The sequence below is a fragment of the Macaca mulatta genome, chromosome 12, assembly GCF_049350105.2.
Source record: "Macaca mulatta isolate MMU2019108-1 chromosome 12, T2T-MMU8v2.0, whole genome shotgun sequence".
Lineage (NCBI taxonomy): Eukaryota > Metazoa > Chordata > Mammalia > Primates > Cercopithecidae > Macaca > Macaca mulatta.
The window spans coordinates 122,394,451-122,466,539 of NC_133417.1; the positions used below are offsets into that span (position 1 = coordinate 122,394,451).

A 72,089-nucleotide genomic window follows, 5' to 3' on the forward strand; every position below is an offset into this window, starting at 1 on the left:
TGTGCAAAGGCAGGGGGTGTGTGTGTGTGTGTGTGTGTGTGTGTGTGTGTGTGTGTGTGTGTTTTAAAAAGCAGCAAACATCTGCATTAGTTTGAATACAGTCTTCTCTGGGTCCAAGAGGAGAAACCAGAGTGCCTGAAATGTCTCATTTAAGTCCTAAACTTAAATCCACGGTAAATAGCCTATTGTCAGAAAATTTAGGGATAGTCCCTAAGCAAAGTTTGTTTTACTTTTTACTCTCAGACTTGTTCCAAAAGCTCAGTTAAAATTTCACAAGCAATCTCCTCTCAGTAGACACGAGTTTGGGCCTGTCCACTCTCCTCAAATAGGCCATCCATCTGAATTGTTTGCAAGGCCCCAGGCTACAGGTAGTTTAAAGCGCCACTATCAGATTGCTTCTCAATCTTCTCCAGACTAAATAGTCCTGATTTTTGTCAGCAGCTTTTCATACTCTAGGCTCTTTTATTAACTATTTTTGCGCTAAGGTGAATTGTCAACCTATTCCATAGCGTGGTTTTGTTCCTTCTAAGAGCTTAGAGGCCAAACCTGGGACTTGCTGGCTCCAGGCCCTCTTTAAAAACATTTTGATCATCATGTGTTAAGAACTAATGACAATTGTCTGCCCAGAATGCTCAAGCACCAACTTGTATGAGTCAGGGGGACTGGTGAAATAAACCTCAAAATTCAGTCTATCCATCCTATAATTAAGCCTCTCTAATGTATGGATGAAACAGATTGGTGAGGACTACTTCTGGTCTCCACAAATTAAAAGCCTCCAAAGGAAAAATTCCTTTCCTTTAGAGGGTCATTTTTCATGTAGTACATTAAATATTTATTGACCATCTGTGCTATGTCAGGCATTGTGCTAGCTAGTAGGATATAGAAATGAGCATGAGAGATCGGGTCCCTGCCCTCCTAGTGCTTACGGGCTGGTAAGGGGGCATTGAAAAGGGAGCACGCTGCCCAAAAATAAGCAGGTAATTATAGTAAGGTAAGTGTGTGCTACAGCAGGAAGAATATGGAAGCCCTAACTCAGAATTGAGGAGGAGGCTAAGAGGACAGCAGTGTTGGAAGAAGGGATATGATACTCCAGCTGGACAGAACAGAGAGTAAAAGAACCATGTGTAGCAACCTGAAATAATTTTTACTTGCCTGCCTCACAGAGCAGAGGGGTGGTGTTAAGAGAGAAATCCGTGAGTGTGGATTGAAGCAGGTGGAGCCCTTTAAACCAGTTAAGAAGATGAAAGCTTAACCAGGGGCGATTTTGCCCTCCAGGGGACATTTAGCAGTGTCTAGGGACATTTTTAGTTGTCATAAATTAGAGTTGCTACAGGCATCAAATGGGTGGAGGCCAGGGACCCTCCTTAACATCCTGCAATGCACGAGACAGCATCCCCAAAACACAGACTCCTTTGGCCCAGAATGCAAATAATTCCGAGGTGGAGAAACCCTGCTCTAGCACAGTGGGAATTACTAAAGGAGGAGAGCTGGCAAGATCAGATTTATTTATAACTCTCCCTCTGCACACAAAGAGGTGGGGCCGAGTGAATTAGAAGGAGCCCAAGCTAGGGGAAATAATTGATGGCAGCCATACAGGTAAGAGACGAGATACAAACCTCAAAAACCTCCTCAGCCAGTGGCCCCGCCACAGAAACACATCCTGGTTTAGGAAGTCAGAATAAAAAGGCCACCACCAGGGTGAGCGATGGAAAGCTGAAAAGAAAATGAAATACAATCACTGTTTTCATCTGCACCTTGTGTCTGGCTCACCGTTCTGTTACACTCAAGCTGAAGGCATATCAAGTAAAAGATTCAAGATTAAAGTGTTACTTAACTTTATCATAAGATGGTAGGGCCCAGATATTTTAAACACATACCCCCCCCCCCCAACCCCCTACACACACACAGAGGACATGATCCCATGTATTTGTGGAGCATGTTTTGCATTCTTTGTGACAGGTGGGGCCCTATAAATGAAGCAAGGGACAGCTGCTTAGCATGATAATGTGTTCCATATTGTCAGACCAATTTGGAAAAACTAGTAGTATCTATTATTAAGAATAGTAATATATATTTGGAAAGTCTCTTTATATCGGACTTTAGTGCACAGGAAAACATAGTGATCCCCACCCACCTCCTCCATGATCACTTCCCAGTGCCCTGAATGAAGCATCCAACAATAGCTACTATTTCTTGAGCAGTCGCCATACACCAGGCCCTGTGCTAAGCACGTTAAATATGTTTTTCTCACACAATCTTCACAATGCTGTAAAGTATTTTTCTTCCAATTTTACATTTAAGAAAACTGAAATTTAGGGAGTTAGTGAGAGAGTCCCAACATTGCAAAGCTTGTAGAAGGCAGAGTCTAGATTTCAACCTAGGAATGAAAGCCTCTCCCGAGACTCTTGAACTTGACCCCAAGAGCCTGGCTTTTCTGGTCAACAGCAATGAGTGATTTCAAGAGGCCACCTGGAGCACGCCTTCTCTCTGAGCATCCTGCCCCTTGGAGGTAAGGCTAAGCACCCACTGAACTCTGGCTGTTCTCATGTTGTTCGAGGAATATTCCGGCCCAGCAGGGTCCAGCTGTCTGAGCCTTGGCCACCTCACATCTGCACACACTACCGCCTCATAGCACCACAACCACTGTCCTCTCTATGGCATTCTAGCAAAGTGAGCAGCTTGGCATCTCTCTCTGGAAATTACTGTAACAGAGATGACTGCAGATCTCCCAGTACCAAGTTGGTAGTGCCCATCAATCACATTTCCATGGTTTGTTTTGTAAAACATCCAAGTCTCAGATTTGACTGAGACAGTCTAGAGAAGAGTTGGGATGATGTCCAGAGGTGCAGACCCAGAACAAATCATGAAGTCTCTGTTTGTTCCCCTGTAATAATCACGGGATGTTTTCTAGTTACTCAACAGATAAGAACTCCTTATCACTCTTGGCATTTTCACATGCTTTCCTCTTTTTTATTTGGAAGTTTGTACTTTTCCTGCTGTTGGCCACCCGTCCTGAGAGCACAGCCAGATGTCCAGGGGCTTTCAAAGAAACGTGCAACAATCCCCTGGGACTCAGTATCTTCACAAGATATTTTCAAAGGACTCAAAATGACTGGCCTTCCAGAAAACACAAACACCACATGAAATAAGATATTTTCCACTCTGAACCCAAAATTCATTTTTCACAATCCCATGGCCTAAGCCCTAATGGGACCACATGGTACTCTTCTGTCCCCCAAGAACCAGCTGTAGCTGAGTTGACTCTCAGCTACTGAGAGGCAGGCAAACCTAACCCTCCATTTAGGCAACTTTCTTCCAAAGTTCTAGATGTGGGCTTCACTGTGTTGGACACACATATGTGTTTCCTATTACAATCATAGATCAAAGATGTTGCTTATTTTTCAACTACAGACCATGAGCAAGCTCAAACCCATCACTAGAAATATCCCAGCATCAAGACATGAAAGTGAATGGCCAAAAAATCCATGCTGCCTCTGAGATTGCCACTCTTGGAGCCTCAGGAGGCTGCGTTTGTTCCATCTCTGGTACACACTCTCCTGAAAAGTCTGTTGCCTGAATTTGCTTCTCTGAAGAACACTGCATTGGTTTCCCGTGGGCGCTGTAATAAATTACCATGAACTTGGTGGCTTAAAACAACAGAAATTAATTATCTCACAATTCTGGAAGCCAGGAGTCCACAGTCAGCTTCACTGAGCTAAAATCAAGGTGTCATCAGGGTGGCACTCCCTGCAGGGGCTCTATGGGAGGCTCCATTCCTTGCCAATTGCAGTGTTTGGTGGCTGCTGGCATTCCTTGGCTTGTGGCTGCATCACTCCAACACTAACGCCAGCATCCCTATATCTCTTTCTGCTACCATCACATCTTCTTCTCCTCTGTGTGTGTCAAATCTCTCTGCCTCATCTTATAAGGACACTAGTGATAGCATTTAGGACACACCGGACAATCCAAACTAATCTCTCCAGTTCAAGGTCCTTAATCACATTGGCAAAAGCTTCTTCTCCAAATAAGATGACATTTACAGGTTCCAGGAATAAGGATGTAATATTTCTGAGAACCATTTTTCAGCCTACTACAAAAGCCTCCCAGCTCATTCTATAGAGAGATGAGTGTGAATAGGCTCACCACACTCCTCCTGAAAGATCTCAAGTTAGGGTTGAAAACATTTATACACACAAATATATATTAATGACTCTATGTATTAATAAGAGATGTATATTCATTTGGCACGTGTCATACATATTCAGTACATATGTGCAGAATTTAAAATCATCTACTCTCTAGCATCTGAACTGTGCTATTACTATCATCTGCTGAAGTAGATCATCAGCCTCTGTATTCTTGATATTTTTGGCTGAATAATTCTTTGTTGGGGTTGAGTGAGGAGCTATTCTGTGCATTGTAGGATGTTTAGCATCATCCAGCAAGTAGAAACATAGGAAGCCCAGGCCAGGTGCAGTGGCTCACACCTGTAATCCCAGCACTTTGGGAGGCCGAGGTGGGTGAATCATTTGAAGTCAGGAGTTCAAGATCAGCCTGGCCAACATGGTGAAACCCCATCTCTACTAAAAATACAAAAATTAGCCAGGTATGGTGGCACACATCTGTAGTCTGAGCTACTCGAGGGGCTGAGGCAGGAGAATCGCTTGAACCCAGGAGGTGGAGGTTGCAGTGAGCCAAGATTGCATTACTGCACTCCAGCCTGGGCAACAGAGTGAGACTCTGTCTCAAAAAGAAAAAAAAATACATAGGAAACCCAGTTGTAATTGAATTTCGGTAAAACAATGAATACTTTTTTAGCATAAGTATGATCTCTATAATATTTGGTACCTTCTAATACTAAAAAAAGTATTATTTGTTTACCTAAATTTAAATAAAACTGAGTGTCCTGTATTTTGTGTGTCAATTTTATACCAGATACCAATATGCCAGTAGCACACACCTACCCTCACCGCTGATTGCAACAAACAAAAATGTCTTCAGACTTTGCCAAATGCTCCATGGGAGGCAAATTACCCCCAGATGAGAACCATGTATCTACCTGAAAAAATACATAGAAACCCGTGGAAAATAGAAAAGATTGAGAAAAATATGTAGAATTGTTTAAAATATGTGCACGTTGGCAGTTGTTGCTACTAACCCACTAAGCTATCAGGTCCAAGGGCCACAGGCCACATGGACACTAGTGTGGCTCCGGGGGAGTGTGACAGCATCACTGTTGGTGGGGGACATGGTTTGGGGAAGGCAGCCTGCTTGGAATAATTCTGCCTATCCTTTTTCTTTCAAGCCTCGGAGCCTCAGGCTGAGCAGCAGGACCAGACATGATCTCCCACCCCCCACATTCACCTTCTAATTTATTTTAATTATTCTCTTTTTCCCCCCTTAGTCCTCAGGCTTCGTTTAGGTGCAAGTGGCTCACTCAGGCAGCTAAGTTTGAAGGCGCCAGCAGACAACTGTCTGGCAGAGCTATGCTGTGAGGTCCCTCCACTGAGACTTCTGATTTTGAACATGTCCCTACTGGTAGCAAAAGCTAAACAAAAGAGGGACTGAATGGGTGTGTGCCCCCTGCCTCTCTCTCCACCCCCAGGCCCCCATGTCTCTCCTCTCTCTTTCTCTCTCTCTCTCTCTCTCTCTCTCTCTCTCTCTCACACACACACACACACACACACACACACACACACACACACCCCTCCCCGTTTTCTTTCCTGCATCTTCAGTTTTTTGCCCAGAGGCAACGCTTGCCATTCAAAGTATCCATGGCTCACCCAGCCTTTGGTATAATGGTAACTCATTACTCTTTCTCCCCACCACCAGCTGCCTCTGCACTGTAGCAAATATAAACTTGATGTTCACACACACAGATAGCAATCGGGTGCACATATTGTATGTCTATGTAAACAAAGCCATGTATATTTATAGACCCATATCAATGACAGATATGGGTTTTACGGACCAAAAAAAAAAAAGATGCAAGGCTTTGAAGCCTCTGACCCAAAATAAAATAAAATACCAAATAATGCTCAGCAACAAATCCCTTAATAAGGAGGGGGAGGCTGATCTCTGTCCCACAGCTGGTGGAGTCTACAGGGGAGAATTGTTTAGGAGGAGTCAGACTCTCACAATATGGAAGCAGGATTTAGGTTCTGTTCCTGAATCATCTGGTGAAGGATGAGCATTTCATTGTTTGCTGTAAGCTCTTAGTTTCTTGGAGTCACTAACACCATCTTCAAAGGGTTTGCATTAACTAACCGCACATGGCCTCATACAGCAGTTCAAAAACAAAGTTGACATTTAGCAAAAGTTTTAAGAATGAATAAATTAATTTGGCTAAACATAACTTGATGCTCCTGAAAGTCAGAGACTAAGACAAAAATGCCTAGATAGAAAAAGTAATTTAAAAACCCCAGAGAACAGAAAGAAGGTGTAATAATACCAGAAGGAGGAATTGGAGGAATTGGTCCCGGATAACGGCCCCCAATTATGGACCTGCCTGGAAAAGCTCAGGCTTCAACTCAAACTCTTTATCCAGCAGGGAGATGGGGCAGACTTCATTTTTAGGATGGGTTGTTTTATGTACATAATCAGGCCAACTGCAGGGACAGCAGCAGGGAGTTATAAACAGGACAGCCACCAAGTGGAAGCTGCCACCTTTGATGCCAACCCAACTCATACATTCTAATTTCATCACCTCCCTCTGTCACCACTCTGATGCATGTCATTTTACAGAGAGGGCTATTTCATTGGTTTGAGGATATTTTACTATCTTAAATACCCATATTCTGGGGATAGCACCTTAAGTGTTTTCTTTCTTACTGAGACAAAATTTATATACAGTGAAATATGTAACCCATAATTATTCAATGCAATGAGTTTTGACAAATACGTATACCAATGAGACTACCACCCCAGCCAAGGTACAGAATATTCCCATCACCCCAGAAAAGTCCCTTGGGGCCAATGATGTGCTAGAACCAATTTCTACCAAGGCAATTCTGCTCATCTCTTCCCAAATTTGAATTCATTGATGTCATATTGGTGCTTAAAAACTGTCATGCTAGGAAATCAGCAAACACTACAATAAATCAAGGACATTTTTTTTTCCCCAGCAAGCCAGTTGACCAGCACACACCTGCTTATACCTCTTTTTAGCCAGTCCCCCACCCCTACAGAGGGAAATCAGCATAGATTTAGTTTTACCTGTCCTTTAACTTCATAAAAATGGAATAGCATATTGCATTTTGCTTCTTTTCATCAACATGATGTCTGTGAGATCAATTCATTTATCAGTAGTTTGTTCCTTTTTTGTTGCTGAATAGTATTTCATTGTATTAATATACAGTACCATATTTTATCTAATTTCCTACTAAGAGATATTTGTACTTTTCCCCAGTTTGGGCCTATTAATATTTTTTAAAACTTCTACATACCTTTTTGTACTAATATTTTTATGATCATATGTTTTCTTTTCACTTGGATAAATACTTAAGAGTGATATTGATGGGTCATAGAATAAGTTTATGTTTAACTTTATAAGAAAGCACCAGAAAATTTTCCAAAAAGGTAGGACACAAGCAACATATGAACATTCCACTCTTTACAACATTTGGTGTTGTCACTGGGTCTTTTGAATTTTAACCTTGCAAATATTGATGATGTAGTACACATTGTAGGATTTTGATTTGCATTTCCCTGAAGACTACTTATATTGACCATCTTTTCAAGAGCTTTTTAGTTATTCCTATATCTTCTTTCCAGTTGTGTCATAGAATTTTGTGTGGAGCATTTGATAGAATTCACCAGCACAATAATCCAGCTCTTAGTTGCCTTTTTTGGAAAGGATTTTGATAATGAATTAAATTTTTGTATAGACCTGGGGCATTCAGATTTTTCTAATTCATTTTTTGTTTTGGTAAATTGTATTTTTCAGTGAATTCATTCATTTTTTTCTAGATTTTTTAATATATTGGCCTAATATTTTTCATAATATTCCCTTATTATCCTTTTAATGTCTATAGGATTTTTAGCGATCTCTTTTCTTGCATTCCTGATATTAGTAACTTGTTATTTCTCTCTCGATCAGTTTTGCTAAAGATAAATCAGTTTAATTGATCTTTTTAAAGAAATTTCATTTCCTCTATTTAACCGAGGTTGACTTTTTCCAGCTTCTTAAAGATACAAAGTTAAATCATTGATTTTAAACCTCTCTTCTTTTCTAATGTAGGCATTTAATGTTAAAAACTTTCTGCTAAGCATTGCATTAGCATTTAATAAATTTTTGTATATTATATTTTCAATATTGAGCAACTCAAAGTATTTTAATTATCCTGATTTTATTTCTCTTTTATTCCTGGATTATTCAGAAATATGTTGCTTAATTTCCATGATACTTGGGAATTTGTAGATGTAATATGATTTCTAATTTAATTATACTGCACCCAGGGAATATATACTATAAAATTTAAATCCTTTAAAATTAATTGATACTTACTGTCCAGTATTTGGTCTACCTTGGTTAATGTTTCATTTGCACCAGAAAATTGTTCTTTGGTGGCATGCTTATATGTTTCAATTAAGGTCATGTTGGTTGACAGTATGGTTTATATCTCCTATATCCATGCTGATTTTATACACCGATCAATCAATTAATGAGAGCGAACTGTTAAAAATCTTGAATTTGAATAATGAATTTCTCTGTTTCTCCCTTTAATTCTGTCACTTTTGATTCTTGTATTTTAAAGCTCCGTTATTGGGTGCACATACATTTAGGATTGTTTTACCTTTCTGGAGAACTGACTCTTTTATCATTTTTAAATTGATAAATTGCCTCTTTATCTTTGGCAACTCTCCCATGTTAAAGTGTATGTTCTCTCATATTAATATAGCCATACTATTGCTATGTGTTTATTCTTTGCATGATAAATATTTCCTCTATCATTTTACTTTCAACCTATCTTTGTCTTTATATTTAAAGTGTATCTCTTTAGAGAATAGAGGGATGGTTACCAGAGCCTGGGAAGGGTAGTGAGTAGGGAGGGGAGAGTAGGGGCATGGTTAGGATACAAGAAAAAATACTTGGAAAGAATGAATAAGACCTAGTATTTGATAGTGCAACAGGTAGACTATAGTCAATAATAATTTAATTGTACAATTAAAAATAACTGAAAGACTCTAACTGGATTTTGTAAAGCAAAGGAAAAATGCTTGAGGGGATGGACCCCCAATTTTCCATACCGTGATCATTACATATTACACGCCTATACCAAAATATCTCATGTAGCCCGTAAATATATATGCCTACTACATACACACAAAAATTAAAACTTAAAATTAAAAATTAAAAAAGTAATAAAGTGTATCTTTTGCTTTTCTAACCAGTCTGGCAAGCTTTCCTTTTAATTGAAGTAAATTATAATCTAATTAAACATTTTTCAATTATTTATCCTTATAAATTTAATTTAACATTTAATATAATTATTGATATACTGGGATTTAATGTTACCATCCTGGTATTTATTTACTATTTCTCCTGTCATCTTTTTGTTCCTCCATTCTTCCTTTCATTCCTTCCTTTGAGTTCATTAAATAATTTTTAATATTCCTTTTCTGTCCTCTGTTGGCTTTTTAGCTATCCTTCTTTGTATTTTTTAAATGGTTCCCATAAAGATTAAAATATGGCACTTTAACTTATCACAGAGTGACAGAGTTGACATTGTACCACCACCCATAATATATTAAAGTCTTACAATTGCAAAATTACATGTATTTTGTTCCTATTATTTTTACCACCTTTGACATATATTTCACAAGAAAAACTTCTTTTCATATTTCTTGTATTGCTGATGAATTCTTTTAACTTTCATTTAGCTCATATGTGTCCTTTCCTCTCAAGAATCACAGCCCCGTACCACATGTTGTCCAAATACGTAAAGACAGTTTCCTCATATATTTTGGCCACTGTTATGGTTGTTTTCAGTAGGAAGGTGTATTAATTTGCTAGGCCTGCCATAACAAGGTACCACAAACTGAGTTGCTTAAACAACAGAAGTTTCTTGTTTCACAATTCTGGAGGCTGAAAGTCCAAACTGAAGGTGTCAGCAGGGTTGTTTTTAAGGGCTGTGAGGTAGACTCTGTTCCTTGCCTCTTTCTTGCCTTCCAGTAGCTCAGGCACTCCTTGGCTTGTAGATGAAAATCTCTCCATGCCTTCACATTGTCTCCTCTCTTTGCATGTCTCTACGTACACATTTCCCCTTTTTGTAAGAAAACAAAACCACATTAGATTAGGACCTGCCCTAATCACCTTATCTTAACTTGATCATCTGTAAAGACTCCATTTCCAATAAGGTCACAGTCACAGGGCCTGGGGGTGAGGACTTCAGTGTCTTTTTAAGGCACACAATTCAACCCATAACAGAGGGTAGTTCTAGTGGAATTTACTCCATTATAGCTAGAAGCAGATGACATTCGGGTTTGTTTCATCAGTGTCACTTTTTTGTAAATCTGCTCATCACATTCATTGGGGGAGTTGGGTGGACCGAGGAAACACGGAGGATGGAGAGGGGTGCTAGAAATGTTAGGACTAATGAAAGCACTTTTTAGTGAAGAAAATTGAGATTCTCCAGAATAAAATGTTTCCACTCTCCTAATTTTCTCTTTGGCCTGTGCTATGGTTCATACCTATTGCAGTTGTCTTAAGAGGGAAATAGGAGCTTTTATGTTCACTCATTCATTAAAAAACAAAACAAAACAAAACATATATTGAGCACTTGCCTGTGCCAGATGTGTGCCTAGTAGCTAAAGATACATCAGTGCAGGAGATGAATATGGTCCCTACCTACATGGAGTCTTCCTTCTATTGGAAACTTGGAGTCCATCCAGTTGCTTAATTTTTCTTTGAATTGTGGCTTTAAAAAACTAATCAGTATAGAGATTTTAATCCATCTTTGGCAAAAAAAAATACAGTGCAGGAAAAAATTGAAAAGGAGTAATTTTTTGATTCCTTCTTTTGTTTAGCACATATTCATGAACACACACTGCATCTAGAGATTAAACTTTCCCCCTGTAGCTCTCTGAATGTGTGGAATAATGTAAAGGAAAGTCTTCCATTACGGAGTATGGCAGACTCTATTGTTTATCTTGATAATATGCATTATTTCCTTTCTAACCCCCAAATGCCTAGATAAGTGAGTGATTTTTGGTATCCAGCTCCACTGCAAGGTCATGCGCTTTAAGAGGAGCCTCTTGATTGGTCTAAGTTGGTCTTCATGGTTTCATGTAATAGAAATGTGATCAAACTCTGGCCTATAAGTCAGGAAGGAAGAATGTTAGAGACTGCTGGAAAACAAGGTTTTCTTGCTTCTTTTTTGTTTGTTTGTTTGTTTTATTTTGTTTTGTTTTTTTGAGATGAAGTCTCACTCTGTAGCCCAGGCTAGAGTGCAATGGCATGATCTCGGCTCATGGCAACCTCTGCCTCCTGGGTTCAAGTGATTCTCCTGCCTCAGCCTCCCGAGTAGCTGGGATTACAGGCTCCCACCATGTTGTCCAGCTAATTTTTGTATTTTTAATAGAGACAGGGTTTCGCCATGTTGGCCAGGCTGGTCTTGAACTCCTGACCTCAGGTGATCCGCTCACCTTGGCCTCCCAAAGTGCTAGGATGGCAGGCGTGAGCCACTGTGCCTGGCAAGTTTTCTTGCTTTTGAAAAAGATATGTAGAAAGAGAAAGCCTTTTCTTTTTCTGGAACTTGTGACATCTGCATGTGATGTCTGGAACTTCAGCAACCATCTTGTGACCGTGAGAGGGATGAGCCTAAGGATAATGCTGATAGATTGAGAATAGTAAAGCAGAAAGAGGGAAAAAAAAAAACTTGGATCCTTGATGATATCTCTGAGTCACTGAAGGAACCCATTTTGAAACCATGTTAACTTTGAGCTTCCTGTTCAATAAGAAGGGAACTTGATAAATTGTTCTTCTTATTTAAACAATTTAGAAGTAGGGTTATACTTTATATATAATTGTGCCAAAGAACAAAAAAACAAGAAGCCCTAAGAACATTATTTTTTGACTCATTTCCCTCCCTCCCAATAGAGGAGGAACTTTCTGCTATCAGAATATCTTCATCCTCTGCTTGTTAAATCCTGTGCTATATATTTTGGGAGGGGAAAACCAGACACGCACATCTTTAAAAGATCTAAGGCCTGTAATAAATGTCTAAATTTCTCTTCAGCATATTTTTGTGTTTGCAGATTCAGAGACAAAAGACTTTAATCACGGCTGCTAAATCCCCCTTTTAAAATTAAATTTAAAGTAACATTTGAGGCTGTGTATATTGGCTGCAGATTCCTCCCCATATTCTTCCTGGGAGTTACCCACCAATGACATGAGAGTCCCTCCCTATAATAAAGTAGCTTTAAAAAAAATAGCTGCTTATTAAGGCAGAGATTCTAATATTAGCCTACTATTTCACTGAATAAAGGAATTGGGTGTCTTTTGTACAAACTTGAGGGTCTGGATGTATTTCTGAACTTTTCTTCAATGCTTTACAGAATCTTAAAATAGCATTCCCCCTCCTTTCCCTCCAACTCCATGCAACCACAACAGAATGTGAGGTACTGGTTTGGGGCTTTGGAACCGGTATATGTTATGTTCAGTTTTATTTTCCATGCTTAAATGAAGCTAGTTCCTTCCTCTTTCATTTGGGATGTAAGAGGGGAAATGAATATTATTTTTAAATGTGACTCGGTGTTCTGCCCGTCTGTCTGTGGCCATCGGGAAAGTGGGATGTTGGGGGTAAAAAAATATGGAAAAGGAGTGTCCAGGGAAAGTATTTCAGAGATCATGGATTTGTCTATTTTGTCTATAGCCTTCTGGGAGTTACAAAAGAAAGGAAGAGGCTTTTTCTGTCTGTAACATTATACAGCCTTGGTCTACACCAAACACCAGGGGCAGGGGGAAATGGATGGGTGGAGTGGGTTGACAACTTGTAGGAAAAGTTCTGATTTTGTGGTAGTCTGAGAATGCCACTGACTGTTTATATATTTAATTTTGAGAGTGGAATTTCACTAACTCTCCTGGGAATTGAAAATAGGGCTTTATTTAATCTTCTCCCTTTGCAGTGGAAAAGAAAAGAAAAGGAAAGAGCTGAAGGAACTATAAAGAAGCGAAGGAAGAAGGAAATGTAGAGAATATTTCATTCACCCTTTCATGCTGTGGAGAAGGAAATTGAGACCCAGAGCCAGGAAGTGAGTCCTCCAGGGTCACACAGTGGCTGACAGCAGAAAAAGGCATTGTGGTGAGTGGTGAGAGCAGGAGCCTGACTCCGGGTTCCAGCCTGTCACTGCCTGGCTGTGTGACTGTGGGTTAGTCTCATAACCTTGCCGAGTCCTACATTCCTCAGCTCTACAATGGAGATAGCCACAGTCCCTTTTTCATGGGCTTGCTATGAAGATTAGATGGGTTAATACCTTTAATGAGCTGAGCACCTGGAAAATAATACATGCTCAATAGATTCAGCTTGAAGGAAGCCTCAACTCAGAAGGAAGCCGTGGAAAGCATGATACCGACCCTGCCCTACTCTTCCTCCCCTCTCTTCTCATCCTTCCACGTGCCCCATTCATAGGTGGCTGAGACAGCAGAGACTCCTCTAAGGAGGAAGAATGAACTTGAGCTTTCAGCCTGGGAACCTCAGACACGACAGAAATAGTAACGAATCACTTTGTCTATTAAGCACCTGGGGAGCACCCTGACATATTCCCCATCTTGTATTTTGCTAGATTTGAGTTTCCCCGGGGGAAATTCTGTTCTCCGTTTCTTTTTCTCTCATCTTAGTTCCTTTCTTTACAAGAAGAATCTAACTTGCCAGACACGGCTTAAGTGACATGTGACTGGAGAAGGCCCATGCTCAGGGGGATAGATTTTAAGATGCAGCTGCCTGTTAATGGACTTGATGAAAAGACTGGGTACGATATCATTCATTTTTTGTAGAGGAGACAAAGATCAGATTGTGGGGAGGTGATGAGAGATTCCTCCACAAGCAGAGCTGGAGACTCCTGTGTATCAGGTATCTTGTGCCTGGCAGTCTCCACAAATCCACCAGTATTTGCTTCTCTCTCTCCATCGCAGCCTCTAAAAGGTTAGATAATAACAAAGGCAAGAGTCTTGTCGCAGAAGGGGATCAAGGCAAGAAAGCACAGCTGTTACCTGACTCTCCTATTAAGCCAGACCTCAAGTTTAGCTTGAGGCAAAAGCAAAGGGAGGTGGAGGAATTATCAGGGAGCAAGGCCTGGTGGAAATGAAATACTGTGAAGAGCTGATGTTGGGCAGCCACTGCGCCACACGCCAATTCATTGGCTCTCCACGCTTCCCTGTGAGCCATCATCCTCTCGTTCATTTTGCAGATGGGCAAGAGGCCATGGTGTGTCCAGCATGCTCTGGCAGCTTACCCTGTTGGTCTCTGAAGCTCCCCACCCTCTCTGCCTTCGGAGGAAATCCAGACATTATGCACAAATTTGCACGGCTCAGGGGTCTGCCTGCCTCCGGGGCCTTGCCTCTCACAGCCCACTTTTCTCTGCAAGCTTCAATGGAATGGAAGAGGAGCTATCCTTGGGTTGCTGGGCAGAGAAGAAGAAACAGGCTTAGGCAGATGAAGCGCTCAAGATAGTCCAGGAAGGGCCACAGGGCTTGAGAGGGAGACAGGCCTGGAACCAAAGACAAACAACCCCTTCATCATTGTGCTGGGCTAGTACTGACTCAGCTGCTTCTGTGTGCGATGGAGGAAATTGCGGCTTTGGGTAGCTGGGAAGTTCTTCCAGATCCCATGTTGAAGGAAAAGCTCAGTCCCCAGCCTCAAGCCACCAGGGAAGTCTGTGCTGCAGCAGTCCAGGAGCTGGTGTGAAGGGGTTGAGGCCCTGCTATGCCTTGCATTCGGGGATTCTCAGCCGGAAAGAAACATTTCCTGTTATCTGTTGGTTTTAGTTCTTCCCACTTTGGAAGTAAAGGAGAAAAAAAATATTACCAATGATCTGTGGGTTTGGAAGTATACATGATCTTGTGGGGCCAGAGTAAGTGGAATAAAATTAAGTTGTAGTGATGCTAATGGTTCCACCTTGTTTGAGCAAAATCACCAGAAAGGAGAGGAGAGATCAGGTGAGCCCAGAGGATGGAAGCCAAGATGGGTGATTAGAGAACTAATTTGTTTAACAAATAGTTATGGTGTCTCTCTGGGCAGGTTACTATGGCAAGACACATAGAACTTTCTTTTCCTTTGTATTCTTTTCTTCTCCTTATTTTTCTTGTCCTTTCTTTTCCTTTACTGATTTTCCTACTAATAAAAGTAGAACATTATATAACTGATGTCAGGCCTCTGAGCCCAAGCAAAGCCATCATATCCCCCGTGAGCTGCATGTACACATCCAGATGGCCTGAAGTAACTGAAGAGTCACAAAAGAAGTGAAAATGGCCTGTTCCTGCCTTAACTGATGACATTCCACCACAAAAGAAGTGCAAATGGCCGGTCCTTGCCTTCACTGATGACGTTACCTTGTGAAATTCCTTCTCCTGGCTCATCCTGGCTCAAAAGCTCCCCCACTGAGCACCTTGTGACCCCCGCCCCTGCCCGCCAGAGAGCAACCCCCTTTGACTGTAATTTTCCACTACCCACCCAAATCTTATCAAACAGCCCCACCCCTATCTCCTATCGCTGACTCTCTTTTCGGACTCAGCCCGCCTGCACTCAGGTGATTAAAAAGCTTTATTGCTCACACAATAAAGTGGTCCCTTCACCTGGATGCACATGAAACCTGAGACAAGAAGTCAAATTATATGCAGGTATATAAAGAAAAAATGATACCCCCACCCCCACCATTCTATCCTTCTGAGGAAACTGAAGTTAACAGAAGGACAGGTACCTTTCAATATCTTTCTGTTATCTAAAATGTTAAGACTAATCCCTATTTTTTTAGGAGTCGACTCATCTTAGAGGCAAGAACATGCATGTAAAGAAATAATTACAGCATAAAGGCTTTATACTTATAAGGGTTCTATAAGTGACTGAGATGGTAGGGCCTCTGTGGAGTGAGGCTGTGAAAATGCTGGAGATCTGGGGAGAACTGAGAAAGACTGAATAAGATATAAAAGTTTTGAGAAGAGGTGCAAGTCAGGTTACCGAGATGCTGTTATTTAAATTCCTTCTTTCTCACAGAAGCTCGGAACAGAAAGGTCCTTAGAGACCAGTGGTCCAGACCTTCAGAGATGCGTTCACCCTAATGGCTCTCCAGCCTCCCTGGGGTTGCCTCCAGGGCCAGAGACTTTGCTCAGAACTCGCTCCTGACCAGCCACTGCTCCCCCTGCTCCTTATCAACAGGCACACCGGACTCTTTCAAATACTCTTTATATTTTATGCTTATATGTTATAAAATTTTTATGCATTTGTTCTCTTCCTCTTCTGTATAGTTTAAGCAACCTGAGGGCAGGGGGTGTGTTTTGCTTATTTTTGCTGACTGAGTGATGGAATGAATTACTTAATTATTCAAGAAAAGAAAAACCAACATATCCTAGGCCCTCTTTTTTGAATACATGGAGTCGGCCATGGGAAAGGATTAAAACCTGAACTTCTTCCTGGACTTCACAGTTTCCTCTGGATATGCTGATTCCTACATTTTTCCTGAGATCCTTCCAGTTGAGGAAGAGATTCTCCATGCTCCCCTTTGGTTATATCTAAGGATCTATGCAGTGTAAGCCAAAAATAAAATTCTAAGCACTGCAACTGACTGAATGGACCCCCTGTTGGCTCAGGGGATAGGAAACAAACCTGAAAAACTAGTTCAGGCCATGATAGGAAGAGGGGCTTGGACGTGCCTAGTTATACTCTTCTCCCTCAGGCACAACTAACCAGCGTTAACATTAAAATAGAACTCATAAGACTGACAAAACAGACTCTGTTACAATAACATGCCAAATTCCAACCTAACTGTGGTATAGCATCACGTGACAGATAGCAGAACATGAAGTATGTATATTACCCCAAAATATATTTATTTGGCATATTTTGAAGAGGCCCTGCAAAGCTGTCTTTTGTGGAGGAAATTTGCATTCTGAAGAGAATCCCCTTCCTTTACTAGGTTATTTCTGGAGAGTCTGACAACGTTTAAGTACTGATAAGAGACATTTACCATCTATTCTCTCTGAAGCCTGCTACCTGGAGGCTTCATGTGTGTAATAAGAACCTTGGTGGGCTGGGCGTGGTGGCTCACACTTGTAATCCCAGCACTTTGGGAGGCCGAGGCGGGTGGATCACGAGGTCAGGAGTTCAATACCAACTTGGCCAAGATGGTGAAACCCCGTCTCTACTAAAAACACAAAAAAATTAGTTGGGCGTTGTGGTGGGTGCCTGCAATCCCAGTTATTCAGGAGGCTGAGGCAGAGAATTGCTTGAACCCAAGAGGCAGAGGTTGCAGTGAGTCGAGATCACGCCACTGCACTCCAGCCTGGGCGACAGAGTGAGACTCCATCTCAAAAACAAACAAACAAACAACAACAACAAAAACTTTGGTGGCCAGGTGCAGTGACTCACTCTTGTAATCCTAGCACTTTGGGAGGTGGATCACTTGAGGTCAGGGGTTCGAGACCAGCTTGGCCAACATGGTGAAACCCTATCTCTGCTAAAAATACAAAAATTAGCCACGCATGGTGGCACATGCCTGTAATTCCACCTATTTGGGAGGGCTGAGACAGGAGAATCACTTGAATCCGGGAGGCAGAGGTTGCAATGAACTGAGATCACACCACTGCACTCCAGCCTGAGCAACAGAGCGAGACTCTGTCTCAAAAAAAAAAAAGAAAAAAGAAAAAAAAGAACCTTGGCTTGCACAATCTTTATCTTATCTTAACGAATGCATTTCTTTTTTTTAATTTTAATTTTCCATTTAAGTTCTGGGGTACATGTGTAGATGTGCAGGTTTGTCATATAGGTAAACATGTGCCATGGTGGTTTGCTGCCCCTATCAACCCACCACCTAGGCATTAAGCCCAGCATGCATTAGCTATTTTTCCTAATACTCTCCCCTCTCCCAACTCCACCCGACAGGCCCCAGTGTGTGTTGTTCCCCTCCCTGTGTTCATGTGTTCTCATTGTTCAGCTTCCACTTATAAGTGAGAACATTCAGTGTTTGGTTTTCTTTTCCTGCATTAGTTTGCCAAGGATAGTGGCTTCGTTCTTTTTATGGCTGCATAGTATTCCATGGTGTGTAAGTACTACATTGTCTTTATCCAATCTATCATTGATGGGCATTTGGATTGATTCCATGTCTTTGCAATTGCCAATAGTGCTGCAATGAACATATATGTGCATGTATCTTTATAGTAGATGCATTTATATTCCTTTGGAAATATACCCAATAATGGGATGGCTGGGTCAGATGGTATTTCTGGTTTTAGATCTTTGAAGAATTGCCACATTATCTTCCACAGTTGTTGAACTAATTTACATTCCCACCAACAGTGTAAAAGCATTCTTACTTCTCTGGAACCTTGCCAGTTTCTTGCCATTTTAATAATCACCATTCTGACTGGCATGAGATGGTATCTCATTTCTTTATTCTAACTTCAAACTCTTCAGGCAAAGTTTAACTCTTTCAACCAATTGCCAATTAGAAAATCTTTGAATTCTCTATGACCTGGGAGGCCTGCCAACTCCCCATCGTTGACATATCTCACCTTTCTGAGCCAAACAAATGTATAGTTTCCACATATTGATTTCTGTTTTTACCTGTAGCTTCTGTCTCCCTAAAATGTATAAAACCAAGCTGTAACCCAACCACCTTGGGCGTATGTTCTCACGACCTCCTGAGAATGTGTCATGGGCCATGGTCCTTAATCTTGGCAAAATAAACTTCTAAATTGATTGAGACCTGTCTCAGATACTTTTTGGTTTACAGTAGAAATGTGTATATCATTACATACATTCCACTCAGGTGAAATACAATTGGTATAAAAGTAAAGATTTAGCTAAATTTCTATAACAAGGCCACTTTCTGCTGAAACAATAGAAGGAAAAACTCAACTTCAGTCCTTCTTGTGGGTTCTTACCCCTCACTCCTGTGTTGGTGTGATAGGGTGGGGGAGGCGGAGGAGGCATCTGATCCATACTAACGAACGAAACAAAACATAAGGCTTTATTGATGTCCACAGCAAAATTATCTTTAATGCTTTAAAGCCGGATCACACTAGGCCTAAGTTCACAGTTTGTACAAAACGGTTGAAGTGTGAGGATGTCATACACAATCAGTTGTTTTTTTCAGATACATCAGGGATTTAAAAATACACATCATTTACATTTTCATCTTGAGAAATTTTCTTCATGGCACACTCTAGAAAACTGAGAAATGAATGGAAAAGGTAAACTTAAAATTAGGAAAAAATGTATACTAGTACTGGTGGTTGTTATGAAGTCTGAATTATCTCCAGGTAACAAATACGGTTACAAAACAAGCAAATGTTACTTTTTATGTAGAAAATAAACTTTATACAGCTACTAATTTAGTATAAAGGAATTGTCACTGAAAATCCCAGATTATATGAATCAAAATTGAAAGGGAAACAGAGGGTAGCAAGTAAAGATATTCTAAATTATATATTGCATTGGAAAAGTGGTTTTTGACTTTGATAATCACAGAAAAATAATTAAAGTAACATCTTTGGAAAACATAAAGGTTACCACCAACAAACCAAAAACAAATGTTTTGCCTTTCAAATCATTAGTGCAGAGAAAATAAAACACAACTTAATCCATATATCGAAAGAGAAACTAAAAATGCAGTATAAGAAATGACAAACAGAAAACCTAAAAAATGGGATATATGTATAGAATTATATATTTATACTAATCGTTATATATAAAATTCCGGCCAACCTTAATTGCATGGCTACTATGGGTCAAGCTACTGCTAGATGCTTTGCTCCCATTACTTTTTTTACTTACTCTTTATGGCAACCATAGTAATAGTATATTATTGTTTCAAATATACAAATGAATCAACAGTGAATAAAGCAGTTTCCTGAGGTCACATAGATGTAAAAGGAAGGTTCAGGATCTAAACCCTGACCTCTCTGACTCACAAACTTATTCTTGGTTATTGCACTGTCCCACCTGCACACACAGAGTGAGAGGCAAGGTACCAGATCTATCCATTGTGTACTCCCCAATTTAAAGTCAAAGACCTAAATTGTATCATAGTACAAAATATAACATGTTGCTTATAAAATAAGTGCCTTAAAGATGGCATGAGAAATACATACACACCGTCTGTGTGTGTGTGTGTATGTGTCTGTGTGTGTGTGTGTGTCTGTGTAACAGAACCAAGAGTGTCAATATACATTTCAAACAAGATGTAGGATTAAATGACATTAACACGATTGGAAAATTTTCATATTGATCAATGACATAATCCACGAAGAAATTACCTTTATACACTGAAAATTTCACGACAAACTATAAAAGTCAAATTTGGGAGTTCAAGACCAGCCTGACCAACATGGAGAAACCCCGTCTCTACTGAAAATACAAAATTAGCCGGGTGTGGTGGTGCGTGCCTGTAATCCCGCTACTCAGGAGGCTGAGGCAGGAGAATTGCTTGAACCTGGGAGGCAGAGGTTGCAGTGAGCCAAGATCGTGCCATTGCACTCCAGCCTAGGCAACAAGAGCGAAACTCTGTCTCAAAAAAAAAAAAAAGATCAAAATCGCTAAAATGACTAGAAATACAATAGGAGAAAAAATAGAAAAAGTGAACACAAAGGTATTATGAGACACTCTAACATAAATATCAGTTTTTGATAGATTATATAGATCATGAGTTCTCATCACTTAGCTCTCATTTGTAAGTGAGAACATGCAGTATTTGGCTTTCTGTTCCTGTATTATTTTGCTAAGGATAATAGCCTCCAGCTTCATCCATGTTCCCACAAAAGACATGCTCTTGAGGAAGGAGGGTGGGAGGAGGGAGAGGAGCAGAAAAAATAATGAATGGGTACCAGGTTTAGTACCTGGGTGACAAAGTAATCTGTACAACAAGCCCCCATGACGCGAGTTTGCCTATATAACAAACTTGTACCTGTATCCCTGAACCTAAAAGTTAAAATAAAATGTAAGTGAAAAAACAATAATATAGATCAAAAATAAAGTCAGGGAAACTGTAAACAACAATATTAGTTATATTAACACATATGCATAAATATATAAAATGTATATGCACATATATTTATGTATCTAATATAATTCCCCTTCCTTCGTGGAAGGAGGCTGGGGCTATCTGAAAAACAGGCTCCATAGCTTCTTTCCACTTGCCCATAGAATGCTCTCAAATACTATTAATATACTGCATTAGAAAGAACATCTTAATAAATTTATAAAAGCTAATATTTAGACAACATTTTTGCACTAACATATAGGTGACCTATCAATTAAAAATGACATCAAAATTAAAAATGTATAAAACAACAACTAGCAATTAAAAAACTCATGCAAAACATGAATGTAAGAGGAAATCAAAATTGCAATGAACATTTATTAGAAAATATTGCATTCCTACACTGCTACAAAACATGAAATTACTAAATGTATGCAATGTAGCCAAGCCTTACCTAGAAGCAAATTCATAATCTTAAATGTTTTCCTTATTGATAAAAGAGAATAAAAATAATGGAACCAAGCATTCACCTTAATTATTTGGAAAAAGAAACAGAAAAAAAACAGGAGGAAATATATAATAGCAAATATAGAAATCCAAGAACAAGGAAACCAAAATACGAGTCCAATAAAGTCAATGATTAAACCTAGGATTTAATCTTTCGATTAAAACAAATCTAACACATACAATTTGAAAAAAATCTTTTAAAATGTTGGTGCCCAACTATCCTAATTATTATTCTCGTACTCTCAACTCATGTACGTTCTCAGTGTCTCTCCTTCAGTATAGTTCAAGGAACTCTGGTCTTCCCACTTTGATCCAATTCACCAGAGCATTTCAAGCTGGCCCCATGGTTTGACTACCAGAAGGCCTCCCAGGGGAATAGGCCACCAAGGAAATGAGCTTCAGTAAAAGCTTTTACTGAAAAGCTGTTACCATGAGCTCCATCTTCATGGTAGGGCTGGTCTCAGACAAGAGATATGCACCATCAGGTCTTTCCCCAAGACCAACGTCTGGGTGAATGCAGCCCAATAACAGGGGAGAGGGCTTTCCCTGGGTACAGAAGAGTATACTCTGTATGTTGCTGTCCTGATTTGCTCTATACAAAATGGGTGCTCAATTTTTGAAGATCGAGTCTTAGCAGAAAGTTGCTTATTTTTGCCTACATCATACTGTCTCAACAGATTTGGCTTCTTCTATCCTTGTGTCATCACTGAAGCACAGAAGCATGGGTGTGAAGCAGGAAACTTAAAGACAACAGTAGAAACCAGAAAGCAGAAAAAAGGAACAAGAAAGAAGGCTCCCTGCAAACCCCAACCCTTTGAATATGTCCAAATTCATCACATTGTACAGTAGCAGGTACAGTTTTTTTTGTTTACCAACCCTACCTTAATAAAGCTGTTTAGAGAAAAAAAAAAAAAAAAGACTATGGAATATATCCAAAATACTGGGATATTTCAGAAATGAAAGCTGATTAAACATAATGATTGGTCTATTAAAACAAAAAGACCATCCCTTCTGTCCCAAGTAATCAAATAACTCAGAATAGTGAATATGCTGTTAGCCCTCTCTGTTGCTCATGCATTGTGCCGAAGACTTCAACTCACTGTTTCTTTAAGCAATAGTATGAAAAAAAATCACACTATTTTTTTAAAAGCTCGATTTTGATTCCTTTTTAAATTATTTACTTTTTTAAAATTTTACTTTTTGAGCCAGTCTTCCTCTATTGCCCATGCTGGAGTGCAGTGGTGCAATCATAGCTCACTGCAGCCTGAGCTTCTGGGCTTAGGCCATCCTCCCACTTCAGCTTCCCGAGATGCTGGGACTACAGGCCTATGCCATTATGCCCAGCTAATTTTAAAAAAAATTTTTTTTTTTTGTAGAGACGAGGTCTTATTTTGTTGTCCAGGCTGGTCTCAAACTCCCGCGCTCAAGCCGTCCTCCCACCTCAGCCTCCCAAAGTGCTGGGATTATAGGTGTGAGCCTCTGCACCTGGCCCTTTTCTACTTTTGAAGAAACAGATGCTTAGAGAGGTTATAAGAACCTTTCTAAATTCATCCAATCAATGACCGAAGGAGAATGGAAACCCAGGCAGCTAGTGTCCAGCATTCAGCATCTGCGCTCTCTCTTACCCCTGGTCTGTATCATGTTTCCAAAGAAAGCAACTTCTACCCTTACAGGATCACTCTTGAGAACTCTGACCTTCCTTCCACTCCAGTTAACTTCTCTGCATGGGAGGGGGAGATTTATTTGATTGATGAGACAGAGAAGAATCATCATCCACTGATCCATGTTCCTGCTTGACTGCAGTGAACAAAGTTAAAAGTCGGAATACATAGGGCCTCACTCTCCACACTGCCCCCAACCCCAAGAGTCTCTCCATCCCTGGACAAGGAGAAGGCACAGTTTCCCTCGTGTCTAAGTAAGCATCAGCTCTGCAAATGCAACTCAGCCTTGGGTTCCAACGTTTCAACTTAAGAGGAAATATAAGGTTGCCACCTACTTTGGCTTCAGATTTTAATGTGCTCTCCAGGTCAATTTCCCAAGTAATTAAGCTGATGATCTCTAGTGAATTCTTGGGTCTAGATATCAATTAGTTCAGAGCTTTGAAAAGCAAGGATGTGAGTATTAGCCTGAAACTCATCCGTTCATACACCACAGTGGGCTTCCGCCCATGCGCCTGGCTCTAAGAAACTAAATCTTGAGCCTCTTACATGACACTTTAACATGCTGTGAACATATGCCTAGATAAATGTCGGGGAACCCACTAAATAAAGCACTGCTCTATCAATGCACAGGACAGCTACATTCCAAAGACTTCCTCTCTGAAGATTTCTGTAGGATCAAGCAGAGGATAACTCAAGTAAAGGGGAAATGCTTTCCTTAACTTATTCCTATGTACATAAGGTTCCATGTCAGCTCATTAGGGCAGTGCCGCATAACTCTCTCCTCCCTTTGGGGCAGATGAGCTCCAAACATCTGTCCAGCCAGGCAGAGTTCCTGGAATTATGGGCAAAATATCCAGGTCGCATATGAGACAAATTCCCTAGCAGAGGAATAATGCAAACTTTGTCTTAGGATGCTTTCTTATAAACACAGGAAGTATCATAAAATAATAATTTCAACCCATTTTTACTCAAAGAGATGGGTGAATTGATGAATTAAATAATTAAATTAGGTTTTGACATTTTCTTAACAAGAAACAGATCACTGCAATTAGAAGAGTTTGCAGAGTAATTATTTCACATTGCTAGTTCAGACTGCTTTCACAGAGAGATGGGCGTTTCCCTTAACATGTGGCCAAGACATAGGACAAAATGGGTGTATTTTGGATAGAAACACGGAAACATGAAGAGGTATATGCTTTGTATACAGTGGCTAAATTGTCTGGTCAGCTGTTTCTAACAGTAGGGGTGCAAATAGGTCTTGACAACTTCACGTTCTGTTTCAGATTTATGATCCATTAAAAATATTTAGAGTTTTAAAGCCCCAGGGCCATGATTGTGCCACAGGCTGCTATTCCGAGGCAGCACATTGGAACTCGTTTACTGTGTGTGATCTTTATTTTCTAAAGATTTCTCTTCTCTTCTTTCTTCTGTTGTCTCCCTCCTTCCCTCTCTTTCATTTTCTCTTTACTTTTTTGAACGAGGAATTTTGCTTTTTGTCAGAAGGTGATAAAGAAGGCAACAATGACCTTGAATTCCTGTTCACATCCAAATTGTATTGGGATGTAGAACTCAGCTCCATCTGGGAGTAGTTCTCCGGTAATGAGAAAATTCATACCAGGCCCTATTGTCAGCCTGAGAGTCCCCTTCCAGCCCCTTGGAAACATCACAGTGGAGAGAGGCCCCCTTAGCGGCACACTCAGTCTCTCATTTCTCCAGAGGGGTTATTTTTGCATATTTCTGGCAGCCTGGCCTCTGACCTATAGCCTGATGTAATAGGGTTCAAGTTAAGTAAAGTCAACAGTTGCCTGGCCTAGTGTTATGTTTACCCTTGGTCCTTCTGCAAGCAGAAAACTTGCTTCTCTAGTAATTCTCAACAGGTTAAACCTCTCTTTGGATCTGCTTCTTCTCTGATTTCTGAATTGGTGAGAATGAGCTACATTAATGGGAAAACTGGGGAAGGATTGAGATGATAAAGAGAAATTAGGAAATACACTGCAAAAAACCTGGCGGAATTAAAGAACTATGGATGAAGAGCCACGGATGTTCACAGAGGCTTCAGGTTCTGAATATGGACGAATATGATGCCAAGATGTGTCAGTTTCAGACACCACTGCACTGAGAAAGGCTAGAGAATGCTAACATCTCATCTTTGGAAAGGATCTTAGAAAGAATTTAACCTGGCGGTTTTGGAATGTTTTTAGCAACTTGATCTTTTCTTTGAGTCTAACTCAGATTTCCAGTTTATAAAACAGATACAATCAACGCTGCCCTAGATAATACCCCCAAAAGGAGGCTGAGGGCCTATATCACCTCTGCCCTCCTTCCCTCACCACACAGCCTCTGAGATGCCTCCTCGAAGCCCCTGTCTAATCAGCATGGAGCAGAGCCTGAAAACCACTGAGAGCACAGCATGTGCCCAGACAGGAGTCAACTCTGCAGGATCCCTGACTCAGCCCCACTCATGAGAATTCCCAGCAGCTTCCCAGCAGCTGGAGCTGCCCTGACTTTCACCATCAGAGTGGCTCTTCGCTACCAGAGCCTCTGAAACAAACCTACCCCTCTGTCCATGTGACAACCTTCAAATATAGGACCACAGCCAGTATGTCTCCTTGTGGTCTCCACACCCCACTGTTTGCATTTGATTATTTGCTCCTTGAAGTCAGGAGTTGTACCTGTTTTATCTTCACAGTCTCAGTGCCTAATCCAATAGTGAGTAGTAAGCGCTTAATAAATGTTTGTCCTAGATAAAGTGGTGATAGTTACAAGATGACACCTGGATGATTAATAATAAAGTAATTATAAAGACTCCAATTATTAAACTAGGCATTGGGTTCAACACTTTATATACAAAATGTATTTCAATTTTTTGGAAACACTTAATAAGCATTATTAACACTGTTTAATAGAAGAGGAACTGAGGCTTAGTGTTAACTGCCATAGCAGGGCCACACAGCTAGCAAGCAAGAGGAGGAAGCAGGACTTGAGTCCAAGCTTATCTCAGCTTTTAACCACAATGATAGAATCTAGTGGTTGAGGCCAGTGTTGAAAGATGTTCAGTAGAGACAAGGGCTGGGGAGGGAAGGATAGGAAGGAGACACTGTGTAAGCAAGTGGAGGAATCCAGAGTTGCTACTTGGGAAATTGTCCTAATAGATGCACTTCTACCATCACCACCACCCTGAGCTCCATTTCTCTTCTTTCCTCCCTTTTCTCTGTCAATTCTCATCTTGACCCAGATTTTTTTTCTTCCAACAGTCAATGGGTGGATACTGTCTGAATTCCTGAAGGGTTTCTGCTACTAGAACATGACCACCCAGAGCTGTCTGCTCTCCAATGGCTTAGCACAGCAGCAGCAAAGGAGGCGGGAGGCAGGCTGGAGGACATGACATCGCAGATGTATGATACATGTATAAGACAGCCTCTGGCACATGGCAGGTCATCAAATGATTCAGTGTTCTCCCTTCCTTTCAAAATTTCTTCTTGCCAGTTTCCCACAGTCTCTCGTAATTTCCTTCTCTAGAGGCTCTAGTTTTGTCTAGGACTGATTTGACATTCCTGACCATCTGTGGAAAATGATGCCTCCCAGAAGACACCATTCTTTAAGACCTTCCTATCCCAATCAGGACAATAAGCTCTCTCTTAAGGTCAACTCCCACCTTCACCCTGCACTTGTACCATTCCTCGTCATCACTGATGCTCCTTCCTTCTCCACTGAGCCCAATGTTAGGATGTGAGGCTTTTGAGCCTCCTTGTTTCATTATTAATGGAACTTGAGATTTTGTTTCTTGCTTTGGAAGCTACATTGCAAATAAAGGTAGCGGCAGGAAGTGAGATCTGATTTGCTGTCTGGTGCCAAGGCTATGGTTAGATCTTTGAGGCCAATTTCTAAGTGACTTTGGGTTAGAGTCAGAATACATGTTTGAGGTAAATAGAGAAGACAGCTATCTCTCAAATGGAGGAATCTCAGAGACTAGTGTCTTAGAGAGAGGTTTATTGGCTAAATAATAATTCCTTACATATGTTCAGCATTTCACAGCTCACCAAGTACTTCTTTGAGTATTATCCCATTTGATTCTTGAAACAATGCCCTAAGGTAGCTGGGAAAATACCATTGTTCCCATTTTATACACACTCTGCACTCCTCAGTAAGGACAGCAGAACTTATGGGACTTATTCACAGTCATTCAACACTTTAGTGTAAGAACCAGGACTGAAACCAAAGTTTTCTGACTTGTGAAGATCATATGAATAAGGCAGGTATGTAACCCACCTGAGAAAATGTCTTCTGCCTTTGTGTATTTAGAGAGTGTCAGTCTCTGTCCTCATTTCCTTTCTGAATCCTGGATCTGTGTCCTTTTTTCCATTCACCATGCTGGAAAAATAGATAAAAGGAAGTGATGTTGGAGAGAAGGAAGAGAAGAACACGGTTCTTGATCTCCAGGGACTGGTTGTAAGACATGCTTCTGAGGCTGACGTTGATGCCATTGTGAAACCCAGTATGAAGCATAACCTCGTTAGGTCTAACGAGCAGAGAGTGGGAGAACAGTGTCTCTCTTCACTTCTGTTTCCTTTCCTCCCTCCTTTCCCACCCAGCTTTTGTGGTTTGTTAATTATTTGAGGCAAGGGTATTGGAGGTGCCTAGGCTCTGTCTTCTGACTCAGTCTCATCCCTCCCTGGCCCATAAACATGTCTCAGAAGCCTTGTTGATCTGAGAATATGAGGCAAACCAACCACCTCGCCCTTTCTAGGCTTGTACATGGGTTTCTGAACTGTCCCCCAACAAACCCTCCCTATGATCCCACCCACCCAGCCACTATTGCCAGCCCAACTTACTGGAAATCTCTGTTCCTCTAAAGCAGACATTGGCTTTGTTCCCAGAGCCAGGCAAAATGGAAATGCTTTCTAAGAAAAACACAAACAAGAGAATTACATCCTGATCTGACCAGTTGGAAATTTCTTCACAGTATAATTTTATTTATTCTTCATCAAGGATGCTTTATCCCTCTTTCTGCAAAGACTGGTCTGCTAGGTCAACAAAGTAACTGATACTTATTTTTTTCCCTAGTTACTAAAAAAAATCCAACCCATATAAATTGCTGTCAATTCTGGTGACTTATAGTATAGTTAGAGCTCTGGTATCAAAAATAAATTGATATGATGGTCCTGAAAGAGCAATAGGGCCCCCCATCTTGAAAGATATTTAAAGATTTGAGAAACTCTGAAGGGCCTCTGGACTACGGCCCTCACTCCCCTACTTCACCTACAGCTCAGATTATGTTTTTTAATAGTATGATTATTGGATTCCACTCACTGCCACCATCTTTGGATAATGCCATCCAAGAGCATGACTATTCTCCAATGTCTAAGTTCTCCAAAAACCTCTTTGTTTTCCCTTGCCCACTGCAGTCCAGTAAATGTTACATTATGTTAGAGGTGACCTAATTTGACCTTCAAATCATCTTTAAAATTGGCTTTCCCACAGTAAAAGAATTTCAGGCCACAGACTGTAACCATTGTGTTTATCTCACACAATATTGTTTTGAAGGCTTCTGTCAACGTAACTCAAGTTTGAAGCACTAAGCTGGCACTTGATATATGCTGCTGAACAGTCTAACTACAGGATATACTATTTATTATTTTAGTAGCAACGGGAAGTATATGCCAAGCCTTGTTTTAGATGCTGCAAATGCCATGTGCCTATGAACAGTCCAGTTTTAGACTCTAAAGAAGCTCTTATTACATATTCATATTCCAGTTCATAGATATTTCTCCTAGACTTTGGTTTACAGATTATTTAATTGTTATACTATTACTCAACTTTGTATCAGTTTTTGCTTCATCTCTTTCCTTTGTCCTAATCCTTTGGAAGGAATAGCAACAGCAATGGTGAGGAGAAAGAGCCCAAGAAAGGTAGACTTGAATTCTGCTCTTAATTCATTCATTCTGTGATCACCGACTTATCCCTTTACTTCTCTTATCTCAGTGAATTTATATGTAATATTAGGAGAATAGAAATGCAAGGGACCCCAGGAGTAAAATAATTACTTGTCGAAAATAAATGGTCAAAGATGACTATTGTCCAGGTGTTAGAGATGGAAAGGTAAATCAGATTTGATCCCTGACCCTAAGGGGCCAAACAGTCTAGCAGGAAAACAATCTTTGAGCCTAGAGCTTTTTCCTTGTACCCAGCACATGCCTTAAACTTCATGAGTGCTGGAGAACCAGATGTTAATTTGGGCTTGGAATTTTGAGCTAGTTCTTTTACCATAATTGCTATTTCCAAGTGGAGCTGATCATCTTTCTACTTTCTACTTCTAGGGGAGAAAGATATATTCTGGTATAGATCCTAGGTGTTCCCAACTGGCCTATAAATTGACTTCGTGATACAACAGAACAGTCATAAATTAAAATATCCTCTTCTGTTACTCACAAATTCTATAATTTTAGATAAGTCATGTCCCCTTTTGTGCCTCATTTTATCCCACTGATAATAAGAGGTTTGAATTAGATGAGTTCTGGGGTCCCTCCTACCTGAACATTCTTTGAGTTGAAGATCATGGCCACATCACTGAGCCCTGCTACCGGTGCCCAGGCTCTGGCCTTAGGCGTATGTGTCTAAGCTATTTGGTTGTCTCTTTTTCTGCCCCTTTCTCCCTTCAATCCATCCCTAGTATCTGTACACCAGATCCACTGCCTTGGGCCTACCAGATATATTAAGTTGGTGCAAAAGTAATTGTGGTTTTTGTCATTAAAAGTAACTGCAAAAACCACAATTACTTTTGCATCAACCTAATACTTCTGCTTCTCAGTTTCTCAGTTCCTTTTTTCCGTCTACTGCTTTTCTTCTTGAAATTGGAATCGTTCTCTCCCTGGATTTTACCCAATCCCCCTGAATCGGCAGAGGACTCTCAGCTTCTCTCCTCAGCTTGAACTACATCTTGCTCCTGTGAACTTGTTTTCTTCAAGGCTTTGTAGCCTCTGTTTTATAAGCAACACCTATGGACTTCTGAAAAAACTACTTGAGAATGCTATTTTTTATGTTTTACACTCAGCTCCCTATTACCATGTCTTTGTATTTTGACCATTTCTATTACTGTTCAAGGTTACATAACCTCATTATATGCTACAGACTGAATGTGTTTTTGAAATAAGAGGCAGGGGAAAACTGTCATTAGAGGTAGTACAATATAAAGCTTTTTTCTTTCTTTCACAATCTCCCTTGACTTGTCATGGTCATGTTGTTTTTCAATTTGCTATTTAATGTTCTAAATAAAGAAAAATTGAAATGGTAAATTACTAGCATAGATTTACCATTCATCTTGATATTGTGCAATGACACTTTTAAATGCAAAAATAAGAGTATTTCACTCCTATGAGAGATTACTGAAATCGCACAATTTATACTTCATAGCTTGTACATGCATATATATTTTGCTCTTTTCAGAACACTGTAAGCACTGCACCAAACCAATTCAAGTATTTGTACTTTTCTTCTTAATAATATGCGCATTCTATCAACACTCTCTACCTTTGACTTACTGATGAGTAAGACAGGACTGAAAAGAAAAGGCACTATGGTTTGCCCTATCTTTCTCTTTCCTTCTATGGTATCATTTTCAGTGCAAGTGGTTGACTAATAGAGGAAGTAACATGAGTAATGAAGGATATGACAGAGTCCCTTGCTAATTCTTGTTTCTTAGAATGTCCTTGCCCTCTTTCTGGCTTGAATGAAAAATGTGGCCTCCTGGGACTGTCAGTGGTGTGGTCCCCACGTCCTTAGTCATAGACATAACATACTTACATTGTACTTGATTTGAGTCCCCTCTGAGCTCCCATGCATTGTAGATTCATCAGAATCCTGTGCTCATGGAATTTTATGAACACTATACGCAAATGGACAGCAAGAAATGGCAGTAAACATTTTTATTGTAGCTATCTCCTCTGCTCCTGCACATGCTCCATGGTACCACTGGACTTCACTTACAAAACAAATACAAAGACAAAATTACTAGGAATTATCAAGAATTTTAATTTCAAGATGGCAACAGAGTATTAAACCAAAGGTGAAGTCGTTCTGAGTGTGGGGTTTGTAAGACAGCACTGGCGGCACTCCCAGGAGCTCGTCTTGGCCAGGTCGCACCCTTGAGTCCATTGGAACCTGAATCTCACCCTACTCTGCTATGCTGTAATGACTCCAGCTGAATTCAAGGAGTTACAGTTCGAGACTCTCCAGACTCTAGTGGCCAGGCCATCCCACTTGTGGTGAGTAGCTTTAAATAAAATATGGTCACAAATTATTTAATATACTTTCCTTCAAGAGATGGAGCTTAATTCTTTTCAAGTGTGGACTATTTTTAGTGACTTACTTCTAAAAAATATTATAGGGCAAAAGTGATGAAGTATGACTTCCAAAACTTGATCTTGGAAGATACTGCATCTTCTATCTTCCTGTCTTTCCTAGATCACTTGCCCTGAGGGAGGACGTCTGCCATATCATGAGGATGCACAACCATCCCATGGAGGGTGCTAGATGCAGAGCAGCTGAGGCCTCCTGCTAGTGGTCAGTGAGGAACTAAGGCTTCTTGCCAATGGCCATGTGAGTGAGTCATCTTGCAAACAGATCCCCTAACCCCAGTTAAGCCCTTCAGGCAACTGCAACTTGGTCAAGTCTTAACTGCAACCTCACGAGAGATTCAGAGCCATAGCTACCAGCTAAGCTGCTCTTGAATTCCTGACTCAGAAACTTTGAGATCATGAATCTTTGTTGTTTCAGGCCTCCAACCTTAGGGGTAATTGGTTATGCAGCAATAGATAACTAATATACCACTATTTATAAGCTTGGTACAACCCAAACACCAAAGCATATCCAAGAGTTTTCTTGGCCATGTTAGGCAGTCTCAGAAGTCCTCAAAATGAAAAGCAGACAAGCCTCTATTCCTAGAATGCACATTAGGCAGATATAATATTTAGCTTTTCTAGAATGCTTTATTTTTTAGGCACTATACAGTAAAACCAGGGCTTATTTCCTTGCCTTGATAACTGGTGATATAGGTCCCTGTGCCACAATTCTGCCAGACTCAGACATCACTTGTCATTTGGAGGAGAAATTTTGAATCACATTCTCCACCGTTCCTTGCAGGCCCCCAGCGGTAGTAACCCACTGCTAAGCACAGTGAAATTCAGCTCAATTAGACAGCTTTGCTCATGCTTTCCTCCATCTTTACTTCACTCCCCTTTCTTTTCCCACTAACTTCCTGGGAATCACCCCTTGAGGACCTTGGTGAGAGCAGTGGACCAAACCAAGACAGTTGTTTGGTCTGGTGTTTTGGGGTGGGGAGTGCTTTACAAGTCCATGAGATTACTATCCCCTAAAAAGGGAGGAAGCACAGATGTCTCTCCCAACTCTTGCTTCTCTTACTTGGCAGTCTGACCTATCAGGCAGGCTAAGTGGCCTAAACTAGTTCAGGCCCTAAGACAAAAATTTTTTTTTCTTGTTGTCCATGACATTAGGAGAATGCGTCACTTAGGAGAATGCGTCAGGCTGGCCTTTTCTTACAATACCAATGCTAAGTCTCCACCCTGAGTTTGGAAGTTAATTAGAAGGAAAAGAAGCAGAGGCGTATGAAGGAACTAGCAACATAGAGGTGCCTAAAATGGGGCCAGGGATGAACTGTAACTACACAAAGGCTGGCATTAAAAAGTACAGCCCCACATGGAAGCCTAGCCCCATTGTCCTTAGCAGGTGGTCTGGGCTGCTAGTTTGGCCGGTCAGGGATGGCTTGTGCCCCTAGGCAAGAGGCAAATGGTATTGTGGTTAAGGATGAAATTGGATTATAAGTAAAGGAGATTTATTTAGGAAACAGCTGGAATTGACAGGGCAGGTTATTGGGGCTAGCTTTAGCAGCTTTGGGGCCCAGCAATATTGAAGCAGCTCTTTTATCTGTTGATTTTAGCAGTATTGACAGTGACTATTGAGTTTATCAAGAATGGAGTCATCTAGGGAAGAGGCACTTGAGAAAGCAGGTATCTGATATTGATGGGAATGGAGGTCAACGGGGTGTTTTTTGTCTACCTGAGAGTACCTGAGAGAGAAGGAAGTACTCCCTTCTCTGGAGTCTTCTGGTTGTATGCAGAGAGGGTGTCACTGTTAACCGAGCCAGCAAAGGCTCATCCCCAGACAGGCTATTTCTCAAGCATGACTACAGGCCTCGAGGCTTGAAGCTCCTGCAGGTCTCTATAGTGGGACATTTTTGATGGTGAGGCACTGGCCCAAGTTTTCTCCTCCATCCCGCCCTGAGGCAGGGGCTGAAGAACTGTCAGGTTTTTTAAGGCATAGGGAGGAACCTTTCATGTCATGCCCATGTCATTCCAGAGAGGTAGAACTTTCTCCCAACATATTGGAAAGGGAAATTCTGACCCTCCATCTGTTTTGGTATGTGTGGGAGCCTGAAACTGGGAAGACTGTATTTCCTGGTTGCTTAGTGCTAAGGCACTGGAGATCACTGACTGCTCAGCCATGGCACAACTGCTTGTCTCTTTTGCTCCCTAGCCCCACCCCACCCTGTGATCAGGTACAGGGGTGATGTGCTTGAGCTTCATGTAGTATCTCCCAGGTCACTAAGATGGGGAACTTGCACTTGCCATTTCCCATGTCTTCGCCTCTAGCTGACCCTTCTGTGCAGATTAGCTACATTTAACAAGAAAGGAGTAGGAAGCCCCCACTCTGGATATGCGCCTTTGTTCTCCAATCTAACCATTTCTAGAAATGGATGCTGAGAAGTGAAATTTGAGGCTATTGTATAAATACAAACATACGTAACATACTGAATGTATATTCATATACATATATAATTTTTTCTGATCAATTTGAAAGTTGCCGACAGGATGCTACTTTATTGCTAAACACTATAATACTAGAGTACATATTTATTACAAAAGAAGCACATTCTTTTACATAACCACAAGATAATTATCAAAATCAGGAAAGTAATATTCATGCATCATCGCTATATTCAAATCATCAGGGCTTATTTGTATTTTTCCAAATGTACTAATAATATTTTAATGGCAACAGAAAATTCTGCTTTGCTTTCAGTTGCTGTCCCCGTTTAGGCTGCTTTAATTTAGTACAGTCCCTCAGTCTTTTTTGTCTATCATGACATTGACAACTGTGAAGAATGCAAGCCCTGGTTATTTGATAGATGGTCACCCAAGTTGGGTTTGTTTGATGTTTCCTCTTGATTAGATTTAGGTTACGAAATTTTGGCAAGAATATCACAGAAGTGGTATGTTCTTCTCAGTGCATGATATCAGGGGACATACGGTATCTTATTTGTCTCATTTCTGAGGATGAGAATTTTGATCACTTGATTAAGGTGGTGTCTACTGAGTTTCTTAAATGATAAAATTACTAGTTAGTTAGCTTCTAATTAATGAGAATCTCATGGAAGGGTACCTTAAGATTACCTCAGTATCTTCTTACTCCTTAAACTTCCAGCTGCTAGTTTTAGCATCCATTGAAGATTTTTGCCTGAATCAATTGTTATAATGGTTACCACAGATTGACATTTAAATTGACCCCTGGAATTGTTTCTATGATTATTGGTTGGCTTTCTACCGTACGAAAGAACATTTTCTTATCACCTGTTTTGTTATTTATTCACTCATTTATCGATTTATATCATGGATTTTATTTTTTCTGTGAATTGTATTTCTTTTTCTGTGAATTGTATTTCTTTACTATGCTTATTTACTTTGATTAGCAAATTGTCCAGGTTTTTTCAGTCTAAGCCCTTTCAAGCTGGTTCCTGTGTCCGTTTGACATATCTACATCATTCTTTTAACACATTCTCACTCTTCTGGCACAACACCATATTCTTAACTCATCTTACATTTTTCTAGAATCAGCCATTTCTCAAAAGGGCTTGATTCCTTTTAGTGGCAAATGGCATTTTCACTGATTACTACAAGGTGCCATTGTTTCTAGGGCCTGTCAACAGAGATAGACAGCGGATGTATATACACACATACACTCATAGATACAAATTTATGTGTGTACGTATATAATATCCATGTCTATATCCACAAGTGTACCTCAAAGATATTGTGCAATAAAGCAAATATTACTATAAAGCAAGTCACATAAATTTTTTGGTTTCCTAATGCATATAAAAATTGTTTACACTATACTATAGTCTTGTGAGTGTGTGATAGCATTATGTCTTAAAAAACTGTATATACCTTAATTAAACCGTACTTTATTGCTAAAAAATCTTAACAGGACGGGCGCGGTGGCTCAAGCCTGTAATCCCAGCACTTTGGGAGGCCGAGACGGGCGGATCACAAGGTCAGGAGATCGAGACCATCCTGGCTAACACGGTGAAACCCCGTCTCTACTAAAAAATACAAAAAACTAGCCGGGCGAGGTGGCGGGTGCCTGTAGTCCCAGCTACTCGGGAGGCTGAGGCAGGAGAATGGCGTAAACCTGGGAGGCGGAGCTTGCAGTGAGCTGAGATCCGGCCACTTCACTCCAGCCTGGGTGACATGGGGATTCTTGCCTCAGTGTTGATGACCGTTTACTGATAAGGGCGATTGTTGCAAGAATAGGGTGTCTGTGGCAATTTCTTCAAATAAGGTAACAGTGGAGTATGCCACACTGACTGACTCTTCCTTTCACAAAAGATTTCTCTGTAGCACACAATGCTGTTTGATAGCATTTTACCCACAAAAGAACTTCTTTCGAAATTGGAGTCACTCCTCTCAAACCCTGACACTGCTTTATCGACTAAGATTATGTAATATTCTAAATTCTTTGTTTGATTTCAACAATGTTCACAGCATCTCATCAGGAGTAGATGTCATGTCAATAAACCACTTTATTTGTTTATCCATAAGAAGCAACTCCTCACCCATTCAAGCTTGATCCATTCAAGTATGAGATTGCAACAGTTCACATCTTCAGGTTCCACATCTAACTCTAGTTCTCTTGCTGTTTCCACCAAATCTTCAATTACTTCCTCCACTGAAGTCTTAAACTCCTCCTCAAAGTCATCCATGAGGGTTTGGAATCAGCTTCTTCTAAACTCCTGTTAAGGTTGCTATTTTGACCTTTTCCCATGAACCACAAATGTTGTTAATGGCATCTAGAATGGCGACTTTTTGCCAGAAGGTTTTTGATTTACTTTGCCCAGATTCATCACAGGAATCACTATCTGTGACTCAGCTATCTCCTTACAGAATTATTTCTTAAATAATAAAACTTGAAATTTAAAATGACTCCTTAATCCTTGGGCTACAGAATGCATGTTGTGTTAGCAGGTATGAAAACAGCATTAATCTTTTCGTACATCTCCATCAGAGCTCTTGGATGACCAGGTACATTGTCAATGTGCACTAATATTTTGAAAGGAATCTTTTTTTCTGAGCAGGAAGTCCCAACAGTGGGCTTAAAATATACAGTAAATCATGCTATAAACAGACTTGTCATCCAGGTGGTGGTGTTACATTTACAGAGCACAGGCAGAGCAGATTGACATAATTTTTAAGGGACCTAGAATTTTCAGAATGGTCAATGAGCATTGGCTTCAACTTTAAGTCACCAGCTGCATTAGCCCCTAACAAGAGAGTCTTTTCTTTTATTTTCTTTTTCTGAGATGGAGTCTTGCTCTGTCGCTGAGGCTGGAGTGCAGTGGCATGATCTCGGCTCACTGCAACCTCCGCCTCCTGGGTTCAGGCAATTCTCTGCCTCAGTCTCCCAAGTAGCTGGGATTACAGGTGCCCGCCACCATGCCTGGCTAATTTTTATATTTTTAGTGGAGATGGGGTTTCATCATCTTGGCCAGGCTGGTCTTGAACTCCTGACCTCGTGATCCAGCCACCAAGGTGCTGGGATTATAGGCATGAGCCACCATGCCCGACCAACTTTTGAAGCTTTGAAACATTTACTTCTCTCTGGCTATAAAAGCCTTAGATGGATGGCATCTTCTCATATAAGACTGTTTTGTCTACACTGAAAATCTGCTGTTTAGTGTAGCCACCTTCATCAATGATCTTAGCTAGATTTTCTTAAAATAAGACAGAAATGAAGATCTTCCAGATAACTGGGTGTAGCTTCTCTGTCAGCACTTGCTGCTTCACCTTGCACTTTTATGTTATGAAGATGTTCTTTCTTAAATCTCAGGAACCAACCTCTGCTAGCTTCTTCCGTAGCTTCTTCACTTCTCTCAGCCCTCATAGAAGAGAAGAGAGTTAGGGCCTTGCTCTGCATTAGGCTTTAACTTCATGAAATGCTGTGGCTGGTTCTATCTTCTATCCAGAACACTAAAACTTTCTCCATATCACCAATAATGTTGTTTCACTTTGTTATTATTTGTGTGCTCAGTGAAGTAGCACTTCTAATTTCCTTCAAGAACTTTTCTTTTGCCTGCGCAACTTAACTGTTTGGCATAAGAAACCTAGTTTTTAGCCTATCTGGGCTTTGGACATGCCTTTCTCACTGAACTTCATCACTTATGGCTTTTGATTTAAAGTGAGAGACATGTGACTGTTCCTTTCATTTGAACACTTAGAGGCCATTGTTGGGTTATTCGCTGACCTGATTTCAATATCGTGGTGTCTCAAGAAACAGGAGACCCTAGGAGAGGGAGACAGGTTGAGGAATGGCCAGTGAGTGGAGCAACATGCAACATTCACATATGCAAATACTTATTGCATATGCAAATATTTATTGATTAAGTTTATTGATTATTAACAGAATATATGCAACATTTATTGATTAAGTTCACCTTCTTAAATGGGTACAATTAGTGGTGGCTCAAAACAATTACAACAGTAATATCAAAGATCACCGATCACAGATCACCATAATGGTATAATGATAATAAAGTTTGAAATACTATGAGAATTACCAAAGTGTGACACAGAGTCATGAAGTGAGCTCAGAGTGTTGAAAAAATGGGGCCAATAGACTTGCTGGATGCAGGGTTGCCACAAACCCTAAATGTATAAAACACACAGTATCTATGAAGTGCAATAAAGCAAAAGGCAATAAAATGAGGTGTGCCTGTATATAATCTATATCTATATAGATACAGATTTCCACATTTCTAAATCTATAGATATAGATTCTTATGTATTATTTCATTATATTATATAGATTTCTACATATTATTTCATTACCACCCAGGTATAGTAAAAACTATTTACTTCCACCGATACCTTCAATTCTAATTCAGTGGCATGGGATTCATGCTACCCTTCCTCTTTTCCATAGTTGGAGCTCCCTTATCCAACAGCGAGAAACACAACAGCCATTTTCCACAGTACATTTACTTATTTACTCAACACACAAAAAGTGTTTTCATAATTGCTGATCCATGCCTCTTTGAATAAAAGAAGCCTGTTAACTAGAGGTCAATATGTTTTAGAGGTTGTGTTTTTCTCTTTAGCCTAAGGGCATATACTTTAAATACAATGCTCAGAAGTTATTCAGGTTAGGTTTTCTTTCCCAATTTAGTATAGTTATATTATTCATTTGGTATTTCACTTAGCTCATTTGCTTTTGTTTGATTTACATTTTTGGAATTTTTTCTTCCTCGTTCTTGCTGTTTTTTTTAATTGCTGAAATGTTACGAAAAATTCCAAAAGTCACAACAGTACAATAGACATATGCAAAAAGTGTCATTGTCCCTGTTCCATCTATTCTTCACACTTCCTCTCACTCACACTTTATTGGTAATAGTGGTGAGCAGAATTCTAAGAATGGCCCTGAGTGACCTTTGCCCACCCTTCAAGGGTGAGTGGAAGCTGTGAATATGATGAGATATTACATATTACATATCCCTTATATGACAAAAGGGAGATTAGTTTTTGAAAGCAGAGTTTTCTCTGGCTGATAGCAGGAGGGGAAATCAGAGAGATTGAATGCACCACTGCTGGCTTGGAGATAGAGAAGGTCACGTGGCGAGGAACACAGACATGAGAAGCTGAGAACAGTCCTGGCTGACAGCCGCAAGGAAACAGGAACCTCAACCCTACCTCTGAAAGAGTCTGAATTCTGCCAAAAATCCAATAAGCTTGGAAGTGAATTCTTACCCCAGAGTGCTACAGAGAGGAACCCAGACCAGCTGACTCTAGGTAGAGAACCCAGTTGAGTCTATCTGGACTCTGACCTATAAAATCATTAGCTAATAGATGGGCTTTATTTTAAGCCACTTAATTGTGGTCATGGAAGACTAAAATGGTAACCAATTTTATTAGTCTCTGGTTTATACTCACTGCATTTATTTTTGCACTAATTTTGCAGAAATGAGCAGATGCCTGTTTATTTTGTTTTTTACTCTTCTTTCTTAAACAAAAGGTAGCAAACTATTTATGCTCTTTTACATTTTGCTTTTCTTTCACTTAATATGTCCTGGAAATCCTTCAACACCCATTGATAGAGTTCTTTCTCTATTCTTCTTTATTAGCTACACAGACTCCATTATGTTTACAACATAACATATTTTATTCAACATCTCTTCCATGTATGGGCATATAGGTTATTTCCAATAGTTTGCAATGATAAATAATGCTACTAGTTATAACCTTTTGAATTCTCAAGGAAACTTCTGGAAGTGATATTGCCAGGTGAAAAGGTAAACATAAACATAGTTTTATTTGATCTTACCAAATTCCTCTCATGAGGGTGTATCAAGTGACATCCTCTCTAATGAGCCAGTGCTGTTTATGGAGACTTTATTAATTAATTATTGAGGCTTTATTATATGTTTTAATATCTAGCAATATTAGTATCTCTTCATAGCTTTCTTTTTCAAGGTTTTTCATGTATTCTGGTGTGCTTACATTTTCAAATGAAGATGAGCTTCATAAAAAAAATTTTATGGTGTTATTATTGGGATTGCATTAAATGTCTAAAGTAACTTTGAAAGAACAGACCTTTATTCCTGAAGTGGTGTCATCTTATCCAAAGGCATGGTATGTCTTTCAATTTGTTCCAGTTCACTTTTGTGCCTTTAAAACATGTCTAAACGTTTTTCTTATAAAGATTTTGCATTGTTACATATTTCTTGTTAAATTAATTTTCTATGTTGCTATTGTAAATAAATTATTTCTACCGTTAGCAACTTCTGACTGATTTTTCTGTGTGTATATAAAGGTTATTGATTTCTATAAACAAATTCATATAATGAATACTTTTATAGTTTAGTTTTGTTGTTGATTCTCTTGGGTTTTACTGGTACATAATTATATAATATGCAAGCAGAGGTAAGTTTACTTCTTCTATTCTATTTTTTTGGAGGGAAGGGATTCCAATTTATTTGTGTAATTGCCCCCAGCTAATACATCCTGTACAATGCTGAATAGTAGTAGAGAGAGTGTACATTCTTGCCTTATTCTGGACATAAATGGAGATACCGCTAATGTTTCTTCATTAATTAAGATGCTCACTCTAGGACCAAGTTACATCTACCTTTAATATATTAAGAAACTATCAATTCTTGTTTTCTTGGATTTTTTTAAATTAAGCAAGGATAATAAATTTTTTGAAGGCTTTTTCACCACCCATAGAGATTATATGATTGTTTTTCTTAGAAGTTTTAATATACATATTTTTGGATTTTCTAACTTCTAATTCCCTAATTTCTTTATTTTGAAGCATATACTTGATTAAAGTATATGTTTTCTTATGTGGTGTTAGAGTCTGTTAGTGAAAATTTTATTTCAAACTTTCATATTGATAGTTTTAAGTGATACTGACCTGTACATTTCTTTATTTGTATCATATTCATCAGGTTTCGTTGTAAATGTTATGTTTGATTTATAAAAATAATGAAGATGTTTTCCTATATTTTTAATACTCTGGAACAATTTATGGAGCATTTTAACATTTTAACTATCTGGTCTTTGAAGGCATGGTCAAATCCACCCTCCTCTGCTGCCATTTGCCAATCAACTATCTGAGCCTGGTGCTCTATTGTATGATTTATTCTATTTTATCTGTAAAAATTGGTGTGTTTAAGTCTTCTATCTCCAACAGGCTCAGTTGTTGTAAACTATGTAATTGTGTAGGCCTACAAGATTACATATTTTATCTAGATTTTCAAATTTATTTTCATAAAGATCTACAAAGTCATCTCTTTTAAAAATTTCTTTCATTTCAGGAGTAGTTTTTCCTCACTTATTTTATTGATTTCTGCTTTCTCCATTTTTCTTGAATTAGTTAACTAGTGGTCTCTCTATGCTATTAATTTGTTTAAAAAACAGAAAAGAATTTTGGATTTCATTAGATTTGCAGTTTTTCTATTCTTTGCCTCTTTTACAAGTGTTTTGCTTACTATTTCTTTCCTTCTGCTTTCTTTTGCTTTACTTTGTTGTTCTTTCTAGTCTTTTAGGTAAATTTTACTTAATTAATTTTTAACTTGTATTTTAGGTTTGGCGGTACCTGTGAAGGTTTGTTATATAGGCTACCTCATGTCTCGGGGGTTCGTTATACAGATTATTTCATTACTTAGGTATTAAGCCTAGTACCCAATAGTTATTTTTTCTGTCCCTCTCCCTCCTTCCACCCTCCACACTCAAATAGACCCCAGTGTCTGCCCTTTTTTGTGTTCATGAGTTCTCATCATTCAACTCCCATTTATAAGTGAGAAGATGTGGTATTTTTCTGTTCCAGTGTTAGTTTGCTAAGGATAATAGCCACCAGCTCCATCCATGTTCCTGCAAAAGACAAGATCTCATTCTTTTTTATGGCTTCATAGCATTGCATGGGGCATATATACCACATTTTCTTTATCCAGTCTGTCACTGATGGGCATTTAGGTTGATTCCATGTGTTTGCTATTGTGAATAGTGCTGCAGTAAACATACACGTGCATATGTCTTTATGACAGAATGATTTATATTCCTTTGGGCATATACTCAGTAATTGGGTTGCTGCATCAAATGGAAGTTCTTCTTTTAGTTCTTTGAGGGATCACCTTGCTGTTTTCCATAATGATTGAACTAATTTATACTTCCACCAATGCTGGGTAAGTGTTCCCTTTACTCCACTGCCTCACCAGCCTCTGTCATCTGCCATTCTTACTAGTGTGAGATGGTATCTCATTGTGGTTTTGATTTGCATTTCTCTATTGCTCAGTGATATTAAGCTTTTTCTCATATGATTGTTGGCTGCATGTATGTCTTCTTTTGCAAAGTGTCTGTTCATGTCCTTTGCTCACTTTTTAATGGGGTTGTTTTTCTCTTGTAAATTTAAGTTCCTTATAGATGCTGGATATTAGACATTTGTCAAAGGCAGAGTTTGCAAATATTTTCTCCCATGCTGTAGGTTGTCTGTCTTATCTGTTGCTAGTTTCTTTTGCCATGCCAAAGCTCTTAAATTTAATTAGGTCCCATTTGTCAAGTTTTGTTTTAGTTGCGATTGCTTTTGGTGTCTTTGTCATGAAATCTTTGCACTTTCCTCTGTCCAGAATGGTATTGCCTAGGTTGTCTTTCAGGGTTTTTATAGTTTTGGGTTTTACATTTAAATCTTTACTCCATCTTGAGTTGATTTTTGTATTTGGCGTAAGGAATAGGTCCAGTTTCAATCTTCTGCATATAGCTAGCCAGGTATCTCAGCACCGTTTATTGAATGAGTCTTTTCCCCATTGCTTGTTTTTGTCAGCTTTGTCAAAGATCAGATGGTTGTAGGTGTGTAGCCTTATTGCCTGGTTCTCTATTCTGTTCCTTTGGTCTATGTGCTTGTTTTGGTACCAGTACCATGTGGTTTTGGTTACTGTAGCATTGTAGTATAGTTTGAAGTTGGGTAGCATGATGTCTCTAGTTTTGCTCTTTTGGTTTAGGATTGCCTTGGCTATTCAAGTTCTTTTTTGTTCCATATGAATTTTAAAATAGTTTTTTCTAGTTCAGTGAAGAATGTCATTGGTAGTTTAATAGGAATGGCACAGAATTTGTACATTTCTTTGGGCTGTATGGCCATTTTAAAGGTATCGATTCTTCCTATCCATGAGCATGAGATGATTTTCTGTTTGTTTGCATCTTCTTTGATTCCTTTGAGCAGTGTTTTGTACTTTGCATTGTAGAAATATTTTGCCTCACTGGTTAGCTGTATTCCTCAGTATTTTATTCTTTTTGTGGCAATTGTGAATAAGATTGCCTTCCTGCTTTGGTTCTCAGCTTGGCTGCCGTTGGTGTATAGGAATGCTAGTGGTTTTTGAACATTGATTTTGTATCCTGAAACTTTGTTGAAGTTGTTTAACAGCTTAAGGAATTTTGGGGCTGAGACTATGGATCATGTTGTCTGCAAACAGGGTTAGTTTGGTTTTCTCTTTTCCTATTTGGATCCTATTTATATCTTTCTCTTGCCTAATTGCTCTGGCTAGGACTTCCAATGCTGTGTTGAAAAGGAGTGTGAGAGGAGCATCCTTGTCTTGCGCCAGTTTTTAAGAATGCTTCCAGCTTTTGCCCATTCAATATGATGTTGGCTTTGGGTTTCTCATAGATGGCTCAATTATTTTGAGATATGTTCCTTCAATACCTATTTTATTGAGAGTTTTTAGCATGAAGAGGTGTTGAATTTTATCAAAAACCTTCTCGGCATCTGTTGAAATAATTATGTGGCTTTTGTCTTTAGTTTTGTTTATTTAATGAATGACATTTATTGATTTGCATATGTTGCACCAACCTTTCATCCTGGGGATGAAGCCTACTTGATCATGGTGGATTAATTTTTTGATGTGCTGCTGGATTCGGTGCGAGTATTTTGCTGAGGATTTTTGCATTGATGTTCATCAAGGATACTGGCCTGATGTTTACTTGCCAGGTGTAAACATCTCTGCCAGGTTTTGGTATCAGGATGATGCTGGCTTCATAGAATGAGTTGGGAAAGGAGTCTCTCCTCCTCAGGTTTTGAAATAGTTTCAGTAGAAATTCCACCAGCTTTTCTCTGTAAACTGGTAGAATTTGGCTATGAGTCTATCAGGTCCTGGGCTTTTTTTTGTTTGCAGGCTATTTATTACTGATTCTATTTCAGAGCTCATTACTGGTCCATTTAGGGAATCAGTTTCTTCCTGGTTCAGTCTTAGGAGGGTATATGTGTCCAGGAATTTATTTATATCTTCCAGGTTTTCTAGTTTGTGTTCATAGAAGTGTTTGTAGTAGTTTTTGATGGTTATTTTTCTTTCTGTGGAATCAGTGGTAATATCCTTTTTGTTATTTCTGTTTATTTGAATCTTCTCTCTTTTCTTATTAGTCTAGCTAGTGGCCTATCTATCTTATTGATTTTTTCAAATACCCGACTCCTGGATTTATTAATCTTTTGAATGACTTCTCATGTCTCAATTTCTTTGGGTTCAGCTCTGATATTTTTTATTTCTTGTCTTCTGCTACCTTTGGAGTTAATTTGTTCTTCCTTCTCTAATTCTTTCAGGCATGATGTTAGATCGTTAATTTGAGATCTTTCTAGCTTTCTGATGTGGCATTTAGTGCTATGAATTTCCCTTTTAACACTGCTTTAGCTGTGTCCCAGAGATTCTGGTATGTTGTATCTTTGTTCTCATTATTTTCAAAGAACCTCTTGATTTCTGCCTTACTTTCATTATTTACCCAAAAGTCATTCAGGAGCATGTTGTTTAATTTCCAAGTAATTGGATGGTTTTGAGCAATTTTCTTAGTTTTGACTTCTATTTATATTGCACTGTAGTCCAAGAGTGTGTTGGTATGATTTTGATTCTTTTTAATTTTCTGAGGATTGTTTTATGTCCAATTACATAGTCGATTTTAGAGTATATGCCATGTTGTGAAAAGAAGAATGCATATTTTGTTGTTTTGGGGTGGGGAGTTCTGTAGAGGTCTATCAGAACCATTTGGTCCAATGTTGAGTTCAGATCCTGAATGTCTTTGTTAATTTTCTGCCTCAATGATCTGTTTAATACTGTTAGTGGAGTGTTGAGGTCTCCTACTATTATTGTGTAGAAGTCTATGTCTCTTTGTAGGTCTCTAAGAATTTGCTTTCTGAATCTGGGTACTCCTGTGTTAGGTGCATATGTATTTAGGATAGTTAGGTCTTCTTGTTGAATTGAACCCTTTACCATTAGGTAATACCCTTCTTTGTCTTTTTTGATCTTTGTTGGCTTAAAGCCTGTTTTGTCTGAAATTAGGATTACAATTCTTGCTTATTTCTGTTTTGCATTTGCTTAGTAAATTTTCCTCTATTTCTTTATTTTGAGTCTATGGGTGTCATTACGTGTGAGATGTGTCTCTTGAAGACAGTACACCATTGGGTCTAGCTTTCTTATCCTTAGCTGAAATTTAATTCACTTATTTTTAGGCTAAGAATTTTTTCTGACTGTTGCTTAAATGCATCCTCAAAATTCTGCTATATTCTTTTGTTGCATCAGTGCAGGGTATCTATATAACTTATTAGCATTCTTTTAAAAATTCTATAATTTTGTTTGCATATCCCTTCTATTGAAGAGTTGTTTAGTATTTTTAAATTCTAGATAAAATAATCTTTTTCTTACTTTATTAATATTTGTAGTGTTTTTACATTGTAATCAGAGAGCGTTCTTTATAATATTTCTATAATTTATTGACATTTTCTTTGTTACTTAACATGTCCTAAATTATGATTAATTTTCTGAATTCCCCATGCCCACTTGAGAAGATATGTTCTCTATTACCAGGTTTGATATATATCCATAAGCTCTACATTAGTAATTATGTTATTTAGGTTGTCTTATATCCTTACTTATGATGCCTATTTAATTTATCTTTTTTTTTTTTTTTTTTTTTTTTAAAGCAGAGTCTCGCTCTGTTGCCCAGACTGGAGTGCAATGGTGCAATCTTGGCTCACTGCAACCTCCGAGCCATTTTGTTGGGGTTACAGGCATGCACAACCACCCCCAGTTAATTTTTGTATTTTTAGTAGAGATGGGGTTTTGCCATATTGGCTAGGCTGATCTTGAACTCCTAACTTCTTGTGATCCCCCTGCCTCCACCTTTCAAAGTGATGGGATTACAGGTATGAGCCTCGATGCCTGGCCTCCATTTATCTTATACTGAGAGCAACTCATTGAATGTTTTTTATTATTATTTATGTGTTTCCATTTATGTGTCCTTACATTTCTGAAATTTTGGCTTCAAAATATGTTGCTGTGTTATTTGGTGCATAGACAACTGTGACTATTATAACTTCATTGTGAACTGTGGCACTTATCATTAAAATGGGACCTTTCATTTATTTGCACAGCAAGCATTATCTCCTGAGAAGATGCAGGTGAATGAGGGGAGTGAGACTCAGTGCTGATCTTTGGATGTGAAGTCTATTAGTGAAGAATCACTACCCGTATATTCCCTTAGATGTGGTAGTAGCATAGCTTTTTCATATTAAGTGTCCTGAAAACGTGGCCTGAAGGTTTCAGCAAACATATCTTACAACATGAGGAGGACTCTAATCAGACAGGGGATACAAGTATAGAATCAATGACAACACATACTCAGTTTTAGTTCTTAGGAGGATTTTGGTTTGTTTGTTTGTTTGTTTTTTAGCTTGAAGATTTTCTTTTAATATGATTTTTGTGTTTTTTTTTTGTAATTGATCTACATTGTTAACTGATTGAGACTCCACTGCGATTCTCTCATTTACTTAAAAACTTTGCAGGGATGCCTGTAATTTTTAGTGTTATATGTCATGAAAAAAAGTGGTATATTGGTTGATGTAAGGAAGGACCAGAAATTATTTCAACTATTCCAAATACTGAATGAAAAAATAATAATTGGTTTATGCTGTTTTAAAAATAACAAGTACTGATAAGTCTGCCATGACATTTAACCTTAAAAATTACTTTAAATATATTATTTTATTTGTATAAAGGAAATACAAATGACTGATAAATACCAAAAAGATTCCAAAGCAGCTTAACCTAAAATGCTCAAAGAGCTCCTGACTTGCAATGCTGAAATCTCAATGTTTTTATAGTTACTGGGCTAACTAATGTGATTATTGAGTTTACAGATTTAAAAACAGTCACTGAAAAGTTAAAGCATCTACTGTTTTTATGAATCCAAACTTATGTTGCCTCAGAAATCCCTGGGTAGTAACACCAAAGTAAAGAGGCCAGTTTGGACATTGGTGAGTCACAATGATTAGAGAAAAGGGATCAGTTTGCAAACAGTCATAAAAAGAAACGGTCATTGAAGTAATTACTTATTAGCATATTTACTCTCCAAAAAGTAATTTTATGTGAGTTGAATGTTTCAGCTTTACCTTACTTACGGCCAGATTTAATATCATGTGGCTTTCTATTTACTACAGATATGTGGAACTGTAACCAAATATATTATTCTCTAAAACTTTCTCTTGTTGATTGCAAAATACAGATGTATAAACACAACCCATAAAAAACTGACCTTATTTGTCTCATTTAATTTGTCTACTTTGTCTGACATCAGTATCACTATACCTGCTTTCTAATTTTTTCCATTTGCTGCCTTTTGTTTTTCTTTTTTTCTTTTTTTTTTTTTTTTTTTTTTTTTTGAGACGTAGTCTTGCTCTATCGCCCAGGCTGGAGTACAGTGGCAGCACAATCTAGACTCACTGCGAGCTCAGCCTCCCGGGTTCAAGCGATTCTCCTGCCTCAGCCTCCAGAGTAGTTGGGATTACAGGCATGCACCACCACGCCTGGCTAACTTTTGTATTTTTAGTAGAGACAGGGTTTCACCGTGTTAGCCAGGATGGTCTCAGTCTCCTGACCTAGTGATCCGCCAGCCTTGGCCTCCCAAAGTGTTGGGATTACAGGCGTGAGCCGCTGCACCCAGCCCACTCGGCATTTTTTTCCAAATTATTTTGTTTCCAAATTATTTTGTTTTAGGTTTTTTAAAAATAATCGGTATATAGTTGAACCTCATATTTTCAGTCATGATGGAAATATTTTTAATAGGTGAATTAAGTCTATTCACATTTTTTAATAAGACTAATATGTTTGGTGTAAACTTTGCATTATTTTTACATTGTCAAAACTTACAACACATGCTATATTGAATATATTATATAATATCTTATTCTTTCACTCTTGTTTCCTCTTTTGTCTTATATCTATAATTAAAATAGATTTAAAATTTGCCACTGATAAAGTTTCCTCATTAATTTCTTGTTGGATGAATTTCATCTTCAGTAGGTTTCTCCAAAGGGTACATGGGTACAAAATTTTCTGAGCTCCTCCAAGTTTAAAATTGTTTTATTCTATAGCTTTGATACTTAACAGGTATTTTGTTTTGGGGGATTTTTGTTTAGTTTTGTTTTGGTTGCTTTATTCACCAGCTCTAGAAAACAAGAAACGGATGACAACATTTAGAGAATTTTTTTTTTCTGATAGTGGTTTTGGGTGTCAGTTTTAGTCTGAATACTATCTCTCTTATTCAGTCTTTTGAAATAGTAAATTAGACACGCACTGGATGAACATTTGGCCAGATAACAAATGGGAAAATAGTGTTTTCCCAAAATTACATTTGCCTAAAATAAAATATGAAGTCAAATATCATCATCATGAAATAAAATAAAAGCATACAAAAATTATTCTGAAATTTTGTTTAAAAGTTTAATTATAATTATGAATGTTGCTGTTGAAATTTCTAAGTTAAATGTTTAAAGTTTGAATTACAGTGCAAAAATAGTATTTTCTCAGAATAGTGAGCTATTTTATTGCTCTTGCAGTCATTATCTGAGCATTTGTGATATTAAGTAGAACTTTTTCATTTATGATCAGTGGGGAAATAAGACACTTTTGAAGTACTGAATTTTTTTCTAACATTCTTCCTTTATTCGCATTTAATATTCTTTATTTTGTCAATATGGAATGTATAAAGGATGTTGTTCTTTTCTGCTTAATACACCTTGAGATGACCAAGTTAACATTGTGCTTTTAACCTGCTCGCATAGCATAGAAAAAATTAATAAATTACATATTTTTCTTTAGTGAATCATGATCTACATGGGATTAAATAACTAAATATTAAATATAGTGTTTAAAGGTTATTTTGTTTCATGTTAATTTTATTTTATAAATGCTTATACCTAAACATTTTTCAAAAGATAAAATTATGATCTATTATACGCCTAACTGGGAAGGTGTATGTATGCTAACTTATTATTGAAACTTTTATAAATGTGCTGCCTTAAAAAGTATATAATGGGCTCCGTGTGGTGGCTCACACCAGTAATCACAGCACTTTGGGAGGCCAAGGTGGGTGGATTGCTTGAGGTCAGGAGACTGACCATCAAAGTGAAACTCCATCTCTACTAAAATACAAAAATTAGCCAGGTGTGGTGGTGGACACCTGTAATCCCAGCTACTCAGGAGCTGAGGCTGGAGAATTGCTTGAACCCAGGAGGTGGAGGTCGCAGTGAGCCAAGATCGTGCCGCTGCACTCCAGCCTGGGTGACAGAGCAAGGCTCTATCTCGAAAAAAAAAAAAAAAAAAAACAGCAGCATATTATGCTCTAAGTTTATCTAATTAATATATTATTTTAATACTAGTATTAACTGGAAATATATTTTCTTATTTTTTAGCTAATTGGAAATTCTTAGCTATTGTGTTCATGAAATTAATAGCTTTCATAATCATTACAATTATTAAAACACTTTTCTCTTTCAATCAGTCACATATATATCTGTTTCAAACAGAGTAGAATTTCAACATATAAAGCACACAAGAAGATCATTAAAGGTTATACTTAGAATTCTTACCCGATTTTGCATGTGAATATGCATTGTTCATATTACTAATATTGTTGTGCTGACTTCATATGATAAGAACCTGTGAGATCAAATACTAAAGTTTAGGAATTGCAGGACTGATGTTGAAGAAGAAAAAAGCTGAAACCGAATAGCTGATTAGGTTGAGAACATCAAGGCTAGAACCAACTTTATACATCTTTAAAATACATTATTTCGACTTAACTATTTCTTTGAGTGCTCATAACTTTGGGATTTTCTATATATTTATACTTTTTATTTCTTTTTCTCTAAATTACATATTCATGTCTCATTTTTTGAGTGACAGCACTCAAGATACACATAGACATCTTTGGAGACTGGAATAAGCATCTGTCTTTCAATCTCTGGTATAACTCTGTAGACAGTGTTAATTGAATCTGGTAAAGAGGGCTGTGATAGAAAAAGCAATTCTGCTAATGGATTAGACATTAGAAAGCTCTGGATCAAAGAATTCTTGTATCATTAAAATGCCAGGGAAAAAGTACTGTGGTTTCTTGAGACAAGTGCCTAGGCTAATTTCTTAAGGATTTGCATTTTGGGGTGGATTGACAAGTTAGCTATTTGAGGTTAAGGTTATCCCTGCATCATTAAAAGAAAAGAACAAGCCCTTGTCTGATAAACCTAAAAACTTGAATTTGATGAATAGAGATGCATAAGATGTTATGCTCTTTGGGATTCTGAAAACCCGATGTAAGTCAGTGTCCATCTGATCACCAGCAATCAGTGGCGGGCAGTGGAAATGCCCTGGGTATAAGGTATTTCTAACCCCTTCTCCCCAACACACACACACACACACACACACACACAATACACACATAACACACACACACACACAAATACCACACACATAACAAACACATACAAAATACACACACAACACACATTGACAACACACACACACAAAAAAACCACACACATAAACACATACAAAATACACACACAACACACATTCACAACACACACACACAACACACAAAACACACACATACCACAAACACCACAATCACAACACACACACCACACACACACAAAACACACACCACACACACACAACACATACACACAAAACACACACAACACACACAAAACACACACTACACACCACACATACAACACACAACATGCACACACACAACACACAGCTATACCACTGTGTGTTGTTGAAGATAACAGGGTGAACACACACATGCACAACACATACACGCACACACACACAACACACAACATGCACACACAACACACACACAACACAACACACACGCGCACACAACACACAGCTATACCCCTTGCCATGATTCCGGCACTGTGGTTCATATAGGTATATAACAAAACAGTGGAGCATATTCCTTGATAAATACCATAAATTCTTTCAGAGCTGAGACTAAAATAGGTAGCTTTGCCTGCCATAGTTAGTAATGTGCTTATTTGGGATATTTGAGAGTGTTGTCTTTTCTCCAGTCGGGTTTTTGAAAACACCTTAGACAAGGAATTCAAATTCAAGAAACGAAGAACTTACTTGGAAGGGAACTAGGTTGAGAAGTTGAGAGACAGGAAGATGGATCTACTTTCATAATTACTGTGCCGGCAGGAGGAATTAGAAGCACCTCTCCACCACATCCCAGTTGGGAACCACTGACGGGAATAATTCCGTTGGAGGTAGCACTTTCCTGAGGTGCAGAGAAAAGCAGTCATGCAAGACCACAGCAGTTCACTTGTCATAATGACAGCCCAAACAGGCTTGCTGGATTTGATTTTTTTAAAAAGTGTCCAGTAAAATTTGGATTTCAGATAAACAGCGAATAATTTTTTAGCATAAATACGTATGCACTTTGACATCCTGCTAGTAAGGATAAAAAATAAATAAAATAAATAAATACACATGTTCCAAGCAAATATTTCTGTTATCCCTGGATCATTCAAGGGAAATACAGCATGGGGCATGCTTATGTTAAGAAATTAATCATTGCTCATATAAAATTCAAATTTAACCATATTTCCTGTATTTTATCTGGCAACCCTAAGCCCCAAATCCCTTTCCCTACTCGTCTTCCATGTAAAAAAGAAAGAATAAAAAAAGAAGACACTTTCATTCAGTAAGAGGAACATGTTGACTCTACAGGTAGGTTTAGGTTTCTATAACTGAAGGAAATATTATTTTATCAATAAGGATTCAGCCTGCATACTTTCTGAAAAAAATACATGTGCTTGAAAATTATTGTCCTTTAGAATATTTAAAAAATAAATACAGATTTTGACAACTGAAACTATATAGATACATATATAGAAAATTTTAATACTCTGCTGCTCACTGTCCTCCTATTCCATATCCTCAAGGTGATCGATATTCATTGTTAATGTGTGCTCATGCATATTTTTGCTATGCTCATACGTTTACGTACTTATGTGTAATTCCTTTTTCATGGAATTATATTACTCTGCAACCTGAGTAATGTGCTTATTATAAGGCTATCTGGTTAAAGGAACTGGAAGATTACAGTTCTACTGCTGGCAATAGCACATTAAGCATCCTTATGCTAACGTTCTCAGCCTTGACCGCAAACAGAAATTCAGTGTCTGCTAGGATTCCCATTCCTCCTGGTATCATCACAGTCCTTCAACCCCATACCATCTAATATAGTAGATGCTAGCCACATGTAGTTGACGAACACTGGAAATGTGGGCTATCCAAATGAAGATGTAAGTGTACAATATACACCAAATTTAGAAGCCTTCGTTGTAAAATAAAGAACTTTAAATCTCACATTAATAATTTTATGTTGATTACCCATTGAGATAATGGTACTTGGGATATATTGGGTTAGATTAAAATGTATTATTAGAAATAATTTCATTTATTTCTTCTTACATTTTAAAATAAGAAAAATGTAAATTATATATGCAATTTGCATTATATTTCTATTGGCAGCACTGTTCTAACCCAAAGGCCTGCAGAATGACGTGAGTTCACCTCAGAGGTACACGAGATGATTCCTTGGGAGTTTGGAAAGAAAATATAACTTCTTTTCTTACTTATTATTTTTATCTTATCAATTTTTAATTTATATTTTTGTGTCTGTTTCATAATGTACATAGTATATCGTCATGGTACTAAGTGTATATATTATTAAAATATTAACATGCATTTATTTGCAGATGTATTAAAAACATTTTTACTGACAGAAGTGTGTGACACAAAATTAAAGCATGTGGTGACCTTGCTTTGCAGGGGTGAGCAGAGGGTATGTTCTCCTGCCTCTCTTACATATTGTTCCCCTTGGTATCTGACCCACCTTTCACACCTTTGTGCTGACTTTATTCATTCTCTTTCCTGAATCATGTCCAAAGGCATCCCAGGGAGGATAAATGAAGCTCTAAGCTTTGCCTTCCTGCTTTCTGGATCTTAGGGTTTGGTGTCCTTGCTCCTTGGGTGCCTAGAACATCCCATCTGGCAAGGTCGGGCTGCACCTGCCTTCCTGATGCACCTTCCTCCCAGAGAGCCTGGTGTCCACCCCAATGCTCCTCGTTCTCCCTCTCACTCTTCTCCAGCACCTCCGGCCTCCCCTCTCCACCAGGTGCGCTGGGCTGCAGAGATTACAAAGGAGAATCAGGTTTGCACTACTTTGATCCTAACAGATAATGAGAAGAAAGAGAAAGAAAAAGCGAGATGAGAGGATAGATTGATTCCAGGGGCTTCGACCATGGGATGATTCGCTCTCAAATCAATTCCCATTGAATTGAAACCAACAGTCTCTCAACCGAGGTTATTGGTATTAGAAAGGAGTTATGGGAGGTGGCTAAACCTATAACACTTTCTTTAAAAGAATGTCTCTTCGATGATTTCTTTTGAAGGTAGTATGTTGTGGCAGCCATGAGAACTATAGGATGGAAATGTGAGTGGTCACGTCACTCCACAGGGAAAATAATAGCAGGGTGTAGCTTTTAAAAGCACTTGCACCCACTCACCACTGGCACAGGTCCTTGGACACACATGCACACGCGTGCCCACACGCACCTGCCCATACCCCTTGCCATGCCCACGCTCCTTGCCGTGCCCCCTGAAATTCATTCCTCCTGCAACTGAAACTTGCCTTTGCTTGTGATCATTCACACCCCTCTCTGCATTCCTGTGCCCACTCAATTCCTCACTCTTATGCTCAGAAAACATTTACTGACTAAGGGCCTGTTCCAGGAAACACACCGAAGTTTGAGGATAATCAAGTCTCACGGCCACATTCAGAAAATTCTGGCTGAAGTGTTTTAAGTTGAATCATGAAATTGCTAATATTGAACAGCTTCTGACCGTTAAAATGAGCACTTCATATAGTGAAGCTTAATTTTGTACATGCATACACACACATATTTGGGATTCATATCACTATAGAAAAGTGGTCAAAAACACAAATTCTGGCACCACATTTATTATTAGTTTTCAAAACTTAAGTAAGTTTTAACTTAACTCATCTGAATCTCATTTTCTTCTTATGAAAGTGGAGAACATAATGGGCTCTACTTCATGGAGTCATTGTGAGGATCAAATACTTAATCTTTATAAAGCATTTAATACCTACTGCCCAGCACATAGTAAGTGCTCAATAAACATTAGCTGTAGCATTGGCTGCAGTAACAGCTAACATTTATTATCATTATTAGTGGGTGGTAGCATCACTATTGTCTGTGGAAGTCCATGTACAGTATTCCTATTTGCAAGATGATAAAATAGACCTGCTCAAGTGAGAGAAAAAGCTCTTACTGACTCTCTCAGCCAGGAAAGCCATCATCTTATCAATAATGGAAATGGAATACTTTATCAGAACGGTAGAAATTCAGCAAAAGTTCTTAAAACAACTAGGAACTTTAGCGTTTGACATTCGAATAGAGAATAACAAAAAGGCAGTGGGGAAGTACCCAGACAGTGTGAGGGACACAAGAGGGGAAGCAGCAGGTGGCCGTGCTGGCTGCCTTTCACTTTGGGCAGTGGGTTTGCATCTAGAGACCTGACTGTTTATTCCGAGTGAAAGCCAAGGGCTGAGTACCCTTGTGAGGAGTTCGGGTTAAGTTTCATGTTTGTGCAGGAAAGATTTCAAGGGCAACGTGGCCACAAGGACTGATGGACAGATAGATAGACATGTCTGGATTTATGACTAAGCAGCTGACCAGGGCCAACACGCTAGTGAGGACACACAGTTGACTTAACACAGGCTGCTGGTATCCACAGCTGGAAGTCGAAGAAATTGTTGGTGTTATTAACAATCTTCTGGCAGGAGGATGGCACTTGTGTCCTGGCTGTGCCGACACAGCTCAGATTCTCTGGTGTGGATTACAGGAGCACATCCATCCCGGCCCCACAGACAAGCTGGAGGCCAAGAGTCCCTTCCCTTGTCCTCACGGGAGGCCACCACAGTCAGCCTGGACAGCCACTTCAACAACCAACGGACCCGTTTACAAAAGAGTGAAACAAACTAAAATCAAATAGGGGTCACACTAGATTGGCTGGTGGAGCCAAAGGGTTTGATTTAGAGGTGCCAAAAAGGAGCATGAAGCCAAAGGGAGATCAGGGCCTTGGGTGCAGAAAGGGGCAAAATCAAATCTCACCTTTAGCCATTAATATCAGTGTGACACAGGCCAATCCTCTTACCTGTGGGGCCTCAGTTTCCCCATCTGAGAAATGGTGATGTAAATCTGCCTCGTAGGACTATCGTGAGATTGGAGGGAAATCCTGACCGTGACTTGCCCGGTGCACCTTAGTTCATTTTCCTCCTCTCTGTATGTAGTAAGTCACTCCAGAAAAGAGCTGACAATTCTGGCCCTGACAGGCGCAGCAGCCAGCCCAACCTTGAGAAGCAGTTCCCCCACCCCCTCTCCCTCACTCTGTCCTCCCCTCCTGGCTTTTTCCCAGAAGGCTCCAGGGCTCCCAGGCCAACTGCCAAACCACAGGACTCTGCGATTGGCTTTCATAGACCCCCACCCCTTCCCCTCTTCAACTACATCTCTGCGTGGCAGTCCCGCTCTGGACTCCCTCCCTGGAGGGTAAGACTCGTGGCTGCCCCAGCCTGCTATGCCAGCATTTGCAGGGGGATTCATCTGAAACCACTACTGACAATCTGTGTTTATTTGGGGCGTGCAGAGGAGCCAAGGGCTATGAAAGGAGCTGCGTTCCAGAACTCTCTGGTTCCCATCAGGCTGCGCAGATCAGACCCTATACCTAACAGGAGAGTTAGGCTTTCTCTTTCCATTCCTTCAAATAGGGGGCCGCACACTGGTTGCAGTTCCACCAGTTGCAGTCTGCAGTTCCTCTTTTTGCTCGCTGCCAATACATCCCAATCCTGTGCCTTATCAAAGGCAAGAACTATTAGAGAAATGATGACGGGAATTGAGGATGCCAAATTTTATACATCTGTAATTGTAGGGGATAGCAAGACTTCTTTATTTTGCACTGTTTAATATTTCAACTTTGTATGGAAATATACAGAGAAAAGTGCACAAATTGTAAACTGACAGCTGGGATTGGATGGCAGGAAGAAATTGACACTAGGACTGGATTCCAGCCCCTTTAGCTGGACCATGTAGCCTCTTAGGGCACGATAACTGAGAACATTCTTTAGGAACCTTGTTAGCGTATTTATGACAACCAGGGGTGACCTGGAGCCAGCTTGCACTAGCTCAGAAGAGCCTATTTTTCCATCTCTTCCCAACCCCTCATCAGTGACCTCACATTGGTGCTTGAAATCAGGGTCGAAGTGGGTATTTACACCACAGAAATCAGCAGATGATAAGTAGGACAGCTCACCCCCTTCCCCTGACAGTTTTTAACCGCTTACTAACAAACCACTGTTTACAACTTTCCTAACATGGGTGAACAAAATTTGAGTACCTTTCCGACTAACTCCAGTTTAGTCAATCCCTACTCCCTTTCTCAGAAAATCTCCCTTTCCCATTATCCTGCCCTGAGAGTACAGAGCCTTTGCAATCTTCCTTCTGGACACTGTCGTGCGTTTGACAACTGCTGCACCTCAGCCTTTTCTCCTCTCCTCTGCTTTTTGTTAAGTGATTGCTGTTCTTCAGTGTGTGTAAGTGACTCCCCAGAGACATATCCAGGTGGTCGATGTGCAAAGCCCAGCACTTCCTGGAAAGAAACCTCTGCTCCAGGGCTAACAGGGAGGCCTCCCAGAGCCTCCATGACCCCCTTGGATTGCAGACACTGTCCAACTGTCCTTCTGTCAGCTGGCTTCCCCTAACGCCATGCCTTTCTCAATTTATTGCATTTTCAGCCTGACTGAAGTCTGCCCTGGGGACAAATCGCAAAACCTATAACCTAAGGACAGCAAGGTAAGGAGAGCCAATGCACAGCCCCTTCACTTCTCTGGCCCCTCAGTCCCCTCCTGTCTTAATTGGGCAGTGTGGGTCAAACGCTGCACACGTCCCTTCTGACTCCGCACACAGTGTTCTTTCTACAGCTTGGCTGTACAGAGAGTTCTATTTTTCACCCCCATGAGAGGGGGTGGGGCAAAACACTGAAGGAATCTTTCAAAGACCCTCCACCTGACCCCTGTCTGAACAAATAATTAATCTCCTGAAAAAGCAGCTCGCTGATGGGTCCAGGCTGTGCCTGTGGATTTATGAGGTGACGTCAGTTTGAAGACTGGGATGCAGAGCCTGAGCTGTGTTTCACACACTCCTCAATTGTTTTAACGGGCCCGCTCCTGAAGGCCTCCAAATCTTTCCCCAAGCTAAGCTTTATTAAAATGGCAAAGATGGAGAGGAGTGCTTTTCCAGATAAATCAGCTTACTTATGCTCTGCTCCCTCCCCTCCCCCTGTCTACTGGAAAGCACTCCCAGAGGGAAGGAAATGAAGAACTGCAAAGTACTTGCAGGTACATGCTTAATGCCTTAAACTCTTGCATTGTGTTAACAGCTATTCACAGACTGGGCTTTAAAGAAATAGATGGATTCTCAATCTGCCCAATTTAAATAATCCTTAAGAGAGAACTAAGGAGGAAGATTAATGTCCTTAGTAACTAAATGACACACCAGAGTTTAGCCTGGAGGCTGGGTCTCTTCACTGACTATCACAGTGCAATTCCTTGAGAGGATCCAGATAAAACTGGGTTTAAAATGAAGGTGGGGGGCGTTCATGGGGAGAAAAAGGGTTAGAAGTCAGAGTGAAAGAAGGGAGGGGTGGATGTGAGCAAGCAGGGATGGAGGCAAAGCTTTTGTCCTAGAGACAAAAGTAAAGGGAGAGTGAAGGAGTAGAAGAAAATATATTTCTACTCTTGATTGATCATATGTATCACGTGTCTCTCTCAATACATACACGGATATAATATGCATACACACATATAGTCTCTGACACATACACAGACATAGTCTGTTTATAGACTGCATGCATACGTGTCTAAGACTTGAGAAATTTAAAGTCAGAGGCCACTTTTATTTAGAATTTCAGAAATATGTATTATTGATTGAAATGAAAGACCTTAAAGATCTGAACTGTTAATATCTAATTTATGGGAACAAGATAAAATCAATTGTTGCAACTTAGCATGATTTTTGAGAGATGGTGATGGTAGAGAATCACTTCAGGAAAAGGGAGAGGATTTAGTTGACAAGTGGGAGAAAGAAAGGGTATCCTCTGTATGGCTTCTATGCATGTGTGTTGGGCAAATCTGCAGTAAGGAAGCAGCCAGTGAGGGAATGGAGAAAGCCTAGGAAATGATCAACGCAACACAATCCCCTGATCCAATCAACCCTCCTGTATTTATCTTGGTACTATATGAGACTGGTCAACCCAGCTGAATTAGTGACTAAATTTCATTACCTCTATTTAGGCCGAATTAAATTTAAATTCAATCACTTTTGATTCTGAGGTCTGTCTCTTTTTACTCTTTCCCATTCTTGTGGCAGTTACTATGTAGTCAAAACCGAGTAGGACAGATAAAGAGAGCTCCAGGACTAGAAAGCAAAAAGGTTGTGAGGATAATTTGAATGGGACTTGTGTCACCTTGTTGGTTGCAGGGTGGATTCCCTGATGGCCTGACCAACTGCTTTGACTGCCCTCTTTGTCCTCACCATGCCATAGGCCCTCGCTGGTGCTTTCCTCAAGGTCAAAAAGGACAATCTTCCAAGACAGAGAAAGGCCAGCCTCTGTGAAGTCCTTTAGCGCAGAGGCCATAATATCTACCACTTTCCACAGTGTTTGGCTCAGTATGACTTTTAAGAAGCCATTTACAGAATTAGAAGTATTTCCACTATGTGGAATACAGAGCATATAAGGCCTGCCTTCTAGAATCTTGTAACCTAAATAAGATTGGATTTATACTAAGAGAGAAGCAACTAAAATAGCATATAATAAATGCATTTTTTACATTGTATCCTAACACCACATACCAGCCCTAGTCAGAGATGTGGAGAAAGTGACTTCCTGTAGATAACTGAGACTCCACTGTGGTAGAATAGGGAAGGTGTACGTTGAGTCAGGGTGGGTACAGACCTTTTAGAATTGGCTGAAATTGAGGAGTCCGTGTCAAACGTTGAGAAGAAGATAAATCAAATAGGATCTTGGTGGATAGAATCAGATTTTCTCTCTTCAGCCCAAAGTCTACATCAACACAGACTTAAGGCATCCCTTGAAAACAAAATTTCACATGGTGTCTGGTTATGTTCTTGGTCCAGGCTCTATATTTGTACTTCAACAGCCCTTTCCCTCCACCCCTGCGTGTGGGGTTACAAAGGAAAGCACCGTAGATGCCTTCAAAGAACTTAGGGCTTAGTGTGAAGACGGATGCAAAACTAGTGTCTTGAGAAGTGACTCAGTAAGATAGTTGAATTGTATGTACCAGAGGAATATGGTAGAAGAAATAAATCAGTCTGCCTGCACACATTAGGAAAGGCTTTAAGAGATACCTTGCCTAAACCAAGACTTGAAGGAATTTTTTGTAGATTAGGTAGCGAAGTACTGTCCTGGTAGAAGAAACTGTGAAGACACAGAGGGGTGGGAGTGTCTGATACCATTGGGACAATTGCAAGTGTCGAAAATGAAAATAAGAAGTAAATAACCGCATGAGGGGAAAAGGTGCTTGATTACAAATGCCTTCTGAGTCATGCAAAGAGTACATATTTTTATGCTATAGCGTAGGGAATAAGGAGTCATTGGGAATTCTTCATCGAGACAGAAGGGATGCATGTATCTCACTCCAGCGGCTTCCTTCATAGTCTTCTTTCCAATGGTTGTTTCCGCCTTTCTTACCAATGTGGCTGATGGTGAGTGCCTTCTACAAATGCTACCTCTTGACCCCTTGGGGAGAAGGAATTCTTATCAGTTGCCGGATTTGGAGAGACCAAGTCCCAGCTTATTCTTTTCCAACAGAGTTTTCCTTGCTTCATGGTGTCACAACCTATTGTTACTGGGTGCTAGGATACATTGGCCATATCTCTTGGGTGGAGAGCAGGGGAGACAAAACCTTCCAAAGCAGCATAAACTCAGCTTCATTCTGTGGTATCCATTTGACCCAAAGAAATCCCATGTCTCCATGCAAAGATAAGAGGAGGGAATGTTACCCTTTCCTATCAAGTTGTCTTTTTTCCTGCTGGAAGTGAGAAGGGGTGGGGGCTGTTGAGGGGAAAATGCATGCAGGAAAGCTCATCAGATTCACCAAGTGTGTAACTCAAGCAAACCTCTAATGAGGGAATGGGATTCCAGTGTTCACTTCTTGGAGCATCTGCAGTCTCTAAAAGTGATTATCTTGGTTGACCGTCACTTGGTGTAGACAAGAGAAATATACTTTGTTCCCCACTTGGCCTGCAAGTCATCAGTCTGATGATTCTCCCCACCACTCTTCCTTTATCTTCTGTTTATATAGAACTGGGCTCAGGCAGGAGAGAAGGACCCTTCTTAGAGTATTGATGGTGAGGGGGCTAGTTGTGAGACCACAGGAAAAGTTCCACTGAGCATCCTGTCTCAGAATAGCAACTTTAGAGGCGGTGTAGAAAATGGATGGAACCCTGTTAGGAGGCTATAGCCATAGTCCACTGAGACATGATGGGAACAAGGCTAAGAAAGAGAGGAAAGAAAGTTAGGAAGTAGATTTGAAAGTGAAAATGATAGAGAAATATAGGAGGGTGAGAAAAAGAGGTATGTCTAAGATATTTAAACTTTTATTTCAGGAAGAGATTTCATGATGGTGTTAATCACTGAGATGAGAAATCTGAGGCTGGGAGTGTTAGGGGCAGAGTGGAGGAAGAGGCAAGGGAATGAAGAGAAGAGAGTTCAGTTTGGGGCATATTACAGTGGAGCTGCATGAGATAAAGTCTGGGCAGAAAGAGCTACATAGTCCTTCATATAGAAATATGAAAAAATAGAAAATACAAGAAAGGAAAAGAGGTGTGGCAGAGGACATCCACATCTTCAAGGAAAATACAATGAGAACAGTTAACTGATTCTAGAGCAAAAGAACTCTATGTCATGAGATGGGAAAAACTTCTTTATCCTGGGGTACTAGAGGAGGGTTGTGTGGCAAAGAAGGTAACCGATGTTAAGACTAGATCTTTGGGTAGCTGCAGATCAGAAAGTGTATAAAAGAAGGGTATAATGGGAGCAACAGAATGGAGCATGCATGCACTGTATCAGCAAATGCACTGGAAGAGGGAAAGTGCTAGGACTAGGACATGGCATCTATCCAGTAAAATAAGAATAGGAGGTATGCATTTACTTATTTGAAGATTTTATAATCAGCCAGTTATTAACAGCACAGACTCTTCTATAAGATTTAGGAACGCCTGAGCTGCACTGAAGGGGAACTAAGCTAAGGATGTCATTTTCCAGAATCAAGATCTTCAAAACTCAACACTAATGCCTGATTCCTTGGCGTGCTGTCTATAGGAAGGGCATGTTTAATAACATAAATTTGGTATCTCAAGACCAGAGTGTGCCCACATCTACCTTTCCCAAAGCCTATACTTTCTTGGGAAGGGTTCTTTTTGGATCTAAAAATATGTAGGAAAGGGATGTCATTATGCAAAATAGATAGTAACATTTTCTTGCATTTACTCAGGTATTTACTTTCACCTCCCATGTTTTTGGAATATTGCCACCCACTCTTTATTTTTAAGTTTATTTTTTAATTTTTGTAAATTTTTATTTTTTATTTTTAAATGACAACAACTGTATGTATTTATGGTGTACAATATATTTTGATATATGTACACATTGTGCAATGGCTAAATCAAGCTAATCAATATATGCATTACCTCATATAGTTATACTTTTTTATGAGAACACTTAAAACCTATTCTCTTAGTAATTTTCAAGAATATAAAACATTGTTATTAACTATAGTCATCATGTTGAATAATAAACCTCTTGAACTTATTTCTCCTGTCTAACTGAATTTTTTTATCCTTAGGCTAACATCTCCCCAATTCCACCACCTTACCCCACCCCTGCCCCAGCCTCTGGTAACCAGCATTCTACTCTCTGCTTCTGTGTGTTTGTCTTTTTTATTTTTAATTTTTTTAAGAGAAGGGATCTCACTGTGTTGATCAGGCTGCAGTGCAGTGGTGCAGTCATAACTCACTGCAGCCTCAGATTCCTAGGCTCCAGTGATCTCCCTGCCTCAGCCTCCCAAGTAGCTGGGACTACAGGTGTGCACTCCCACAGCCAGCTAATTTTAAAATTTTTTTGTAGAGACAGAGTCTTGCAGTGTTGCTCAGGCTGGTCTCTAATTCCTGGCCTCAAGAAATTCTCTCAGATCTGCCTTCCCAAAGTGCTGGAATTATAGATGTGAGCCACCATACCTGGCCAGTTTGTCTTTTTTAGATTCCACATATAAATGAGATCGTGCAGTATTTGTCTTTCTGTGCTTGGTTTATTTCTATTAGCATAACGTCCTTCAGGTTTATCTGTGTTGTTGCAAATGACAGGATTTCCTTCTTTGTTAAGGCTGAATAGTATTCCATTTGTTTATATAACCACATTTTCTTTATCCATTCATCCATCTGTTGGTAAACACTTTGGTTGATTCTGTATTTTGGCTATTGTGAACAGTGCTGCAATGAACATGGGAGTGCAGATATTTCTTCAACATACCAATCTCATTTCCTTTGCATATATACCCAGAAGTGGGATTGCTGGATCATATAGCAGTTCTATTTTAAGTTTTTGAGAAATCTTCATATTATTTTCCATAATGGTTGTACTAATTTACATTTTCACCAATACCCTTTAGAATGAATGTTCATGTTTTCTCTTCATAGGCGGTCAATTGTTTCTAGTCTTATTGTCAAGATGGTGACCAAACTGTCATTTGATAATCCCTCAGCATGGAACCTGGCACCACTGTGGGTGAAGCAAGCTCCAGAGGCCGGATCCTCTAATGCTGTCTATTATTGTTAGACTAGACCTCTGCAGCTGGCTTCACCCAAAGGGCTCCTTCCCACTCTGCCTCTGCTAAACTCAATGTCTGAGTCCTTGAGCACTTCAGTAAAGGGGCTTGATGGAAGGTCTCAGATAATATGTTTACTCTTTCCCAGACACCCTCCCCTATCCTCAGCTCCAAATCCATTTATCTCTCCCATAAAGTGCTTATTGACAGAGAACTTGAGTGCTCAGAATGATGCCAACTGAAGACAAGCCTCTCCAAATACAGCAGTCATGTCTCCCCTTGATCTCCCCAGGCTGAATCCAAAACAGCTGTGTTTCTGCCTCAACCTCAAGGATTAGCTCACGGACTCTCCCTCCTCCCACCACCAACTGCTTTCTTGGGTCATTGATTTTTCAGAGAGAAAATGCCTGTGGTAGAGGCATGAAATAGCTCTGCTCAGCCTCAAGAAGAGGTTTGCAAGCTCATTCAGCCAAAATGTAATTGTATTGAGCCTCCCAGAGAGCCTCTACTCCACCCACATTTGCAAATACTCTTTTACTACATACTCTGTGTTTCTAAGTCTCTAATTCAGATTCTTCTTTTGTTAGTTAAGAAGAGTGTGGGTTTTCAGGTATGCAGCAAAAGAAAAAGAGTCCATAAATAATAGAACTTAAAGAAGAGGCAGAGCTTAACACATGCATTTGAGCCCAATGTCTGATTTCATGTAGGTTGTAGCCTGATTTCTCTTGGGTCATTTCTACTCTAGCTAGGGCCTACTTAAACGATCTGATCTGGTTAAAGCTTATCATCCAGAATGAATTAGCTACAGTCTCACTTCTACAGGAATAGCAAGACCAAATGACTTCCAGCTTGATGTTTCCCTGAATCAAGCAAAATTGTCAAGCAATTCTTTTTCTTCTTTTGCTAGCTGGTTCTTTCTATTCTGGAACCTTAAATGCACACCTAGTCCAAGATTCCATATTTACCTTCTCTCTGGACATTTAATCATAACCCTCAACCATGTCTTTATGCTGATGACATTTCAAGCAAAACTGTCATCCATTCACATTACAATTCATAAGGCACTATGCAAGAGTCACTTGGTTATATAGAGAAATCCTCACCTTAAGGACTTTACAGTCTGGAAAAGAGGACAAGAGGTTCAACGTGGCACTTTGTTATTAGGAGATGCAGAGGCCTGGATTCAAATTCAGCTCCTGCCCTGGGAAAGTCCACTTAACCTCTCTGTGCCTCAGTTTTCTCATGTGTAAAATGTGGTTCACAACTGTATTATCCCAAAAGGTTACTGTGAAGACTAAAGGAGATAATATATGTAGAGCACGTAGGACAATGCCAGGCACCTAGTATTGCTTTTAGCTATTACTACCATAAGAGAGCTACAAACAGAAACAATATATAGCGAAATACTATGAGATGCTGTGTTAGTCCATTCTCATGTTGCTATAAAGAACTACCTGAGACTGGATAATTTACAAAGAAAAAAAGGTTTTATTGGTCAACTATTCCACAGGTTGTACAGGAAACATAACTGGGGAGGCCTCAGGAAACTTATAATCATGGCAGAAGGCAAAGAGAAAGCTGGCATGTCTTCACATGGTCAGAGCAGGACAGAGAGAAGGAGGTGCTACACACTTTTAAACAACGAGATCTTGGGAGAACTCACTCACTACACAAGAACGGCAAGGGGGAAATTCGCCCCCATGATCCAATCACCTCCCACCAGGCCTCTCCTCCAACACTGGGGATTATTCAACATGAGATTCCAGTGGGGAACACAAGTCCAAACCATATCAGACCCAGAGGAGGATGAGGTGCTATTTATTTGGAGGAGGGCAGTATAAGGAGTGTGGTTATATTCCAAGTAAAAAGCTAAGCAATAGACAACAAAAACCTGAACTAGACTATACTATACCATACTATACTATATACTATACCATACTATACTATATACTATTATTAAACAAAGTTTATGGGAGGGCATTGTTTTGGATTAGTCCCTTTCACTAGGCCCCAGCAGACCAGACCAAACCAGAATGGAGTCATTCATGTTAAGTGCCACATAATCAATGTTCAGGTGCCACTGAACTCTAAAATGTGAGAATTTTCCAAGAAAACAGGAAATTCACAGCAACCAATCAAAAGGGGTTCAATTTACCTGAGCCTGCATGATAAAGAAGTTCCCTCTACTGTAACTCTATGAGGAAAGTAATTTGAAACCACCAATTCATATTTTGTTCTGTTTCTGCTTTCTCCAGCCCTTTTCTGCCTGTAAAGCCAACCCTTCCTGCTCTGCTTCTTGGAACATTTATTTTATACAATGAAGTGTTGCCCTATGTTAGAATCACAAATAAAAGCCCACTAGACCTTTAAACTAGATTTGTTGTAAATTTGACTCTTGATAATACACTATACTAGAATAAAGACAAAGGGGCTGACCAACTTTAAGAGATGTGGTGGTAGAATAAACAAGGTTTTGGCATGCATTAATTAGGGTGGACAGTTGATAAGAGGGAGTCAGAGGCTGTTCCAAGGGTCGAGTATCAGCAAGTTGAGGAATGATGGGGTCATGAATCAACTGGGAAGTCAGAAAGAAACAAATTTGTTTGTGGAAGAATGTGACTGGCTTGTTTTTGGTCACGTTGAGTTTGAGGCATTAGTGGAATATCCTGGTAGTGACATCTTGGATCTCTGAGACAAGTGTCCTCAAACTCCTGAATTATTGCCATACCTGTTACCTGCTTTTCCATTTTTCCCTCTTTTTTGATCAATCCAGCAGTTGGAAACTATGTTCAAAGGAAAAGATGAATTCTGGAGATACTGAAATGTCATCACTAAAAAGACATGGTTGAGGGTTATGATTAAATGTCCAGAGAGAAGGTAAATATGGAATCTTGGACTAGGTGTGCATTTAATGTTCCAGAATAGAAAGAACCAGCTAGCAAAAGAAGAAAAAGAAGTGCCTCTTTCCAGGAAAACAATACACCAACCAGCCATCAATATAAGTATTTCAGGCTCATCAACAATATGAGTGGCACTAATGCATTGCTCTACATAAAAGAGAGTGGAGAGTAAGTTAGGGAAGGCAAAGGAGGTTGGGTGTGGTGGCTCATGCCTGTAACCCCAGTACTTTGGGAGGCACGAGGTCAGGAGATCAAGACCATCCTGGCCAACGTGGTGAAACTCCATCTCTACTAAAAATACAAAATTACCTGGGTGTGGTGGCACGTGCCTGTAATCCCAGCTACTTGGGAGGCTGAGGCAGGAGAATCGCTTGAACCAGGGAGTCAGAGGTTGCAGTAAGCTGAGATTACACCACTGCACTCCAGCCTGGTGACAAGGCAAGACTCCGTCTCAAAGAAAAAAAAAAAAAAAAGGTATCTGTCAACCCACCTTTGATTGAGTCATCAAACTATCATTCACTTTTTTTTTTTTTTTTTGAGATGGAGTCTCGCTCTTTCACCCAGACTGGAGTGCAATGGTGAGATCTCAGCTCACTACAACCTCTGCCTCCCAGGATCAAGTGATTCTCCTGCCTCAGCCTCCCAAGTAGCTGGGATTACAGGTATGCAGCACCACACCTGACTAATTTTTTGTAACTTCAGTGGAGACGGGGTTTCACCATGTTGACCATGCTGGTCTCAAACTCCTGACCTTGTGATCCACTTGCCTTGGCCTCCCAAAGTGCTAGGATTACAGGTGTGATCCACTGTGCCCAGGCTTTTATTTATTTATTTATTTTTTAAAAGAAATTCCACCAGTTCATTTGAATTCTGATCAATGCTGGGCAAACAGATTAAATTCTCTTTAGAGTAGCAAATCTTAGGACTATAAGGTGAAGAGGAACTAGAAAGTCCAGCCATACCTAAGTCCAAGCTAGCCACTCTGGTCCTTTTCTCTATTGTATTCCATTAAAGACCCTGATATCTGGGACTAGAGTTCCTGAGCACTATATACCCATGACCTGGTCTGGAAGCAGCTCTTCTTAGCTGTCCTATCATGCCCTCAGTGACTCCGGATCTCTGAGACAAGTGTCCTGAAACTCTTGAATTCTCACATGCTCTTTCATCTTTCCCTCTTTTTTGGTCAATCCAACCAATTCATGGCTTCCTGTTGAATGTTATTTTATAATAATATGGTTTATGTTATTAATAGTCTTTAATGTTATTCAAGCCCATCTTCTATCATGTCATTGCTCAAAAAGCTTCAACAGTTTCTTACGGACAAGCCCACTGTGTGAGCTTCTTAACTGGGCATTCAGAATCCTCCCCAATATCTTCCACTACCTATGATTTATATTTTAGCCAAACAAGACCCTTGATAATCTTGAACTTCATTGCATGTTTGCACCTCTATACCAGTGCTGAATCCCAAACTGAAATCTGGTTCATATTGCATGAAACAGCTGGTTTTTACACCCACATCTTGAAATCTCTTTCTATTCCCTCACCTAGATACAAACTCTCCAAGGGGCCAGTAGAGTGCAGTGGCCACAGTCTTGGATTCTAAAACCCAGTTGTCAAGGTTCAAATCCCAGTCACACTGTATGCTGACTGTGAGATCATATACAAGTCTCTTTTCACTTCACATCTGTTTCCTGATCTGGAAAATGAAGAATATTAATCAGATATTAAATGAGATAACATACATTTAATCTAGTCTGTGGAACCCTGTAAGCCTGCAGCAACTGCGAGCTATTATGGCAGATGCTGTTGCTAGCCCACCCACATCCACTTGGTATTTGTCTCTACATTCTCAACCTGTTTATAGAAAACATTTGTGACTCTGCGTAGTCAAGATAGCATGCTCAGCTCTCATACAGGGCAGAGCAGAAGTGCCTGAGATGTAATCAATCTCCCAAGAAGCAACACTCAGACAATGACCGTTGGAGAGTCAATGGATGAATACCGCTTGTTAGGAATAACCCTGAAACCTATTCTAGAGTGTGGACAGCATAGAATCTCTTATTGTCTCTCAGACTTCCCCAGCAGGCTCTAACATCAGTTGCCCGCAATGGTAATTGGCTTGGCAGATACCTTTTATCAGCTCCTTTGATTCCCTAACTTACTCTCCACCCTCTTTTATGTATTTCCTGGGATAATTTCCCAAAACTACTTGGATTCTTGTCTTGGGGTCGGCTTTTGGAGGACTCTAAAACCATATCTGCTCTTATCACTACAGCTGAGTTCTTTGAAACTACCAGAATATTGCTTTGTTTGCATTAGTCTTCTACTAGTTAGAGTCTACCTTCATAAAACCTAAAATCCAACAAAAAATTAAGACCAAAATACATATATTTCTCAACAGTGCCTAGCACAGTACCTCTCACATAGAAGTTACCCAATCTGTATTTAGAGAAGAAAGAATAATGGTAGATCAAAAGATTACTCTATGAATATAAAAATAGAGCAAGGACTATTGATTGGTTACTAAGAATATTTTGCAAACTTTTATGGTTTGACACATCCTTTTAATGTGGATAGGTCTACCTAATACACTTGCAGCTTCTCAAAGTCCCCTCCCCTCGACGTCAGCGTCAGGACTCCTCGCCCACCTCCGGCTAGATTTGAGAGGTACTTGCCATTATCTCATCATTATCTTATCATGTTAATGTACTTGCGTAATCTTTTTTTTTTTCTAAATATGAAAAATATTTTACAGAGATTATATTTGACGCAGCTGCTTCCTGAAGACCTAGAGGTCACTTTTATCTTATAAGCACATTCTTCAGATTTTCGTGTGGGTGGGTAACTTCCGCCAGACTTTTCTGGAGATGGCTAATCCAGCCGTGGGATGTGGTTTCTTCTAACAGCCAGTCAGGAAAATCCTGTTTCTCAAACTCCTGTCTTGACCCCTTCCTGAACTTTGCCTCCTAGATCTTGAGGTCTGCCTTCTGTGGAAGAGAAATTCCAGAATCAATAAACTGAACTAGAGCCCTGGGATTATCAACAGGTAATGGTGATACTGTAGCAGGTGGCTGCATGAGATTTGTGATTACAGACTTGAGAGTGGCTGTCACCTTTGGTGCTACCAGAAGTAGCTTTCAAAACTGTCCTTCTATAACAGAGAGTTCTAGAAGGGTGGTCCATGGACCATCTATATTAGAAGGGCTTCTGGCTCTGCTTTGCTTGCAGATTACTGGTCCTGCTCAGGCACACTGAATCAGAATCACTTGTGAGGATGCTTCAATTTGCATTTTTAAACAAACTCCTCAGGTGATAAGGTGAACAAATTATCCAAGTTTTGGCACTGAAAGTCCCACATTCAGGAAAGCCTTTAGTCCTGAGACATTTGGTCTCCACGTGGGTATGTCTTATGTACACTGAATTCTTAAAGCTGTCTTACACCCCAAGGTATGCCACACTAACACAGACGCTGCTTCTACTTGGTAAAAATCTCTGAGACTTTGAGATGACTTTAATCCAGTGTGACATTGGGTGGGGAGCTCCCTCAGACATCGATCTTGATAAGATCCTTCCATGGGAACTTGAGTGTTTGAGAGACCCAGAGTGTTTGTTTTGTTACTTTACTTTTCCTTTCTTTTGAACTTCATGTGCAAGGAGTTGAACTTGGTCTTGAGTTTATAGTACACAATTTTATTCTATATCTGCAAGGCCCTTCTCTGGATTTATGTGGTTATTTATTTGCATTTCTCCACCAGCTCTCCATGCCCAGCAGGCAAACATTACAATGTGATTGTTTTATACTCTGAATTTGTTTGTATCTTTTTAAAGCATATAACATTGTTCCTAGGTATTTTAATTTAAACAAATTGTATTCTGCTGCAGACTTCACCTTAACTCTTGCCTTTTTCTGTTAAGTATTGTGTTTAACGCTGTATCATCCTTTGATCTGTTGTTTCTTGTGGTAGGCAGCTTTTAAGGTGACTCCCAGTGATGGTGCCCTGTTGGTACCCATGTCCCTGTACAATCACCTTATCTTGATTGTGGACTACACCTAGTGACTTGCTCTTAGTGAACAGAATGTGGCAAAAAGTGACAGTATGTTACTTTTGAGACTAAGTGATAAAAACCCTTTGTCTTCCTCTCATGTGCCCTCCCTTGCTTGCTCTGGTGGAAGCCAGCTGAAATTTTGAGAGCCACCTTACAGAGAACCTAACAGCAAAGACTGGAGAGAGGCTTCCAGCCAACAGCCAGCAAGGAATTGAAGCCCTCGGTCCAATAGCAGCAGTGAGGAACTGAATCCTGCCAACAGCCTCGTGGGTGAGCTTGGAAGCAAATCCTATTCTAGTCTAGTAGAGACTTGAGAGGACCCATAGCTCTTGCCAACACTTGATTGCAGCATTGTAAGAGATCCTGAGCCAAAGGACTCAGCTAAGCCATGCTGGCTCTTAGCCCACAGAGACTGTGATATAATAAATGTTTGTTGTTTTAAGATGTTAAACTTGGAGTAACTTGTTACACAGCAATAGATAACTGATACGCTTCTAATCATTGCATGGTGTCCATAGCATATCTCTACCACATTTTACTTGTCTGCTCCCTGCAGATGCGTTGCTTGCTGCCTGACTCTAACTCCTGCTACTACTGCAAACACCACTGCCATGAATATCTTCAGCAAGACCTCCTTCCAGACCTGCACGAACAGTTGCGTGAAATGTATATGCACAAAGGGATTGCAACGGAAGACCTAGAGACTAGGGAAGAACTTGGAACAATAATCTCAGTTTCTTCATTTCCTAAACTGAGAGTGTTGCTGTTTTTAAATGAAGGTATTTTTCCCCCTAAGCATTTTGTTCTAAAGTTGAGCTGCCTTTGAGGGGAAATAAAGAGACTACCAGATTAATGGTTTTTTTTTCAAATGGGATGGTGGGGTAAGGAATAGTCGGGGTGGTCTGTGGAACAACTTGGAGGATTGGTGTTGTGTCTCGAAAAGATATTTAGGTATGTCCCTCCTTTTTTACCCAGGCCGACTGATTCACGCTGGGCTTCAGACATGAGAGGTTAGGAGTAGGAGGCATGCCTCGTTCAAAGGTGAGTGGACACATCTATAACCATTAAAACAATGTTTTTCTGTTTGGATTTAGTAAATGGTCTCAAGTTCCTGGAAATGTGTGCAGAGACCCTGTGGCCATGAGAAGATCTGTCATTTTATTTTTTACAGTAGGATGAAATATATTTGGAAGTCATTGGACTGTAGCTGTCCTACATCAAAAGGCATTTCATAACAAAACACTATCATGCCCCATTTATAGTAATAGCATGCTGTGCTCTGGCTGCTGTGGGCAAATAAAATATGTTCCTGTAACATAAACAGCCTCACCTTCCCTCTAAAGACTAAAAGGCCATGAAAGATTTATTTAAATATGCTTTTGAAACATAGAGACACATACAAAAACATGTTAAACATATACGTATGTAGATAGATAGATGGGTAGATTAGATAGATAGATGATAGACAGATAGATGAATAGAGAGAGAGAGAGAGAAATAGACAGAGATTGTCAGAAATAGACTATAAACTCTAAATTGAATAAATAATGTTAGAGAAGAGACTATCAGAGCCAGAAGGGACATTAAAAACTTTTAAGTCCAGGCGCCTTTATTTTGTTGGCTTTTTTCCC

At 39.6% G+C, this 72,089-nt stretch overlaps 2 long non-coding RNA genes across 2 annotated transcripts in view; one reads left to right on the plus strand and one right to left on the minus strand.

Annotated features, from left to right (window-relative positions):
• Positions 1–19,181: 19,181 nt before the first annotated feature.
• Positions 19,182–56,161, minus strand: LOC106992726 (uncharacterized). Its single transcript, XR_001438754.3, has 7 exons — positions 55,768–56,161; positions 51,649–51,799; positions 50,103–50,172; positions 31,161–31,338; positions 28,193–28,261; positions 27,630–27,731; positions 19,182–19,385 (listed from the first exon to the last, which is right to left on the minus strand). It is a non-coding gene; the product is annotated as an uncharacterized LOC106992726 (long non-coding RNA).
• A 14,424-nt stretch (positions 56,162–70,585) lies between these two features.
• The window catches only part of LOC106992727 (uncharacterized), a 4,313-nt gene continuing 2,809 nt past the window's right edge, over positions 70,586–72,089 (plus strand). Inside the window, exons 1-3 of the long non-coding RNA XR_003721415.2 lie at positions 70,586–70,728; positions 71,015–71,237; positions 71,434–71,499. This is a non-coding gene — a long non-coding RNA (uncharacterized LOC106992727). The remainder of the gene's footprint in view (positions 70,729–71,014; positions 71,238–71,433; positions 71,500–72,089) is intronic.